This window comes from Vicugna pacos, chromosome 14, assembly GCF_048564905.1.
Source record: "Vicugna pacos chromosome 14, VicPac4, whole genome shotgun sequence".
Classification (NCBI taxonomy): domain Eukaryota; kingdom Metazoa; phylum Chordata; class Mammalia; order Artiodactyla; family Camelidae; genus Vicugna; species Vicugna pacos.
In genome coordinates, this window is record NC_133000.1 from 54,883,768 (window position 1) to 54,955,856 (window position 72,089).

Here is a 72,089-nt window from a genome sequence, read left to right on the forward strand (position 1 = left end):
TATTCAGAATCCTTTTGTAACCAGTTGATTAACCCAATAAATGTATTTTGAAGGCTTCCAAGTGCTGTGTCACAGATGTTACAAATAAAGTTCTGAACTTCCTGGTATTTGTATTATGATTGGAAAAACAAAGTATAAAAAATATATAATATTTTTAAATAGTTTGTATGCTATGTAGAAAATAAAGTATGCCAAGGTACTCATGGCTGAAATGGAGTAGAAGATACCATTTTAGAAATTATAGTCATGGAAGGTAACAGTTTAGTTCACACCTGAATGAAAAATTTTAAATTTAAGTTATTCTCCAAATAACTGGAGAAAGAACATTCCTGTCAAAAGACAGAACAATCGGCAAAGTGCTAAGAATGAGAACAAAACTGATCTGTTTTTCCTTTCGAGAAAAAAGGTAGAAAAGAATGCTTACGTGCCTGAATCGTACTATTGAGAAAGAGACTTGCTATGAGGTGATAGAGGGAAGTTAAGAAGTGGCTATATAATTTTGGCTCTTTCAGGACAAACCTAGGTAGGAGTGCAAATTTTATTTCACTTATTAGGAGGAAGACATTGGGTGTGAATTTGTCTTAATTATGTATTAGAGGGATCCTTGTGTTTACAGAGCGAAAATTAGACTAGTGAAAGGCAGAAGTGGTCGCAAGTTGAATTGGCCAATGCCAATTATACTGTAATTATCAATAGTATCTATATCTAGTGTTTGTGAGGTTTGAAGTGAGAAATGTTTAATATGGGAGATATTTTTGAGATACAACGAACTGGCTTTACACTTGGGTAGCATTTCTGTGTGTTTCTGGGTAGCAAGGAGAAAGCAATACAGAATAAAGGAACAGAGAATCTCAGGTCTTGAAGTGAGCAGCTGGATAAATGTGGAGCTGTTAAGTGAGGTTAGGAAACTGGGAAGGAGGTGATAAATGGGGAGAATAAAAAATTCTCATTGGACATTATAAATTTATTTAAGTGGAGTCATGGCATAGGCAGTGTCTGGCACTTGGCATAGAGATTAAGACTAGAGATAATAATGTGTGTTGTCAGCATTTCAAAGATAACATAAAATCGTGACACTCAAGAAGTGTTCTAAGGAAGAGCACATAGATAATGAGAAGCAAGTCACAGGCAAAAGGCTAATTTATACTGATTAACCTAGAATTCTAAAGAGGAGAACTCAAGAGGGGGAGAAAAAAATTCTTTAAAAGTTTAATATCCTTTCAACATTATCTTTATTCTCATAGATTTGGAAAACTGTGTATATTAACGTTTGTGAGTTTTGTATTGACATCATCAGCATCATTATCAAAACTAAGACTGATTCAGCATTTAATATACACAAGAAATTTTACTGTGTCCATGACATAAATTAATTACTCAAACACCATGAGGACCATGAATGATTCATAAACATGCCTGATGCAGAAAGTGAAGCTTGGGTGGGATTCTAGTTTCCATTCCCCAATGGCAGGCTTTTGAAACCCACTAGTGTTTAAAACATCAGCAATTATTCTTATTTTTGTAATTTGTTGAAACTACATCTCTGCCTGTACATGCTAGTTTATTTTTATTGTTATCTATTATTTGTTTTCAGTAATTCAAAACTGTGAAGTGCTTGCATTAGATCCCACTATGGCAAGGACACATGTAGACTAATTTTTCCTGCTACACTTATCCTCTGAGAAGAAAAGGAAAAACTATGATAGTAGACCTACAAAGTTAGGAAGCAACAGCCTACCTGGATCAGGAGTAAAGAAAATAAGTAGTTAAAGCAATGAACTGTGAATCGAGTTTTCTTCAATGAATTAGCCTGACACATTATTTAAAATCTACTTATTGGAGTTAAATTTTTGATGATAAATTTGTGACTTTTCAAAGATACATTGCTCTTCTTAATTATGGTAAAGTATAAAGGTATTGTTTATTGTAGCAAGGTATCTTCATTCTCTTTGGATTTTTCCTGTCTATGATTTTAGAAATCAAATAAATATTTATAATGTTCTCTTATTTCAAATCCTATACATTGGGAATTTGAAATATTTTGAGCAAGAATGAAAACGAATTATTCATTTGTTAAACAACCACTGCTTTCTGTATGTGAAAGTTTAATAAAAAGCAAAACTGTATTATAAGAAATATGTTTAAATACTTTGCAATTAGCTATCATACGATAACAGAAAAGGAGGCTATTACTCTACGACTGGATTCGCTATACAATTTTATCTAACATTTAAATCTAACTGCTGGATTTAGGCCATTAAATCTGATTGCTCTACGACAAGTCCAGTGTTTCCAATGCCAATAAATACAGTGCACTAAAAAGTAATTATGCAATCTATTCTTTGTAAGAGGAAGATAGTTGTATTGTACATATGTATGTATTTTATGCTGATCTCTCTGCTTCTACTAATTTAGACTAAAACAACATGAAGTATTTTGGTGCTCACATCAAAATATTAAGTCATTGAGATTTTTGTCAACTGAAGTCCCTGAGAATTTTTAATACAATCTGCTGTTACGGTCATTTGATACTTAGAAATTAATTTCACGGTTTTCATTTGCAGTTATTGAATGTCACTTGTCAGCTGCAGTCTATTGTTCTAGCCTGTCAAAATCATTTTTGAATCACAACTTTGCTCTCCAACGTTTTATGTTAGCAACAAGAAAAAAATCACAGTATCTAATATGCTAAAATTAAGCCAATAATTAAAGTATTCAGTATACCCAGATCAAGTTTAAAACTCTGATCAGTTTTTCACTGCCTTTATAGTTTGACAATGATCATCACACTTATTTTTGATTGTATTACTGCAGAGAACACACCAGGATGAATTAGGTAACATATCCTTGATTTCCCATAAAATAAAATACTCATTCAGGAAAAATTATGTATAATATTTTATACATTTATGTATAATTCTTGTTCTATTATCATATATTAAGATAGTTTTCTGTATTGTCCAAATATGCTCACAAAACATTATTGATTTTATTTCATAAACTTCATTGTAACATATTACTACAATAATTTTGAATGTATCAACATGTTAATATTGCCATGCAGCTATCACCATTATTATAATAACTTAACAATGTAGATTTGATAAATAGTGTAGTTCTTATAAGTAAAAATTATTATTCCAAATCAGTGGCTGGTGATAGGCTTTTTTTCAGTGGGGTTAGGTGGGGAAGTTATCATTTCTAACTTGCGTTTTGCACAAAAATTCCTCATGCATTCAAGGTCAGATTATAAAAAAACAAGAAACACCAAACTTTATATGACTTTGTATTGTTGTGGCTGGAAAAATTTAAATGACTAAAATAATTTTATCTTTTTATTTAAAAAAAGCTTTGCTACACAGTTTTATTATTGTTAAGCAAAATTCAAGATTTTGTGTTCAAGAGCTAAATTCAGGCAGATGCATCTATTTTAGTATTTACAATTCTACTCAGGATATTCAAAAATAGTTGATTAATATGCATTGTAAAATATGACCTCAGCAAAAGTCAGTCATCTAACTGAGACACTTTTCATGAAATATATACATACTATTTTATGGTCATTACATAAGCAGGCTGTTTTATCTTCTATTACAGCTTCATTTTGCCCTAGGGAACCCAGCTGCCAGAAAATGTGTTATCATTACATGCATGTCAGAAAAGATAGTACACACTTTACTAAAATACACTCATTCAACACATTCATTTGGCAACCTCCAGCTGCTACATATTTAACACAACCTTGAAATTATCTGCTGTACTGGGAATTGAGAGCGAGATTTACTTCAGCGGAAATATAAAACTAATTGGATAATATAATATGTAGTTTATTTCTTTAAATTCCTATAAGAGCTAACAAATTTTAGCTAGCTAATTTTTTTAAAAGGACAATTTTACATACCCAGTCAGAATTCTGTAGTGCAACTAAAATGATTTAAAGACATGTGTAATTGGATCAGGAAAAAATACAAAAAAATATTGATCCTTTCAGTTATACTTTAGGCATGGATTTAGGGGAATTTTTTAAATGTATAACCAATTTCCTTTTTATTTGCTCTGCTGGCATTTGTAATTCAGTCATTTTGACACAATACTTCTTTGTGAGGCAGCTCTAGAAAGCTTTTCCTTTTGTCAAGACACAGTCAATTAAATCCAGAAATCATCCTCTAGCCAGGAAAATTTTAACTAATAAATCGACAAAAATCTAACTACCTATGCACTTCAAATTTTTTCTTCTTGATGGTCTTACTTCAAAATAACAATACACATGCCTAAAAATCTTCCTGAATGACCACTGGGTCATAAAATGGTCCCTTTTACAAACATGAGTGCTTTTTAATCAAGACTTTACACATATAATATGAATATATACATTCATACATGTATATTAAGCAAGTTTTTAATTTAAAGGCATTTAAACAATATACGTATTTGTTATAACAACATTTTTCTAAAATGATAATTTTCACTTTAAAAGATTTAGTTAAAATTTTTTTTTTCTAAACAAATGGGACCTAATTAAACTTACAAGCTTTTGCACAGCAAAGGAAACCATAAATAAAATGAAAAGACAACCTATAAACAGGAGAAAATATTTGTAAACACTGCAACTGACAAGGGCTTAATCTCCAGAATATAAAAACAGATCACACAACTCAATAACAAGAAAACAAGCAACTCGATCCAAAAAAAGACAGAAGACCTAAACAAACATTTCTCCAATGAAGACATACAAATAGCCAATAGGCATATGAAAAAATGCTCAATATGACTAGTTATCAGAGAAATGCAATTCAAAACTGCCATGAGGTATCACTCACACTGATCAGAATGACCATTATTAAAAAGTCCACAAATGATAAATGCTGGAGAAGGTGTGGAGAAAAGGTATCCCTCCCACACTGCTGATGGGAATGCAGTTTGGTGAAGCCATTATGAGAAACAGTATGGAAATTCTTTAAAAATCTGAAAATAGACTTACCCTGGACATATACCTAGAGGAACTCTAATTCAAAAAGATACATGCACCCTACTGGTCATAGCAGCACTATTTATGATAGCCAAGAGATGGAACCAACCTAAATGTCCATCAATAGATGACTGGAGAAAGAAGCTGTGATATATTTATACAGTGGAATACCACTCAACTATAAAAAAAGAATAAAATAATTCCATTTGCAGCAACATGGATGGACCTAGAGATTATCATACTAAGTAAAGTCAGTTAGACAGAGAAAGACAAATATTATGTGATATCACTTATATGTAGGATCTCAAAAAAATAGCACAAATGAATTTACAAAACAGAAACAGATTCAAGGACATAAAAAACAACTTATGGTTACCAGCAGGGGAAGGGTGAGGAGGAATTTATTAGAAATCTGGGATTTACAGATACTAACTATATATATAAAATAGAAAAACAAAGTCCTACTGAATAGCACAGGAAACTATATTCAATATCTTGTAATAACCTCTAATAAGAAAATATAGAAAAGAATACATATGTATATATGTATAACTGAATCAAAATGCTATATACCAGAAACTAACACAACATTGCAAATCAACTATATTTCAATTACATATATATATATATATACACACACACATGTATATACATATATATAAAATCTGGGTGTTTTTCTCCCACAATTAATATGTACATGACACTTGAAATTGCAAATGACCTTGATCTTTGGGTTATTGAGATCCTGTGAGTTACTTTGTGACATCAATATTTACATTCAGACCAAGTCATAACATTTGTTACACAATCTATGTTAACAAGTGATATTATATATATATATACTCAAAAGACCTACATCATTTACATACTGTTTTTATGGATTTAAAGGTATTGCTTTCCTTTGTTGTATATTAATAGTAATTTATAATGCCTCTAAAATGGGAATTGGGCTAAGGAGGTAAGTATAATTTGCAATATTTCTAGGTGAACGTGGAAAGGAATGCTATGTGTGATCCTTGGCAAATCTACTGCTTGGCCCAGGTAATGAAAATCTTTCTGAACGATTCTGCAGTGGATGGCTAATCCTGAAATGCCTAATGATACCAAACACTGAGAAGGCAGGAGAAAATCTTTATTATGGCAGAACATAAAACTGAAACAATTTGGGAAGATTTCTTTTTCTGTAGGACAGGATGATTCTTTAGAGGATCATCACATATGAAGTATGTTGATGGTCTGAGAAACCTCATAATTGACATTAGTCTCCCAGGCCATTGTTATCCCAGCTACATGTAAGAGAAAGGGCAAGCTTCACTTGTCAAAAAGATTTACATGGAACGTGTGTCTTTTAAAGTGAAATGAAGAAATTTGAAATATATAAATTGTATTCATTAGGATGTTGGTAGTGCAAAATTTGTGCCTCCTCAGCAAGCAGGAAATATTTTCCAACAATGTATAAATAAAGTCATATTTACTTTACCTAATCTATGATTGCAATGATTAAATACCCTCTACTACTAAAATAGTATGGTGATTTATAATACTACAGTGCAGTCTGAACTGTTGACTATGGCATTCTAACATCCTGGCATCACAAATATATCTAACTCACCAAATATTAGTAGCAGATGAAGTTGGACATTACTTGATGTAAATTAAGTTTAAGAACATCTTTACCACATATTACTGAAACTTCATAACTGCTACATAAAAATGGTGATGTGGTGTTGATTTTTTCTGGCTTTTAAATTTTCTGTTATCAAATGAAATTTAGAAACACAAGTAAATATATCCTATTGAGAATGCTGTGCCTCAATAAATATCAAGATGCCAACTATATTTAATCTATAGTAAGTCCTTTAATAAACTTAAAATATTCAGTGTTTTCTTATTGCTATATTAATACTTCTATTTAAAACATTACTTACCGTTAGTGTGATTTTATTTTATTTTGTCTTTACAACTACTCTTATTTTATTGCTAAATTTAAAAATATAGACGTACAACCTCATATTTCCTTGCACAAGGATTTAGGAAATTGTGATTTTATTTTAAACCCCTGGGAAATTTTAGATAGTTTTTTTAATGTATTTTAATAAGATTACTCCACAGAATTTTTGTAACAATATTTGTTATCACTATTGGAAAGATAACTTGTCCTTATTCTTCAAAGCTGAGTCACATATGTCAAATGCCAGCATCCCACATATCAGTTGAGTCAATTCTAATTCATGTGTTTAGAAAATATTATATTGGATATAAGTATTATAAATTCTCCCACCATTCCATAAAAATATCATATACAAGTAAGAAATTGTTTTATTTTTAATCTCCTCTGGGAAAATAGTGAAAGATACGGATTAAAAATCCAATAGCAATTATCCCTATAGGTTAATCAATTAGCTGAGGAAGATATTACATCGATTTAGCTTGAATTTTTGTTTCTCTCTCAACCACTTTAGGAATTCTCTTTTTTTTAACATTTTTTGTTGATTTATAATCATTTACAATGTTGTGTCAAATTCCAGTGTAGAGCACAATTTTTCTGTTATACATGAACATGTATATATTCATTGTCACATTTTTTTCTCTGTGAGCTACCATAAGATCTTGTGCTATACAGTATAATCTTCTTTATCTAGTCTACAATTTTGAAATCCTAGTCTATGTCTCCCCACCCTCCACCCCATTGGCAACCACAAGTTTGTATTCGATGTCTGTGAGTCTGTTTCTGTTTTGTGTTTATGCTTTGTGTGTTTGTTTGTTTGTTTGTTTTTTTAGATTCCACATATGAGCAATCTCATATGGTATTTTTCTTTCTCTTTCTGGCTTACTTCACATAGAATGACATTCTCCAGGAGCATCCATGTTGCTGCAAATGGCGTTATGTTGTCAGTTTTTATGGCTGAATAGTATTCCATTGTATAAATATACCACTACTTCTTTATTCAGTCATCTGTTGATGGACATTTAGGCTGTTTCCATGTCTTGGTTATTGTAAATAGTGCTGCTATGAACATTGGGGTGCAGGTGTCATCTGAAGTAGGGTTCCTTCTGAATGTATGCCCAGGAGTGGGATTCCTGGGTCATATGGTAAGTCTATTCCTAGTCTTTTGAGGAATCTCCATACTGTTTTCCACAGTGGCTGCACCAAACTGCATTCCCACCAGCAGTGTTGGAGGGTCCCACTTTCTCCACAGCCTCTCCAGCATTTGTCACTTGTTGATTTTTGAATGATGGCCATTCTGACTGGTGTGAGGTAATACCTCATTGTAGTTTTGATTTGCATTTCTCTGATAATTAGTGATATCGAGCATTTTTTCATGTGCCTATTGATCATTTGTATGACTTCCTTGGAGAATTGCTTGTTTAGGTCTCTTGACCATTTTTGGATTGGGTTGTTTGGTTGTTTCTTATTAAGTCATATGAGCTGCTTATATATTCTGGAGATCAAGCCTTTGTCGGTTTCATTTGCAAAAATTTTCTCCCATTCCGTAGGTTGTCTTTTTGTTTTACTTCTGGTTTCCTTTGCTGTGCAGAAGCTTGTAAGTTTCATTAGGTCCCATTTGTTATTTTTGCTTTCATTTCTATTGCTTGAGTAGGAATTATCTTTATTTTAGCTTTCAGTACAGGTTTCCCAATCCTTCCCACCTACTTTATAGCACTTTATTCTGATCTATTCCGGTAAGTGTTTCATTCTGAACTACTATATGAATTATCTTTACTACCATTTAATGTTAAGTTTTTTCAATACTATTCAGTGATCATATATCACTTTGCCCTGATCTGTTCTGATAATCCATAAGATAATTTTGAAACAACTCTAATGTTATATCTAATGAACTTCTGTCTTTCTTATAAAACGTCATCATAATTCTACCCATACATTCAAAAGCACATTTTGAACAAATAAGTCTGTTTTTTAATTATACATACTGCTTGCATTTCTGATTTGTTACAAAATAAAGAATTAAAATTTGAGAAGTGGCATAGAAACAAATTAAAGTAGAATACAAATGACATAAAATCATTATATAATTGTCATAATTAATTTACCTTCGGTATAGCTTAATACCATTTAACTGAATTTTCTAAGTCATTGAAAATGTCCACTTTTTGCTAGATATTTCATTCAGGGTATGCACTACAACAAATAGTATTTTTTGAAAGCATATGTTGTATAAAACCTTGAATAAAAATTTAGGGACATTATGACAGCTTTTGTATTTCATGAAGCACTCACTTAGGGTCAGAACAGATATATAGAAACAATAAATATAAAAAATAATAACCCAAATAGATATTTTAACGAATGATTATATAGATTTTTAAGAGAAATGCCATTATATAGAGAGAGACCTATGAAGACATATGTAGATGAGGACTCTTTATCAGGGTCATAAATAACAGATTACATAGAATTCACATTATGCTTTGCTTTGAAGGGATTTAAAGATCAATCTGGTTCAAAAGCCTATTTTCTTTTTGACTCTGTCCTATAGTGTGTTCACCAAGTTTCTTTCAGTTCCTTTCAGCTACTTGCTTGAATACCTCCAATGACAGGCAACTTTATTTCTACAAAGGCAACCAATTTTAACTTTATAGTATTTAATAGAACAGTTTCAATAGAGTATAATCTCATTACAGATTATTTATATATATATATATATATATCATTAAAAATTATAACCATATAATACATATAGAAAATTTTGAAATGAATTATTAACTGTTCCAAAGAGATTCATTCATGAAAGGGGAGGGGTCATACGCAAGCACACAAACTCACAAACACATTTAAGCATTTATACAATGAGATATGCTGTTAAAATCACTTATACATGTCCATTTTGTTTCAGAAAAAGATTTTCAGGAATTATTACCCACATATTCATAGGTTCCTTAAACTGAATTTTAAAAAGTCATTGTGAGATTATAAACAGAAAATAATAGAATTCATTTTGAATGTAGTCAGAAGTTATCAATACTTTAATATAGTCTAAGCCAACAGAGAAAATGCATTGTAGAGTATCCTTCTATTATTTTATTTACGATAGTGTGAATTTCAAAATATTAACATTTAAACAGATGTGTTACGTACAATTTTATCCCCTGAATATCTTAAACAAAAAGGATTTGATGTTTTGGTGAGATCCCATTGCTAAGTGTCTCTTAGATGCCATTGAACCAAGTCTGCTAAACAGCTCTAAGAAGCAATAATCTGCTCAAGAGTTCTGAGTTGCTTTGATTTTATGAAAGAGTCACAAATTTCTTGAGAACTTCCTTTTAGTGTAACTGAGCAGGACCCTATGGGGCATTCCTGGTACAGACATCCTGTGTCCATGTCCTCTGGTTTCCTGCCTGCCTCTTGTTTGAGAAAAGCTGTAGTCTCGTAGACCTCCCTTGAGTCACAAAAGCCTGTCTCAGAAACTAATGATTGAAAGGACATGAACATGCAGTGACAAAAGCAGCAGCTGGCCTGGAGAACTGATAATAATTTAAACAGAAAATCAGCCATATAGCAGTCACAGAATTTTTAGTTCCTCCCTGAAGTACGTATAATAGTATCTGATACACATTGCTGACTTGTTTTACAGGTACTTAAATAAATGGAAGAAGTTTACTGCATGATAACCATGAGCATTTAGCCTCCAGAGTGGCTGAGGACTGATAATGTTACCCTGTGACACTATCCTGTTACTCCACCATCAACCAGTTAGAGAAGTGTGCTGAAGTTGATCATGCACCCCATGACTCCCCTTCCTCACTTAGCCTGTAAAAACTCTGCCCTGAAACCCATCAGGGAGTTTGGTTTTTTTGAGCATCAGCTTCCCACACTCCTCATTTGGCACCCACAGTAAATGCTATAGCTACACTTTCCTTCACTACAACCTGGTGTCAGTAAATTGCTTTATGGAGCATATGTGAGAGGACCCAAGTTTGGCTCAGTATCATTAGGAGATACAACTGATAATATATATACTTCATTTATTTGCTTATTTAAAGGAAAACTATAAATTCATGTAATTGCTCTGAAAGTATAATACATTCCAAGTTTACTTTTTCTGATTTTCAATAGAATATATGAATAATAGACAAGTAATTCATTTTTTAACAAAGCTCATGTTTATTAATTACCTACTCTATATGTTATCCTACTGTGTTAAATAGGCTCTAAAAATGACTAAACTGTAATTCTTATCTTAGAAAGTTAAATATAATCAGAAGTATTAAAATAACTGTCATGTATCATAAACTACATAAATATTTTGTAGCAATAAAAGGGCTGAATTTGATATGAGTTCGGCTTTACAAAAAGGTCTTGGAAAATAGCATTCACTCTTGGCTAAAATAATGAGACAATTTCCTACAAGGATGTCACAATTCAATTACTTACTAAAGTTTGGTGGATTTGTGACAGAGATAATTATTTTAATTTAATTTTTGTTTTTATTGTTTTTATTTTTTATACAATTTTAATTGTTACTTTCCATTTACAGTTATTACAAAATATTGGCTATATTATATAGATGACTATTTTTAAATGTCTATTTTTTCTTCATCCCAGATTTTAAAAATAATAAACATTTGGTAAAGTCCCATGGTGCACAATAGGAGCTCAATAATCCTTTGCTTTATGACTAAATGAATACACCCCTTTAGAATATTAGACATCTTCATCCAGAAGCCAATACATTTTTTAAAAAGTTGAATAAAAGATAGTCATAAATGTTCATAACCTTCAAAAATGCAACATTTTACACATTTTTAAATAAAATATTTAAATGAATTAATTTAGCAGTACTAATACAGGTTAATAAATACAGCTATAGGCTTTCTAATTTTAAGAATCTCTGGTGCAGGCGGGTGAATACAGCTCAGTGGTAGAGCGCATGTTTAGCATGCATGAGGTCCCAGGTTCAATCCCCAGTACCACCACTAAAAAAAAAAAAGAATTTCCTATATGAGAAAATCAAGCCTAAAACTGACAACATAGGTTACATTGTAAATTAATGCTTAGATCAGTTAGAGCATTCAAAATAATTGTTTTTAGTTAAATATTATTTGCATATTGTTCTTTGTTACTTTTTAAAACAATAATAAAAATAAAATTACACAAAATTTTGGAAAAATTTTTGGAAAAGAAAATTGAATAATAACCTCTTAACATTAAAATAATGTTCTTAGATGAAAAGTAAATTGTGCTTCTCAATTTAGTTGCATATAGCAGGTTTATATTGGCCATGTCATGGAAAATATTAAATATTGGGAAGTAGGTTACTGTGACATTTGGATGCGGGAGACAAAAATAGAGTTCAGGGAATCAGGGCACTGACTGATATGTGAAGGATGTGGCCAGACATAAATGCTTAAAAACCAACATACCCAATTTTTTTGGTGGTGTTATTAATTTTTGTTTACGATTTATTTAGGCTGTTTCTCTAAAGAACACATAATGAAAAAAGTGGATTGTGAAAACCTATCTTTGCTTGCAAAAGTGAGTTCATAATTTTCTCTAGTTTATCAGAAAGATCTTAGATTTATCACAGGTGAATTCCCAGACCTGCTTTTATTGCTCACTTGTTTTCTTTACTCACCTTTGGCCTTTTCTGTGGTCTATAAACATCTTTCTCCCAAATCCTCAAATTGAATGCAGATGATATGAAGCTCTTCTTTTTTCAAGCCCACTTGCATCCTTTCCTTTTGATAAACTCATTTTTTTCAAACTCTTCAAGAAGAATGTCTGAGTTATTTCCAATGTTTAACTGCTTGTTTATCTACTATCTTTTAAGGATATCTATGTTTTAAGCATTGCTAAGAAAAGGATTCCATTATTTATTGCTAGAAATTTATCCATACTGGTGATATAAGCATGAGATCTAAAATGATGCTAGTGTAGAACAATAGTGGCCTCAACTTCCTGAAGAAATTGATGCATAGATGATGCACTGATGCATAAACGATATAGTTACTCTGTAATTCTTATTTTGTATCATGATATCTCATTCTTGATTCATTATATTCCCAGACTTTTCATATTTACGCTGCTCTTTTGCCCCTAATGGCTTTGTACAAGCACTTTTCTCTTCTGTGAACATTCTTCTTTCAACTTTTGACATGGCTGGTTGTTCAGATTATAATATTAAAAAAAAAAAAACCTCATCCTCAAAGAGTTCTTGCTTGAAAATCTTGTTTAAATGATCACCACATTATTCTATTTCAGCACATGATTAAGGTATTTAAATGTTCATATATATACACACACACACAAACACACACACACACTTAAATTATACCCAACGATGTTGCTGCCTTAGGCAGTTGCACAGTTAATAACTGCTGCTGATTTTTTTTTCCACAGATGTCCTAGCAATAGGGTTCTTGGCACATAATAGTTTGAGTCAGTTTAAATAAAGACAAGGCCTGAGAATCAACATTTTAACATTTTAGGGTGATTCTAGACAAGTCGACAGGGATAGTGTTGTGAGAAGGAAGCTTTGGGGGAAACTTCACACCTAGTCTTTCCACTTAAAGGGCTTCAAAGCTTCTGATTTGCTGGACTTTTGAGGCTATTTGTTTTCCAGATTACTTTTGTTCTGAGGAGAGATGACAATCAGATAAGTGAAAATGTCAAAATCTCACTGTTCTTACAAAGATTTAGCCGTTTTTTTTTTTTACTTGAATATACAATCCTTGGATTGTTGGAAGCATTAGCTGATTTTGAGAGATGTGAAAAGTTTGATTTTGATAATTTTTGCCAGTATTCTCATAACTTTTATAGTGGTACAGATTTTTTATAATTCCTTACTTTGCCATTCCTGAAATGCTTCTTGCTTTCATAAAAATTTCCAGTGAACACCTGTAAATGATTTTATTTAATTTTTAATTAAGAATAAAAACCACATATGGTAAATTGGTTCCAAGAACATTTGAGGGTATTATATTGTTCATCAGAAAAAGTTTTTTTAAGAAAGTATGTTTGGATAAGATTTCAAGGTTAGATATAAATCTTGTTAATTTCCTAAAACACATGAAAATAAATAGGGGAAATGACTTCGGGTTATACTTTTTGCAAGTAAAAACTTTACTTGCTGTAACTTAACTGAACTTTAAACAGATACATGGTAGAGTCAAACACATACACAGTCTTCTGGAAATTTTTTTAAAATTCACCAATTAGTCTGTTAAACATACATGTTTTAGCCTGACAGCTTACCTTTCCTCTCTCTTCTTCACTTCCTCATTCTATACAGAAATAAAATTTTCAGTCTTACTAATACATCTTTACTGGATTCACACCTGCATTATGCAACTTAAATTCATTTTAAAGAAATCAGAAATGTATGCAGAAAAAGATTATCATTCATAAAATAAAGTTATGTTCTTGCTTAATTAAAATTATGCTTAATGTATTTTGATAAGTAAAATCATAACATTGTAATATACATTAATATATTTAGCATTTATTATTCCCTTATAATGTTAATATTATATAAATAGTTTTCTAAGAAAGGACAAGAGTAAGTCTCAATATAAGTCCCTAAGTGTTTTAATTAAGTAGTGATGAACTAAAATCACCGGGAAATACTAAGAATTTATATTTTTATAAAATCTATATTATAAAAGTAAATTTTATGATTTTAAACAGTTTAACTTAAATGTAGAAAATTTATTACTAACAAAAATTGATTAAAACCAGTTTTAAACAATGATTTGTAGTGTAAAATACTAACTATAATTTTTTGGCATTAAAATTTCTTCATGTTATAAAATGTCTTGCACTAAAAAATAAAATACATAATGAGAACTGCTTTATACAGAAAGAATAACTTAAAATGAGTTAGTAATAATTGAGACACTCAAGGACATTTTTCTTTTCTTTTTCTCAAAAAGGTTAATTTTGCTATTCTCTCCCTATCCCGATGTAACTGCATCTTCATGCAAGTATGTCCCTGTATACTAATTAGTTGCCCCAAGGTCTCTAGTAGACTTTTGACTCTATCTCCAGAACTGTCAGACGAATTAACAACTGGGATTGCATTTTACATATAAAGGACTGTAACCTACTTTTAAAAACTTAGGCATTCTGGTATTAATGCTGACAGACCACTTTTTAAATAACTTGTAGAAGAAGCGTCAACTGAAGAAACCTTTATTTAGCTACTATTTAAAGGCTTAAACAACACATTGGTATGCATTTCATTATCATAAAGACAGTGTGAGCATTTTGTGAGCATGTGTATTTTTCTTGTTTAATCTTTCTTTAAATATGCCTAAGATTAATTATTACATTTTACATTGATGAGTTAGCAGATAGAGCTATTTTAGAGAATAATTTCCTGGAACATCATTATGAAGTGGCATACTCTGCTGGATGGAATCAGTCTTATGTTGGTCTTTTTCTTGTCCTAGGATGTTATTACTCCAAACTCTGAAAAGGACTGAAGCTATTATTTGCAACATTACATGATCCCAGCATTGGCATTGTAATGTACGCTGAGTGTGTTTTTATAATTCCTACAACAAAATATTATTATGAAACTTTTAAAAAAATTAACGTGTTAGGATTTCCTATGTTTTAAAATGTACACTAAATAATTTGAAAAGCATAAATTAACTCAGAGGTGAGACTTGGTAGTTCTTTGTGAAAAGAAATATGTATAGAAAAAACAAAAGTAGTATGGATGAAAAAGCAGGTGTGTTTTGCATATTAGACACTGTATAAATCTATTCAACAAAAAATTGTAGCAGAAATAAAAGGTTGGAAGAAAAAAATGGAGCAATAAAAATCAATTGAGATTAAACCACATGACACTGGATTAGAGCTGGATTTACTACTATAAACTTATACTTAGATATGTCTCTCTCATTTTATTTATATATATAAATATTACATATTTTATATGTATATATGTATATATATATATATATCCTTCTGAGGGAGCCTAGAAGCAGTGAAACCAGAAGCAACAATTAAAATAGTGTGACTGGATCTCGTTTTCTAAATACTATTCTCTAAGAAAAATACTATTCTCTGATCTTCAGGGATTCCTGGATAAATGATTTATTCTAGACTTAGGGCTATAAAAAGACAAAATAAGCCTAGAGCATCTTATACTGCCAGAAATTAATTTCTCAAAGGAAAAAAAAAAGGATAGGCACATAAAACAAATAAATAACAAAACTAACAGGTGCTAACCTGACTCAGTCCCCAGTGGGAAAAGTTGGAACAATATAAGAAAAAAAAATAATATCTTAGTATTGAATTACAAGCCAAAGAAATAAATACCTATGATTCCTTGGTAAAATAAATAAACAGATAACTGAATGATATAGACATATCAAAAGAGGGACAAATCTTCTGTAAGGAAAGTTCCAATTAATTTATAATTTAAAACATATATCCCCCGTTTGGGAGTCCACTCCCTTAAGTGTGAACTGGGCACAATGACTAGGTTTGAAAGAGTTGTGTATGGAAAAGGGAGTGAAGTTTTTCTACATTGGAGAAACTATCATATTAAGATATCACCTTGACCAAGTGATCAAGGTGAACAATTAAAGTGATAAGTCATGATGATAGCATGTATCCCCTGAATTGATATAAAGAGAAATTCAGTTTTGTGGTGTTCTTTCCAAAATTCCATACCTTGCTATAATCAAGAGGAAAATATCAGCTAAACTCAAATGAAGAGATATCCTATAAAGTTCCTGAGAGGTACTCTACAAAATTTTCATGGTCATGAAAGACAATGAAAAAGTGTTATATTGACCAGAACAGACTAAGAAAACATAATGACTAAATACAATGTGGTATCCTAGACTAGACACTGGAAACAATATAGTGCATTAATAAGAAAACTAATAAAATCTGAGTAAAGTTTGGAATTTAGTTAATACCTGTGTTTTTTTTTTGTTTTTTTTTTTTTTGCACAAACACCACCACAGCAGCCAAAAACCAACAGGGATGGTTATTGAGAAAAGTTACAAACAGGGTGTTGAATGCAGGGGGAAAAAAAGAAATTTAAGATATATATACATCAAAAGATAAATGATCAAGCTTGAACTTGATATGGCATGCATAGAAAATATTAAAGTTAAAAGTTATAAGTAAGAAATCTGGGGAATATCAATATTTTGAACAAATCAGCATGAATTTGAAATGCTTGAATGACTTTAATATATTAATGGATAGAGAACTTGAGAGGCAAGTTCAGAATAAGAGTATGTGACAGGAAGAATGTTTTATTTGGGAAAAGAATAGAGTATGAGTGAGTAAGAAATTTATCTTTTTTGTTTTGCTTCTAAAGTGTGAAAATATTTTATCATATTAAGTACTAATCTCTACTGTAAAGGAATAAAAAATAAGGAGAGCATATCATTTTCACAAATTGATAATATGATATGACAAATAATTTAATATTCAGATCAATGGAGAGATACACAGGATGATCCAGGAAAGTACCTTTCTGCTAAGCCAAATATTTTCAATATTGTGTTGAAGCAAATTAAGAATAACTACATGCCATTTGATCAATGATTAGCATTTTTATTTGGATTATAAAAACGAGAACAGGAAAATACATACAAGACTATCATAATATAAGATAGATGTGTGATCTAACAGAGGTAAATGAAATGGAGAGGAGCAAATCTGTTTAAAAGCTATCAAATAAATTTAATCAAGACAATATTCTTAATAATTATAATTTGAGATGATGAAAATGCAGGAATCAAGATTGGGTACTTCATTGGATAGACATACACAGTGTGGAAGCCCAATATGAGCTGAAAGTACTCCCAGTCAACATTAAATCCTAATCAACTCCTTACCTGCTTTTTATTACTAACTTCTGGAAGTTGAAAACTCAAAGAGGAACTTCTGGTTCCTTGTTCAGCATGCAAGGAGCTTGGAAATAAGCACTACATCCTAAAAACAAGTGAAAATCTGAACAAACTAAAAATTCAACAACCCTTCTTGTAATCCATCAGAGATGTGAGGTCATAAGCAAATATTTGAATCCGAAACTCAAGACACAGACAAGCTGGTCTTCATTAAAAGTTTTGCTCTGTGAAAGACAATGTTAAGAGAATGAAAAGACAAACCATGGACTAGGAGAAAATATTTGCAAAAGACGTATCTGATAATGGACTGTTATCCAAAATATACGAAGAACTCTTAAAATTCAACAATAAGAAATCAAATAACTAGGTTAAAATGTGTCAAAGTTCTTAATAGATACCCCATCAAAGATGATATATGGATGTCAAATAAGACCATGAAAAGATGTTTCCCAGATCATCAGGAAATGCAAACTAAAACAATGAGACAAAGTTATTAGAATGGTGAAAATCCAGACCGTTGATAAGACGAAAGGTTGCTGAGGATATGGAGCAACAGGATCTCTCACTTATTCCTGGTTAGAATTCACAATACTATAGCCACTTTGGAAGATAGCAATTTCTTACAGACCTAAATATAAAGTTACCATATGACACAGTGATTGCACTTCTTGTATAGATAAAAAGAAGTCAAAGACTTACATTCACACAAAAACCTGCACATGGATATCTACATCAGTTTATTCATAATTGCCAAAATGTCAAAGCAACCAAGATGGCCTTCAGTAGGTGAAGGGATAAATTAACTTTGGTGCAGCCAAAGAAATGGAATACCATTCAGCACTAAAAAAGAAATGAGCTATCAAGTCACAGAAAGACAAGGAAGAAACTTTAATCCTTATCTCTAAGTGAAAGAAGCCAATCTGAAAAGGCTACAACCTATATTATTCCAATAATGTAACATTCTAGAAAAGGCAAAATTATGGAGACAGTAAAAAAGATTATTGGTTTTCAGGGATTAGAGGAGAAGGTGGGATGAATAAGTGAAGCACAGAGGATTTTTAGGGCAGTGAAAATGTTTTATATGATACAAAATGGCCACATGTTATTACACATTTGTCCAAATACATAGAATGTACAACACCAGGAGTGAGCCCTAATGTAAACTATGGTCTTGGGTGATAATAATGTGTTATGGCAGGCTCATCAGTTATGATAAATGTACTGCTCTTGTATGGTATGTTAATACTGAGGGAGGTTACACGTGTGTGGAGGCAGAGAGTATACGGGAAATCTTTCTACCTTTTGCTTAGTTTTACTGTTAAACTCTAACGGCTCTAAAAAATAAAGTACTTAACAAAACCTCAGAAAAAAAAAAGTAAAGAATGTTTTGATACTGCTACAGCTAGTGACATGCTAGTGGAATTCTTTCAGAGAGCTTCTCTTCAGTAATAAGGAAAATCTTCACTAGAGAATGTGTGTGTCTCATTTCCATTGTCCACATGGAACACTAACAAATGGCTGCCACTGGCGCATCCATTTCATGAAAGTGAGGTGGAAAGCATAAGGAAAATTTCAAGACACATTTTCAGATTATACAACCAATGCAGCAGCAGCAGCAGCCTAAATCCATAATTATTATATTAGTTAAGCAACTATGGCTTGGATTTTTTTTATTTGCAGTCAAATTAAGGATTTTAGAAGATAGGTTGACCAGAGAAGAGAGGGAATGGCCATCAAGTCAACTGAGAATAAGTACAAATATAGAAAATTCCATAAAATGGGAAAAATTAAAAGATAGGAAATGTATTTTATAGTGGCTAATGAAGAAATTTCAAACAGTTTTGTGTGTATGTGTTGGTGCTACTTCATAAAAAGGAATATTATTCTGAGTAATAAACATTGTTCACAATGAAACTGGCTAAATCATACATGATCACATTAAGTTGCCTTCGGTTGTACTGGATTTTCCTCCCCTAATTCACACAATTTAGACTGATTTTCAAATTGCATAAAAGCCAGTTTTCTTCTAATTTGCTTACAAATGGATGTGTATCAGGAGCTGAAATAAAAAAAAACACAAAAAAGTCATGCTTTAAAAACATATTTTTGTGAAAGGATAGAGGAAGAATAGTAAAATTCAGAGTACTTCAAAATTTCTGTGGAAAATATGTTAAAACCCACATTCCAGCTTAGGCTTCAGACAAATGAATAAGAGGTATCGTCACAACAACATTGATTGGAAATATAAGTAAAAATTAAAAGGCAAAAGTAAAAAGCCAATGAATTGTAGAGGTAAGTTGGAAATTCATGAAGTTCCTATATCTATAAATTTTACTTGTTGCTTTAATGACATGTACACGTTTATCAGCAACAGTATGCCAACTTCTGGAGATTGAGTATAAGTACATCCATGCAATTCAGCACTTGAAAAATATTAATAAATGTTCTTCTAATTGTGTTTTGTTCTTCAAGTCAGGTAAAATGAAATACTTAAGGTGTTAATACATTATGCAAACATGACCTGCTTGTCAATTAAACGTACTTATAAATTAACAAAAACATTTATATAAGGGGATTTAAACTCCTTTCTGCAAAAATGACCCAACTCTGACTCACATTTGCTGTGTTACACCCTCAGTTGAGAGGAAAATTTATCTGGTTAATCAAAAATCACTGACTGGGCCTCAGTGAGTACTGGGCACTGCTTCTTCTGCCTTAACAGTAGTGAAGCAAAAAAAAGTGACTATTTAGAAACTACTGAATTCAAATTATACTGGAGCTTTTTGTCTTTTAATTGTACTCTGTTCTTATTTTAAAGAGTAGTTGACACTAAAGCATTTGGAAACACTGGATCTTTGCCTCAATCAATTTTAAAATACTGCCAAAATCTTTTCTTAGTACTTACCCTTAATGAACAGTCATTTTGAAAGCTCTCAGAAAAATTAATTTTGGGGTAGATGCAACATATTATAGAATAACAGTTTCCAATTTTAAGGTATGCTGTAATGTTAGTATTATAGTAATATACTTTTAATTATAAATATTTTTTTGTGTATAGAAATCATGTACTTCTCAACACATATTTACTTTATAATTCAAGTAATTACAATGTCTTTATATGTCCACAATCTTTGTAAAGAATTTGAGGTGACTTGAGTGAATATTTAAAGTTGCACAATCAAAATGCATAGCAGTGGAAAATGATCATACAACTAATCTTGGCTTTTGTTGTTAAATGTTTAAGCACCTCATTCAATTCTAAGCTTCCTGCAAGCCAAGGACAAAATGCAAATGTGCTACAGTGTATGCATCTCATTTTCTGAAAAAAATAACAATATTATTTTGTCAAGAGATAACACTGTTTGACTGCAAAATATATATGTATCTCTGTTTTATGCATTACAGCAAAAATAAATTAAATAAAGTTGACTGAATTTTCAAAACAGGATAGTATAGAATATACAGAAACATCCAGCTAAAGAGTATTTCTTAGACTATTGAGAAAAAAAGCAAAAGCATTTTATGAAAAAAAGATAGTCATCACTTCTTAGGTATCTGTACTGACAATGGTGAATATTATCTTTACAGAAGGAGGGGAAAAAAGATTGTAATGGTAAAGGAAATTAGTGATTAATATTTTGCTTCATGGCTATGTCTAGAGTTATTTATAAGATTTGATTTTAAACACTACACATTTATTTTTTGATGACAGCATTAAATGTGGCAGCAGAATGTTGGAGCCTACTTTTCATTCCACTTGAACATTGATCTGTGAAAAAGCTGTAGCAGCAATGTTAATCAATGCATAAAGCTAGGACTACCATCCCATAACTCACAGGATAGAGACAAGAAATGGTGGACCCAGCGTGAATATGTGGCTGCACTCATCCAGATTGCAGTCAGTTTAATTTAAGCAGAAGCTGAGTAGATCATTTATCAGGATTGAATGTATGGCTGTAATTCATTGCCGTGATTGTAGGGAAACAGCAATAGTATAGATGTGTGTCTGTAACTCATAGTGACACAACCTGGCTGGTTGCTTTCCATAGTGCTATTTTCCGATAGAACAGTCTTTCTCTCAGAAATTTCAGTATACCACTGAGTTATTCAAAAAATAAGCTCAGGTAAACAAAGCATCATCTTCTAGAACATACTGAGAAAGATTAAAGGTCTGTCAATTCATTGGAAATAAAAGCAGCACATGTAAGTTAAATACATTATGCTGACCACTGATACTCCCCTTTCTTCATTCCAGGATGAAAAAACTCTAGCCTCGTACACTTCTTGATATTTTATATGCCTTCTTGAAAAATTAAAACATTGATCCAGGTTGACGATGATATTTAATATTGAAACTCTGAACTCTAGGCGTTACTTGCTTTTCTTGCAGCAAATTGAGACCCTATAATCAGTTAAGTGGAAGTGATTCAAAATTATAAATTACTTAATCTTATTTGCTTAGAATAGAATTTAAAGAATGGTATGATTTTGAATTAGGTAAGCTAATTTCAGAAACTCTTCAGTGCTACTAAACACCCCCTCAAGGGCATTACTCTTTTAATCATCTTGGAGACCATACAAATAAATATAGGTACTTTGCTAAGTTTAACTTGTTTTGTGCATTTTTCATATTCTGACTCATGCATTCATTTAAAAAATCTTACTAGGAATTGGTCCTTTGCAAGCATAATTTTTACTTTGTATTTTAACACAAAACATAAAAATTTATACTCAACCATTTTTAAGAGTCCATTTCAGTGGCATTAACTACATTCACATTGTTTCTTAATGGAATGCACAGTTCAAATGAATAAATCAACTGATTTCAAAACCATTCTATCTTTTGCTGATATTTTAATCATTATTTTCTATATGAATTCCTAACCTTCTCTCCATCTCACTAGTCCAGGTCTATAGTTGCCTTTAACTTGGGTGTTTATAAGAGATTTCTTACATTTTTCTCTGACTACAGCTTTACTACTCTTCAGATTTTCCCATCAACAGAATGCTTTTTTAAAAAAAGCAAATTCCAGGAGGTACCAATTCTATTCTAAACTCTTCATCAATAGAGTCACTCTCAGAACCTAGAATGTCTGAATTTCACCATGCTCTCGTTAGATTCTTGAATGATTTTGCAGTTTCACTGTGCATCCCTCTCCCACTCATATCTCACTTCTCACCCTCACTGATTTACATGCTTCATTGTTTTTGTAGTCCTTGAATTGGAACAGGCCTGTCATTCTGCTGGAACCATCATTTACGCTCATTAAACCCGTGGCCATCTTTAAGTGCTTCAACTGGATTTTGCTTTGAACACCTCTCTGAGATAAACCTTCCTCCCACTCAAGTACAGTTTTAGCTTATATATACACACACCAGTGTTATCTGCCATGTGATATATTTGCAGTTAAGTGCTGCCATGTCTACCCTAAGTAAACACAATTTATTTAATTTCTACATATTTATGTATTCACTCATAATTTCTTTATTTCTCTTTCTTTAAGGAGTGGTAAATTTATGATTACATGCATGCATGGTTAGCATATGATATATGTGAATCCTCAGTAAATATAAATTGAATGAATACTTGAATAAAGTATTTTAGTCTTCTGCATATCTGCTATTGATGATGTCATCAAACTTCTTAGTTGGGATAATCTGAATGCTTCTAAGGATTAAATGAAACAATATATATGTGGCCTAGTTTTACATATATAATTAATTACATAACATAATACTGCTAATAAATTTAAATGAATTAATATTTAATATACATAATTGTATATCCATTTTCTAAAAATATATTCTTCATGTAAAATATTTTTAATTAGACTAATAATTTAGCATAAGAGGACTCAAATTTAAAGGGATAAGTCAGTTATAAATTTTGAGGTTTCATTTATATATAAAATATTTAATTTATAAATTTAAATAATGTATATAAATCATAATGAAGACTCATGGGCAGCAATAGATTTTTAGAAGATATACTATATAATCATATATTTGTACTTTCATTTATGAATATTGTCACAAGTCAGATTTTTGATCAATTGCATACAAAATACAGAGTTTTTTTATTGAAATATATATTCAGAAAATGTCTCAAAGTAAATAATTACTTGCTTTTCTTTTCAATTTTTACTATCTATTCTGCATTAGTAATATGCCTTAGAGGAGTTTATACAATAAGTATTTCACTGAATTAAGAGTGAATGAAAATAGAACTTAATATGAATGTATACTTTGCCTGAAAGTATGCTCTTAAACTTTACTTTTTTTTTCAGATTTAAAAGTGTTTATTATGTATGTCTCTACATATTTGAACAGTGCTTTTTTAGCAGTATTTGGTTTCTCACAGATAGCTTGAATATCTACAGTGAGAATTCTCAGGTAAACTAAATATAACATCAGAGATTGATGGACTGTTAACAAAAGTCACATTATTAGAAATGCTAATAATTGATGTCTCTTCCCCACAACCTATTAAATTGTTCGTTTAGTTTTCATTTATCAGTTCTGGAAATACTGAATCTCTATAATGCCTATGTTAATTAACCATAGAACAATAATACAATTACTGACTGATGATTTTTGATGGCGCAGTATGAATGCATCTCTGCTTAGGCCATGGATATATTCTACTTGATATAATATTTACAGGCACACAAATAATCTCTATTCACAGGTAAGGAAAGTGAATCTCATAAGGGTTATAATATTTACAGTAGTTCACATCCAGAGGGGACATAATAGAGCAAGAATTTATTTCCGTAACCACATGAATGTATATAGTGTAATATAATTCATCTACTATATCAATTTTAATTTGAATTGCAAGTTTTCTAGGCTCTAGTTTCCCCCTTCTGAGACATCCCTCCTTTTTTACAAAAGATAACCTGTGTTTGCCATTAAGTAGATTTGGTCATACTTGCTGACTGCCAGCAAAATATGGGGTTCTCAAAACCCCCTCTCATTTTGTATTCTAACTTCCCTTTTCAGCCCAGGCTGGCAGTGTTTCTCTTGATATAATTTTCTCAAGAACCTTGAGGTCTTTCCTGGATGTCATGGCAATTTACTACAGTAGACAAAAAACATTACACTCAGTTTTGTTCTCTAGTTTTTCTCCTGCTGGGACAGCTAAGAGATAACATCTTTACATCCCTAGAAGGTCTTTGGTTTGGTAAAGATCCATTAGAAACATCCCTAGACTCTTGAAGGGGGTTTTGTAACTAAATACTCTGATCTTAACCTTTCTAGGTTTTTATAAAAGATTGCACAACAATACCTTAGTTTTCTTCTCTATGCCACATTTTCAGAAGCAGTATCTTATTTAATTTTAAAGTCTTTTGCTTTCTGGATAAAATAAGAATTTCCAAAATCATTAAGTCCTGGTGTTTTATTTTTTTTTAACTTAATGATTCATCCCTCAACTTATCTCTCTTCTAATACTTTAAAATAAACAAAAAGTATCCAGGATGTATCCTTCAGTACTTTCTTTAGAAATTTCGTCAGCTAATTGTCTAAAATTATCATTTTCATGTTGTTCTCTCTAACTGGAGGACACAATTTTCCTAAGCTTTCTGTTACAATATGATAAAGATATTACTTTCTCTACGTTCCAGTAGCATGTTTATTATTTTCTTCTGGACCTTAACTGTCACATCTTTGAGGTGCAGATTTCTATTAACAGTTGGTCCAAAATGATTTATGCTTTTTCTAAGATGATTTAGACTTTTTCAATCATATTTCTCCCTTTTTTTCTGAGCCTGCACTGGCAGCATCTTCAACGTTCAGGCTTCTAAGAATAGTTTGTTCAAGGCAATCCAAGCTTTTATTACCATTGCCCTCAAAACTTTTATCAACATTTTTTCTAACCTGTATCACTGCCTCATTCCAAAACTTTTCCTACATCTTAGCTGTTTCTTACAGCAGCACCCCACTTCCAGGTTCATTTTCTGTTGCTGTGCAACATTTTGACAAGCTTGACAGCTTGAAACAGCACCATCTATTCGATTACAACCTCTGTGGGTGAGCATTCCAGCATATCATCATGGTCAGATTCTCTGCACTGTTTCTCACAAGGCTGAAATCAAGTTGTCCACTTCACTATATTTTTATCTGGTGAATCTGATGAAGAATCCAATTCCAAGTTCATTCAGGTTGTTGGCCAAATTCAGTTATGGGAGGCTGTAGAACAGAGGTCCTAGTTTCCTTGCTGACTGTCAGATAGAGGCTCCTGTCATCTCCTAGTTTCTACCAGCATTCTTTTTAATTCTACACCCACTGCTTTGAAGCTAGAAGGATAATTTTCATCCCATTGAATCTCTTCCACTCTGTAAAGCTCTGACTCCTATCTTTGGCCTCTAGACCCAATTTAAAGACCTCAAGGTGTTAGTTCAGGCCCCATTCAGTTAATTTCTCTATCTAAAGATGTATTGATTTAAAACTTTAATTGCATTTGCAAATTCTCTTCACAACTGTACCAATATTACTGATTGATTGAAAAATTGAGAGAAAGTATTTATCTCTCAAGGTCCAGGAATCTTTGGAAGAAATCTTAGAATTCAATCTATCACTACTGATATCAGTATTATATACCATATTTTGCAAAGCAGTGTATTAAAATCCTTATTAAAGTCTCTCCTAATAAAATCTTAGGAAGCGATTAGTAAATTACATTTCTATATTTCAAAATATTAAAAAAATCCTAAAACACAAATAAAAGATGTAAGTATTTTCACACAGTATATTATTTAGTATATTTTGTGAAATATACTTACCAAAAATTATTAATGAATCCACTCTATATAACTTATCGATTTCAATATGTAACTTAAAATTCCACTGTTTCCATATTATATTGAATCACAGAATCACAGACATGACTCTGTCGATATTTTCATTCTAAATTAAAGTAGAAACTTCTACATGAGAATGTTGTTTATAATTATATTCCTAAAGAAAGAAATTACGAATAAAGTTTATCATTTTTCAATCTTTTCCAAACAATTTTGGTAGAGTAGAATTCTCTTTTAAATGAACAATATGATAAATGCCAATGTGTTTTTATCATGAGGCCAAAATATGTTATCTGATGAGGATTTCATGTTGATGAACTTTTCTTTATTTCTATACAATTTGTCAAGCTCCCATAATTAGTACACATGAATACCACTAATTTTGTGATGTTAGCATAAGCAATGTGATTCTCACATTTTCTAGTTAAATTTATGCTGAGATTCCATCAACTGCTCCAACCTGGAATCTTTATCTTAGTGGTGCTCAACTTGCATACTAATCAGAGAAACAAATCCTTGAATAAGGATACTAAAAATCTTTGTTATTTTGCTTCTTAAATGTTAGACGTGTCAGAATAATGCTGGTAAAATTAGTAGCTATACTTTGGAATCATAGATTTAGGAGATGGCTTCTCATTAGAAAAAGTAGTAACATTGTAGTTAGATGTATCAGGAATGTGTTTTAGCGACATTTTCTGTCATTGAAAAAAGGAGATAAAAGAATCCACTGAACTCCATATCTTATTTCCTTAAAACTGACTTCTTAATACTTCATTATTAAAGGCTCCAGTAGCTAGAAGTGAACTTCGAGTGTTCTATCTGATGCACTTCCTAAGTTTAACCAAGTCCTATTCCTAATATAACACTGTATTTTCCTTGAAAGGATTTTTATTACAAAATGTGATACAGCAGAAAAATCGGACTTCACTGAGATTAATTTAAAAAAAAAGGTTTGCATGACTTGTCACCGTTTGCTAATTAATTTTAGCAGTCTTTCTATCTGAAAACTTTCTGTCATTTTAAATTTTGGCCGAGTTGAGAGAGAATTGTCATATTTAATTTTGCTCTAATTGTTGGCAGTAAGTATGACTTATCAAATAGCTCTTCATGACTAAATTGGCATGCCATTTACCAATATTCATGCTTTTTCATTAGAGAAGTTATTTTCTTAAATTATGGATATTTTTCCTAAGGAAAATATTCATTTTCTAAAACAGAATTAGTAAATTATTGTACAATTTATACTCAACATGAAGAATAAGACGTATGCTTAATTACATCCTGCCTCATAGCACTGCCAAAATCTGGATGTCATTAATAATACATAAAGGATAGTTCTGAGTTTAGAAAGCAAAAACTCAAATTCTAATAGCTGACTTTGGATGGATAATTATTTCTTTCATTCATTCATTGGAAAAATATTTATTAGAAACCAGGTACTAAGGATGCACAGGTACTCACATTCTGCTCATGCAGAAACTTATTAAATAAACAGTGACAAGACAATGTGCTAAACATTTTAATAGAGCTTTAGGACGAGGTCTGTAAGAATACTGCAGAGAGAGGAAGTAAGTCAGTTTGACACATCATAGATAATTTCATACAAAATAAATTATATGAGCTAGAAAGACAAGTAGAAATCATGTTTATGAAGAGAAAGGGTAAAAGGAAATGTGAGTATATTTATAGACATGTAATCTGACAGGCACATTTGGTCATGTTCGGAAATCAATATAATGCCTGTTAATTTTAAACTTTACCCTATAAGGTTGCCATTTGCACTTTCCAGAGAAAGCCAGTAATGCAAGGATCATGTGAAGCCCGAGACTCTTCAACTTCAGGCTTATTATTTCTGTGAGCTATTAACACTACCTGAAAACTTTAGTCAGCTGCTTGTATTTAATTTGGTTGCTCTTAATTCAATGTGACAATAACCACAAATTTGTCTTGAGGAATTTCTCAGATCAGTTATATTTTGCTCATTTGCCTCTTTTGCAAATATCTTGGGATTTAAAGATTTTGGTGGGAGAGACTCATCCTTTGTCTGGTATTTATTATGTGGCCCTTTGGTCAATTTAGAAGCATTAACAGAAGTTATGAAAGACATGTCCTTAATCTGATTATTGCTGAAGATTGAGTTTAAATTGAACTTTGACTTTAATATTTTCCCAAAAAGCCATACCTTGAATTTCGGGCGTCTTCTCTCTCCAAACCAGTTATTTTTTAAGCCTGTATCTTTTGCGTAATATTTTGTAATACATAGTTGATAACAGCCAACACACACTACATAATGTTCTGTTCTTGAATTTCTTCCCTTGAGCCACAGATTAGATGTATGGTCAATCTCAAATAAGTAATTCTTAAATTACAGTATAAATTAAAGCAAAACATAGCTTAAATTGACTTCAAATTATGGCTCATATAAAATATTATTTATTTAAAGAAATATATTTTAAATGTCAAAATCTTCAGCTTAATGGATTCATTAATCTTTGCCACATGAATGCATTCTGCTAGCTTCCGTGGTAGGGAGGTGCAACATAAAGTTCCTAGGAACCGAAGCTGAAATTCCTACATTTAAAGAGTCTAAGATGAAATGTTCAAAGGCCTAGGTATTAATATTTATAAAAATTGGGTGATTCAGGCTATGGTAATATCAAATAAGTAGCCTAACATTATACTACAAGGACCCAATCTGTGATTAAGATTTTAGACCACTGATTGCTTTGGGAAAGAACAACCACACATCCTTTCTAGGACCATAAGGATGTCAAACAGGAAAGCAACACAGGGTGGCCTGAGTGGGATCAAAAGGTTTTGGTGGTAGAACTCAGCTCTTCTGAAATTGATAAAATGGTGATCTGGAACTGGAATAAGAATTTGAAGAAAGATGACACAAGACTCAAAATAACACCGTTCAGTAGCTGCATAGAGAGAGCATCAAAGATAAGTACAGGGACTGCGTGATGGTTAACTTTAGGTGTCAACTTGGCTAGCTATGTAGTACCCAGTTGTTTGGTCATGTTCAGTCTAGATATTGCAATGAAGGTACTTTTTGAATGCGACTAATATTTAAATCAGTAGTCTCTGAGTAAAGCACATTACTCTCCATAATGGTGATGGACTCCATTTAATCAACAGAAAATTTTAATTAGCTGAAATGTTTAATCAATTGAAAAAGAGTGAAAACCTTTATTCTTAAGACTAGAACATAAAAACTGTGCCTGGGAAAAATAAATTTAATAGGATATATATCTTATTGATTCTGTTTCTCTGGATAACACTAACTTATATAGACTAACTTTATAAAATACTTTAAATAAATGAAAAATGTTTACAATAACTGCTTCATCAAAAGAAAACATCATTTTCAAAGTATGGGCCTTAAATTTCTTCTGGCTTAAATGTAATGGCTGATTCCGATAGACGTTCAGAATCTGTATCAAATTACATGAAGTGAAATTTCTAACAGTGACTCAATATACAGATCCTATTCTGTTAGGTCAATCTCCCATGTGATACATAATAGTGAAATTTCAGGTAATGAAGTGAAATTATATAAATGTGGATATATAGTGAACTTAATGAAGCGATACAATGAAAAACTTGGTGAGATTGGAAGACTTGTCGCAGATGGTCTATAAAGCGGTATTAAATGAGAAGAGAAGTGAAGTAAACTAAATATAACAGAAAGTGAATGATGAGAACCAATGATAAGTTGAAATGCAATGAATAATTCATGTTGAAATTTACTGATAGAATGGAGTGAACTATGTAGGTTTAAGGAAGTGAATTCCTATTAATTCTTCTCTCAGACATTAATCCTGGGGGATCAGCAAGGATAGTTTGAATCCTTGCTTATAAAAGAGAAAAAAAAAAAGAGCTAAAAAATCTATCTTGTATGTGTTGAAAATTTACAACAAAAAAAGAAAGGAAAGCAACATCAGTGCACTGCCTACTATGTGCCTAAAATGTATTACTTGAAAGAAAATACTATTATGCATTTGCTTGAATCTATAAAGTAAAGGTACCTTGAGATAAAATTATGAAAGCTTTTATAATAATTATTTGTACTTAGTTCCTAAATGAAATCATGCATGGAACAATAAGGAAAGATACTCTAAATCTGCCACCTTAACTTTTATTACTCTCAAGTCTGATCATATACAAATTAGTGCTTTTAATTGCTTCCATACCCAGTTGAATTTGAAATATGCTTTAACAGATTTATTAATCTTCTGAGACCAACTACAGCCTTTTATTGCCTTTACTTCTTAGACAATTTATATCTTTGCTGTGAAATTAATAAATAGCTTACAGGAAAAAGTTTTACACTGATATCCTTATGATATAAATTAATAATGATGGATTATCACACTAGTATTTTATTTTAACACCTGAAGCTGAAGCGTTAACAAATGGAGCAGAACTGATAAACTTGAGGGAAGAAAGGCTCTTAATTATATTTTACCCAACAAGTGGATGTGGGCTGCAGATATTTTCAAATCATGAAGAATACAGCTGGCATTGAAAGAAAATTCAAATGGTTACTAAATTTTCTTACTGAGGTTTAAAAAAAATGCAGAAATAGACTAAGTGTTCTAAGTAAAAATTTTCAGAAAATATTCTGGGATAACACTCTAAGAAGAAATGGAAGAGGAAGAATCTAGTCATATGTAAATTAAAACTCTTGGGAATGTTAAAGTATTCATCTTATTAAATATTTCACATAGCAGATGCAATAGTTTCGAACCAAAATTGGAAATAAAACAGAGCATATACATTCAAGCACTTTAGAGAAAAGAAAATGTGTAAAGATGGTATATCAAGAAGAAATCTCTTTTCATCAGGGGCCTCACTTTGGCTTCTCCAAAAGAATAACTCTGGGCAATATTAATATCCCTAGGCTACATGAAAGAAATTTTCCCTAACAAAATTAAAGCAATAACTCATCCAATGTATCTTATTCCATCTGATATCCAATCTTTTTAAAGTATACAGTATCAAGTGACATTTCCTTTTGAGTTAAAACTTGTTAAAAATCAAATCAGAGGATAAAATCTCTAAGTAAATCTAAGTTCATGAGGGAAGCTTTAAAGTCAGCATAGACTCCTACTAGGCTTGTTAAGAGGTGGCCGTTTTATAACTAGCAATCAAATTTGTCTCCTATCAGGCAATAAAAGAGAGGAATATCTGATGACACATGGAGTAAAGTGCTAAGTGGCTACACCAAACAACTTAAGTTTAGATTTAGTAAAGAAAGGGGATTTTTTAGAACTGTTCGGAAAATTTCCTCTACACTTCTAGGTTGCTCTAGCTGGTCTAAGAATTAAATTGACATGAGACAGATTAACTGGAGACAAATTTTTAAAAAATGTTTAATAACCTATATACATGGGAGAGAACCAGGAAAACAGTAACTCACCAAAACAGCCAAAACACTCACATTAATGATCATCTTTAGCTAAAGACAAAATAGAATGCTGAGGGTAGTGGTTTGGGACTTCAAAGGGGAGGAAGGAAATTCACATGGAGGTGGAAAGCAAAGACAGTGAGACAGCACGGACTCTAGGCCCTGCTGAATCTCCCCCAGCACACCTAACCCATATTCTTTGCAACCATATCTGGTGATAGTTCTATTCTGGGAATAGACCCTCTACATTCTTTTAGGCAGTTAGGGGGAAGGTCAAAGATTCTTTCAGAGTCATTTAAACTTCAAAAATAATCAGCCTAAATTAAGCTTCATGCCACAGACATACATTTTGGGGTGAAAATTTTGCTTCCCTACAGAATCACCTGCCTCCTGTCTTCCACCTGGATGCTGGTAGCTTTTCATTAGAGAAGTGTTGAGAGTCGCTGAGCCCTCAGAAAACATAAAGCTGCTGGGATATGGAGAAAAAGTCAACCAGAAGATTGCAGCCTGCCTTTTCCATTTTTCTCATGCCATGTATAAAAAATGGGTATCTTAGAATGCAGTGAGGATTAAGAAAACTTTGCTATTAACTCCCCTCCCCAGGATGTTGTCCTGTTTAGCAAGGGTTAGAAAAGAGATTATCCATGGCAGGAGGTGACTGGACCCAGAAAAGGTGGAGCAAAAACATGGCACAGGGGTGCTAACAACTGTGTTCTATGCACCCCATAGCAAGGGAGCATTTGGATTTTCCAAGACTCAGCTCAAACAGTCAATAGTCAAAAAGTATTTATGACTAATGATCAATGAACTAATTAGCAACATCTTCTATTTATATAAGGAGATCTTATATTTTTCTCCATCTCTTCTTAGTACTGCAATTTTAAGAAAGGTCACATTTTCTAAGATAGACCATAGCTCACTTTTCCTCAGTCTTCTAGTCACAACTCTAGTTTTCACTAGGCCAGGGGAAAAATGAATTAGATACAAAATAAAAAAATTTTAAAGGTAAGTATGCATATATAAATGGCACAAAGTAACTGAAAAATTATGGAATCTGGATAAGAAGTGGTTAACAGAATCTTTCCCTGGTGATAAAATAAACACGTGCATTATAACATGGTTGAGAAACAATTTTTGAAAAATAAATGAATAGAAGATTTTTTTCTTGTTTATATTATCAAAGTTGACATGTATCAATAAAATACACACACACACACACACACACACACACACACACACATATATATATATATATATATAATAACAGTACTCAGAATGCTCTTCCATCAGTTTTGTTATGCTATATATAACCGGTTTAAGGAAATAACAGGTTGATTTTTTTCATTCTATCTCGAAGAGAATGTAAATAAAACATAACCATTAATTTATGCAACATTATTTTTGTGGCAAATATAAAAGTTTTATTTTTAAAACCTCTAATTATACAGGTGAATAATAAATACAATGCAAATCAGTAAACCTTTTACTAATTTATAGCACTAGTCATAGAGCATAGAGATGATGCAGGTGGGACAGGGGATTTACTTTGTGTCCAGTGTTTTAGTATTTTCCAGAATCACAGTAACTGCCCCTCACAAATTTTTATTTTGAATCATCTGCCAAAAGTTTCTGTCCCTCCCATGTAATTGAATGATTCAGAATATTCTCAGAAATTTTTAGGAGGTTTCACTATTCCAATTTTAACCTTCTTGGATTTTTAATGTGGAACTTAAGATAGCCATTTCTATTTCCTTTCTATATTAATTACCATAATAATCATTGAATAGACAACTGTATGCTTTGCCATCCATTCTCCATAATGAACAATTTTCATAACTTATAAAAACACAAAAATGGTTTCTTCCATGATATTTACTTTTGCTTAAATAACTTACTGGATAAAAGATAAGATCCAAATTAATCCTATGCTATATCTGTTCATCTTTTTCAGTTCTTTGGACACTATAGACTTTAGAGGGGTTTACACAAGGGATTTTAGCCATATTTTAAAGTGAGAAATATGGAGTCTAAAAAGATGTGATCTCTGCAATAACAATCAACATTTGAATGAAATGTTTTGATTTCATTCCTCTCTTTTGAGATCCTAGGACTGAACACAGTCTAAGTTTATATCAGAGTGTAATGATGAAGTATGCTACTTTGCTCTTCCCAGATCATTTGTCATTTTCATTTGTATTAAAAAATATAAACAAGGATCTTGAAATACTCTTAGTGTTATTTAAAACCTGTCATTGCTCTTAAGCACAATCATAAATAATCACACACATTTAGATTAGGAATACTTTTGTGATCTTGGAGGATTTGTTATATTTTGTGCTTATTACTAGGAAATAGTGGATATAGAAAATGAAAGTTGGTACATATAACTCAAGTATATTGCATATTACAACTTCTTTTTATAATTCACGTAATTGATTCCACATAAAAAGTGAATATCAGTGTTTAAATTGAAGGATTGCTGAGTACAGTATTTATTCTCACAGATTTCAGCCAATAGAAATATAAGACATAATTGGGTGCCATTCATTATTGCAAACACAGTGTCTATAGATTAGACATGCAAAACCTGACTCTTTTTTATTCTGCCTTCTAAAATAATCAGTATTCCATATACACCAATGGGAATCAGCAAGCACATAGTTTAACTCCAAGAAGTGACTGCAGTGACATCTGCTAGATAGTTCTTCTTACAGAAATATGTCCTAAATAGATTCAGAAACAGATTGAATATTCTTAAGATAGGCATATGACTAATTAAATGAAAATACATCATTCTATCTCTCCCCTTTGAAAACTTACATTAATTAGGAAATAATTATAAGGTTCTAGAGGAGGCATTCCAAATTATTTAAAATAAAAATAAGCAGCCCTTCTGGTATCAAGACTTAAATTATTTACACAATTGCATTGACTTGAAATCAATGATAATGCGAGTTCCTCTCTAGCAACTGAGATATGCTTTTTAGTTTTAACACTCATTAATTATATAGAAAAGAAGTCAAAATGAAAATAAGTATTTCTAGTGCTGCAGGATATACAAGCAAAATTTGATGTTTTATATTAGGACATATATGTGCAGAGTAAATTAATGTGTGTTAATATTTACTGTCTAACACAGTAACTCAAATTAGTTCATGTTTTAAAATATCTGTATTGATTTACTTATTTTTTCCTTTTCTGATTGATGCTTGCTTTTGTGGTTCAAACTTTTAGCAAATATCAATATTATTTATGATAAATGGCTCAAAACTGTTTATAATTTTAGTTATTTGTAACCATTATAGCACATACATAATACTTTTCTATCTTGAAGTGAGTCTAATACTGTCATAATTTTGTATTTGCTCTAAATGAAATTAGAGAAATCTAAATATCTAATATTCATTAAGGAAATGTGAGGTCAAGAGTCACAGTATTATATATGGTATTAATTTTTACTTAATACTTTTAAATACTTCAAGTATAGGTAGTGAATAACTTTTCTAAAATATTGTTTTTTAATGTAATCTCAGTAATTCTTTTAAATGAAGGAAAATGTAGTTAAAACAAATACAATAAGAAGTTAAAGTTAAATTATCTTGTACAATGACTTTTCTTTGGCATTTCTTACCCTTGTAATTTAAAGTTGTTCATCCTCACAAATGCTAAAATGTATCTAAAGAATTAATATATCACTTAACAACAATTAATTAGACAACTACTCAGTTGATTTTGTTTTGTTCCTATAACAAATTACCAGAAATTTAGTGGCTTAAAACAGCTCCTAAAACAGATTTATCATCTAAAATATTTGGAAGACAGGTGCCTGAAAAATGGATTTCACTAGGCTTAAATCAAGGAGTGGGCGAGGTTGTGTTTCTTTCTAGAGTCTCTTGGAGAGAATCATTCCTTGTCTTTGCTTCTAGAGGTTGGTCCCCTTCCAGCAATAACAAATGATACCTGTTTCCATTTTCAAATCTTCTCTGACCTATTATCTGCTTCCCTCTTAAAAGGACCTTTGTGATTACACTGGGCCCATCCAAATATTCCAGTATAATTCCTCCCGCTGAAGATCCTAAATTTAGTCAAGTATTAATAGACTCCATTGTCATATTAAAAAATCATGGAGACTAGGACATAAATATCTTTGAAGAGTCATTATGCTACTTACTCTACCTACTGTTAAAAAAATTTAGTATGTAATCAAAAGCCGAAGTGAAGTGTTCTATAGAACTTGAAGGCCAGAGGACAATGCAAATATTGAGAAAGGGATATTAGTAATGAGAGTAAGAAATATGGGATAAATTTCCAAATGAAGGAACAATTCAGATCTTGATGGTCCTTTCAGTCATTTTCAAAATATTTTATCTTCAGGGCTACTTATGATCTTAGGAGAGAACCCTTAAGCTTTTAAATAATGCCCTCAGTGCAAAGTGAAGAATGGAGTAACGGCACGACAGAGCTAATATTCTTTTTTTTTTTTAACATTTTTATTTATAATCATTTTACAATGTTGTGTCAAATTCCAGTGTAGAGCACAATTTCCTAGTTATACACAAACATATAAATATTCATTGTCACATTTTTCCCTCTATGAGCTACCATAAGATCTTGTATATATTTCCCTGTGCTATACAGTATACTCTTGTTTATCTATTCTACATTTTTGAAATCCCAGTCAATTCCTTCCCACCCCCTGCCCCCTTGGCAACCACAAGTTTGTATTCTATGTCTATGAGTCTATTTCTGTTTTGTATTTATGCTTTGTTTGTTTGTTTTTTAATTCCACATATGAGCGATCTTATATGGTATTTTTCTTTCTCCTTCTGGCTTACTTCACTTAGAATGACATTCTCCAGGAGCATCCATGTTGCTGCAAATGGCGTTATGTTGTTGGTTTTTATGGCTGAATAGTATTCCATTGTATAAATATGCCACAAAACTTCTTTATCCAGTCATCTGTTGATGGACATTTAGGCTGTTTCCATGTCTCAGCCATTGTAAATAGTGCTGCCATGAACACTGGGGTGCAGGTGTCTTTTTGAAGTAGGGTTCCTTCTGGATATATGCCCAGGAGCGGTATTCCTGGGTCACATGGTAAGTCTATTCCTAGTCTTTTGAGGAATCTCCACACTGTTTTCCACAGTGGCTGCACCAAACTGCATTCCCACCAGCAGTGTAGGAGAGTTCCCTTTTCTCCGCAGCCTCTCCAGTGTTTGTCATTTGTGGACTTTTGAATGATGGCCATACTGACTGGTGTGAGGTGATACCTCATTGTAGTTTTGATTTGCATTTCTCTGATAATTAGTGATATTGAGCATTTTTTCACATGCCTATTGATCATTTGTATGTCTTCCTTGGAGAGTTGCTTGTTTAGGTCTTCTGCCCATTTTTGGATTGGGTTGTTAACTTTTTTCTTATTAAGTAGTATAAGCTGCTTATATATTCTGGAGATCAAGCCTTTGTCGGTTTCATCGTTTGCAGAAATTTTCTCCCATTCCGTAGCTTGTCTTCTTGTTTTACTTATGGTTTCCTTTGCTGTGCAGAAGCTTGTAAGTTTCATTAGGTCCCATTTGTTTATTCTTGCTTTTATTTCTATTGCTTGAGTAGACTGTTCTAGGAGAATATTTTTGAGATGTATGTCAGATAATGTTTTGCCTATATTTTCTTCTAGGAGGTTTACTGTATCTTGTCATATGTTTAAGTCTTTGATCCATTTTGAGTTTATTTTTGTGTATGGTGTAAGGGAGTGTTCTAGCTTCATTGCTTTACATGCTGCTGTCCAGTCTCCCCAACACCATTTGCTAAAGAGACTGTCTTTATTCTGTTGTATATTCTTGCCTCCTTTGTCGAAGATGAGTTGACCAAAAGTTTGTGGGTTCACTTCTGGGCTCTCTATTCTGTTCCATTGGTCTATATGCCTGTTTTTGTACCAATACTATGCTGTCTTGATGACTGTAGCTCTATAGTATTGTCTGAAGTCTGGGAGAGTTATTCCTCCAGCCTCTTTCTTTCTCTTCAGTAATGCTTTGGCAATTCTGGGTCTTTGATGGTTCCATATAAATTTTATTATGATTTGTTCTAGTTCTGTGAAATACATCCTGGGTAATTGGATAGGGATTGCATTAAATCTGTAGATTGCCTTGGGCAGTGTGACCATTTTAACAATATTGATTCTTCCAATCCAGGAGCATGGGATATCTTTCCCTTTTTATAAGTCTTCTTTAATTTCCTTCACCAATGGTTTATAGTTTTCTGTGTGTAATTCTTTCACCTCCTTGGTTAGATTTATTCCTAGGTATATTATTACTTTGGGTGCTATTTTAAAGGGGATTGTTTCTTTACTTTCTTTTTCTGTTGATTCATCATTAGTGTAAAGAAATGCAACTGATTTTTGAATGTTAATCTTGTAACCTGCTACCTTGCTGAATTCTTCAATCAGCTCTAGTAGTTTTTGTGTGGACCTTTTAGGGTTTTCTATATATAGTATCATATGACAGAGCTAATATTCTTATAGTTGTAGACGGTGACTTTAGTACATGCAAACGTTAACAGTATGAACAAGTTTGTTATCAGTTAAATGATAAAAAGAAAATTCATAAAATTTTAGAAGTGGAAACAGTACAAAATGTCAATTTTAGGGAGTGAAAGAGCAAAATAACACAACTATTTTAAGAGAGATGCCAAGTATTATTAAGGGCCACATGGTGGTTGCTAAGCATGACCTTGTAATGGCTTCTTCAGTAATACCTATCAGCTGGGCTTTAAGTCTGTGTCAAGCATGCCAAAGAGCTCTGTTAAAATATAATCTTGCAAGGAAATTTAAAATATATACATAGAAGTGGTTGAAGTAGATTATGCAAGCTTAGCCGAGTACAAGGAAGAAAAGACAGATGAGTTGTTAGACAAAAAAAACAGTAGAGAGAGAAGAGCCTTAGTTCGAGTGAAACTCATGACAGTTGCTTTGGGTGCAATCACCAAGTGCTTTGAATCAATAGGAGACTGTCTTTATTGAATACAAGTCTTCAACTTACCTTGTGAAAGGTATACAATTGTCAAGTTAGGCATTCTATTATGAGACCAAAGAATGGGATAGAAAAAAGAGATCAGAAATTTTTTTTAAAAGACATTAAACTGAGAAGTTGGATGGTTAAATGTTCAATATCTGATGGAAAAATACATTATCATTTATATCTCTCTCACTAGTTACAAGACATAACACAATAAGTAAAGCTGTTTTATTTTTTGTCACTTCTTCTTTTCTTAATAACCCTTCTTCATTTATTCTCATTCTTAATGCTCATTCAAGTCTTTTCCCTGCACACACTAAAAAAAAAAAAATCTACCTTATAACTTGAAATATTTGCATTCACATATCTAAGATAAAAAAAAACCTTGTTCTCATACTTAAATGCTTCCTCCTTTCCCTAGTGTCTAGTTTAAGATATCTCTATTAAAGCATATTCAAGGAGATAGCTGAACTTTTAATAAGTCTGAGATTCAGTTTGGCCTTCAGGTTTCCCCTGCTCTTCTCTGATCTTCTACTCATGGATTTTCTGACATATCCCTTACCATTAGAAAAATGGAAGACAAAAATAATAGGTGGATAAATAGAAACTGTCCAAAAAATGTCAGTAAGCCTCCTAGCTTTTAAAAAACTGAATAGGAATGCAGACGAGAAGAAAAAATTTCATTTAGAGAATAGGATTATTGAAAAAGGGAGAAGATGCATGAAGGTCAGTAAGAATATGTAGTAAATCCAAGTGGATAGAGTTAAGGAGCTTTCATCCATCAGTATGTGTAAAATAAATGACGAATGATTTGTTAACACAATAAAGACCATAGGATGTCAGAGGAAGATTTGTTATTTTAGTCACAAAAATGTCCCAGAGAAAAATAGGACCTGAGTGCTATATGGAAGGAAAGGATTTTTAGTGTGGAAATGATAGTATGTACTATGATTGTATCTTGGTATCTACTATATTATTTGTAATTTTGTGCCAGATCATTATCTTCTTTGCCAAGTTAAAAAAAATATTTACAAAATATACTTTGGAAAATTTTCAAATATTATTTTGGTTGTATGCTTATAATTTCATGTAGCTCAGATAACTAATGATTAATCATAATAAATAAAGAGATCGAGGAAGTGTTATGATAATGAGCTTATTATTAAGTAATAAATTCCGTGTTAGCTAGGGAGTTAAGCAAGAGCAATTGCTAAAATCCTAGATTCTTTTAAATTAACGTGGACATCTCTGGGATTAGAGTAAACAATTTTTAAAGAGTTACCTTCTCACTATTGGAAGCAAACCTGAGCCCCAAGCTGCAAATTTGTGAAAGCTGAAGAGATCTCAAACATGTCAGAATCGTTACTCTTTCATCTATGGATTATGATCGAGAATGATAAAGCTGTATGGGGAATTTGTAAGGCACAGCTCAATAAAAAAAAACTGTCATTATTTTCTATCTCCCTTGTCCTAATAAGCTAGACTATTTTAACTATATCTGTTGGCATCTTTCTGTCAAAATATTACTGTGACTACCATGAAAATCAATGTGAGAAATAGAAGTGAAACAAATTATACAAAATTTAATGAGCAAACAGATTTGGGAGACATAGAAAAATTAGAGGAAATAGTAATATCAGAGTATGAGAAGGCAGAACAATTTTTTTATTGAGCCTTCAAAATTAGGTGCTTGGTAATAAAGTAAATACATTTTTTCACTGTAGTATTTTTCACTCTGAGTAGTGCCACTTGTTCTTGATACCAAGCCATATGGCACACTGTGAATTACGCAAACTTTCTTTCTCTGGTTACTTTTACTAGTTTTATCTAAAATGACAGAGACACAAACTTTTCTAGAAGAAAAAGAAATGGAAAAGTAATGTATCATATTATTTAAAAAAAACTGACTTTCAGAACATGTTCTACTTAACAATTTCGAGATAAAAATTACAAAGATACTAGATATTAATTTTATTCTGATTTCTGGCATTTTAACTGGCTATTGAAAAGTTGGTTCATTGGAATGCTGTGGTACATGAACGCTAGCATTTGTCTTAAGGCTCTGTAAACATTGGAATTTCACACAATGTGCTTGTGACAAAAGATATAAAACGACAGTAGTCCTCGTATGAATCTTCAACTAAGTAGAGTGGGTGTAGAGGGGATGTACCTCAGCATAATAAAGGCCATCAATGACAAGATCATGAATAACATCATATTCAGTAGTGAAAAGCTGAAAGCTTTTTCTCTAAAATCAGAAATAAGACAATGATACCCACTCTTGCCACTCTTATTCAACATGGTATTAGAAGTCTTAGCCAGAGTAATAGTCAAGTAAAAGAAAAAAAAGGAATTCAAATTGGAAAGAAAGAAGTAAAACTCTATTTGTAGATGACATGACATTTATACACAGAAAACACTAAAGACTCTACCAAAGACCGTTAGAACTAAAAAATGAATTCAGTAAAGCTGCAGGATACAAAATCAATGTACAAAAATCTGTTTCATTTCTATACACTGATAACAAATTATCAAAAAAAATTTAGAAAATAATTTCATTTACATTTGCATAGAAAAGAATAAAATAGGAATATATTTAACCATGGAAGTAAAAGACTAGTACCCAATGATAAAACACTGATGAAAGAAATTGTAAAACAGAGATAGCATGAGTTTATCTGACTTTTAATAAATCTAAGTAGAATGAAAGTTGTATGTCTTTTATGTTTACTACTGATAGCTCTAAAGACATTCCAGTTTTAACTAAACCAACAAATTTAAACTAGTTTTTATTTTCCAAAGACTATCCTTGGTTTTATGAACTTGAAAAACATTTGGGTTAGTTTTTATATTTCTGAAGGTATATTTTATTCATATAAATGCTCAGTTATATGTAAGCTAATTAGAGTTATTTACAAATTAGTTTTTGGCAGTATCATACACAGGTAGAAAAATCGCACACCTACAACATATATATATATGTCTATGTAGAGAGATGCATAAACATACAGACAAGTGCAAAGAGAGATCTTGTAGCTTTTGTTTTAAAATTTTAGTCATGAGACAAGTAAAAGGCAAAACTCACAGTTTTATAAGAAACAGTTAGATCCAAATCTTGATTTCTGTTAAAGTTACCTCCTCAGATAGCCTAAACTTTCTACTAACATTTGTAGGAAATGCTTATAAGATTTCTTCATTAGCCTATCCTCTAAATAGTATTTCCTTTTTACTTGTTTTCTTTTTTCTTTTACTTATGATAAGAGTTACCTCCCTGAAGTTTCCATTTTAGTTTCCCCTTGGCTGTTTAAGGAAAGATCTGATAGCAGTTCACTGAAGAATCCCCTGAAGTCCCATCAACCCTGGAGGAGCTCATATGAGGACTCTCCTCGAGGGATGGAGAGGGGGCATTCAAGTTGGCGTGGAAAGATTTACACAAAATTCTAAAGGACAATTTTTTTCAGTGTCCCATTTTATTGCAGATGAAACACTGATTTCTGGGCCAGTGTTTTGACGATGGATCCCTAGGAGAAGGAAATGGGGAAGCCCACTTTTGTTTTAGGTTTCTGATGTTAGAGCTGTTGCAGTTGTAAGGCCGCCTTCGTGGTAAACTTTTGTTTGCAATTTTGTGGACACTTCTGACTGGAAAGGCAATTCAGATAGAGAATTAGTAGATGAGTATTCAGGTAAAGGACCATAGAGAGAAGTAATGAGTCATGTCAGTCTCACAGTGTTTTGTTTTAGATACTTCTTCTGTTAATTTTTTATTACCCTATTGCAGTGAATCTTTCAATGAAACTAGTTTGGAATCTTAAAGCCTTTTGGAGCCTCCTACATGCCAATTAAAATGAGTGTCCTGTTTGATATGGGAACTCTTGCTTTCAAGTATACTTATTAAATGAACTACCTTGTTTGATTGGAACATTTCCTCTTAATGGCATTGTAATTCTAGATTGTCTTAGTAAGATTTTTTTCATTTTTATAGTCTTAAGAGTTAGGTGGCAGGTGCTCTAACAGTGTCGAAGTACTTGTAAAATTTGCCAGCCAGTTTTGCAGCTTTGGCTTCTGAGATTTCCTTTAGCAATAGATCTACAATTCCTTCCACAGATTTCTTTATACTGCTGGATGGCTTTTAACGGTCTAGCTTATGCATACCTTGATTTTGATTTTTGATGGCCAAAACAATTCAAATTTCTTGCCTTAATTTATTTACATATGTCCCCCATTGGTTTATGCCATGGACTTACCTGGAGGATTTGTGAGTCCCATAACTACTGACACCTGTTCTGGACATTGGAATTCCTTCTTCTTGGGTCCCTAAGTGGCTGCCACCCACTGCAGACTCTCACCATAACTTCTTTAGAAACTTCCTAGGGCCCCAGAACTATTCTAGGAAATTTAACAAACTCTGGAAACTTCCTGAGATCCCAGAACCTTTCTGGGAATAAACTTTTTAAAACAAAATGTATTTGTATCAGAGAGCTGCACGCAAGGGAGCAGAGCTCGAGTCCGAGAGTGACTTACCCAGAGGAATAATGAACTCAAAGTGCTCAGAAGGCACCTTGCCTGTGAGTATCTTCCCACCGGCCATTACTAGTGAGATTAGGATCCCAATCTCTTGACCAAAAACTGTTAAGAAATAATAAATAAGGACAATTTAGATAATATGAACAAACTAAATAAAGAGTACTGCAGAATAAGGCAGGCTTCTTTTATTGGAGAAAGAATATAGAACACAGAGGAGAAAAATAGAAAATATTTGATTGGTTGAGACTGCACAGTCAACCCTGTTTAGGGTAAAAAGCAAGGAAAAAAGTATAAAGCCCAGAACTAGCTTGGCATTTTGGGGATTGGTTAACTGAATATACAGTGTTTCTGCTCAAGTAGAGCATTTATAAGAACACAAAAGTTTCAATTGTTGATGTGGCATCCTGGGTAGGAGAAATTTATTTCAACACTAGTAAGTACCTTTCATTCGAGAAAAACTTTTATATAGGGTTGTTACTCTATATGGAGTTATGAGGGTGATTCCTATGATATATCTTACGTAATAAATGGTTCTACAATTCCAGCCAGTGCTGCCACAGAGTCAGGTTAATCCCTGGTCCCAAAGTCAGTTACTATAGTTATTGTAATGTTGGAAAAATGAATCTGAGATTGTAGTAGTTATGCATATTAAATGGATATTTGTCTTAGTATATTCTGACTGAAGTTGGTTGTCCTAGCACTGTACAGTCATTACTAATATAGTTAATACTTTGAGAATATCACAGAAGTATAAGTAGCTTTGTTAGGTAAGAGAAAATTCTAACTATGATCAGTCAATTTATAAAAAAATGAATTTAGAGTTTTGTACCATGCATAATACTCTGGTCAATCATATCAATTGATATAGGATTAAATACAGTGAGAATGCATTTCTACAAACCTGAAGTCCTGTGCACAATTGTATTCATATTCTAGGGTTAAAATATGGGACATCAACCCTACTATTAACTATTTAGTCATTTATTTCAAAAAACTCAAGGATTAAGTATAATAATAAAGTGGTGTTAAACATAATGAATTTAGAGTAGCAGATTACTTTCCAAATTTGAAGTCCTCAGAATGGAAAGCTTTCTAAAATTTTACATAATGGCATTTGGGTGTTGCATCAAACTGGAAAGCAATAAGCAGAATGAGGTTAACAGCTGGGGCACAGTGAACTCTGGAAATCTAATGTTATACTTGTATAAGACAATATTTGTGTATTTGTACAAAGGAAGCTTATTTTTGGCCAAAGTTCTCATAAGTAGACTCATGCAGAATATGGGAAACTGAAATTTGGACAATGGTATTTGTGTAGGAACATCTAGATCAAAAGAGAAAACAATCTAACCAGCAAAAAAGAATTTTAAAAAATTGTCATATAAGCAAAAAATAAATGTAAATACATATATAAGTATATCTGCATTAATTATATGCAGACACACATATGAATCTCTCTATATATTCTGTGTACATATATAAAATATATATGCATATTAATATGCATGTATACATGTGCATATATATATATTGCATATTTCATTCATCTATAAAAACAATTATTTAACTCAGGAGTTTCTAAAGCCTACAGAACATTCTGAGAAATAAAGAAATTATAAAATTGTCATTTGGCTGTATATCATTTTGTTTATTTCTAATCTGTTTTCTTTATGTCCATTCCATCTACATCATTGTGTAAGTGTTAAATTAAAAGTTGATTTTCATCTTTGTATAATTTAGGGGGTGATTTTATTGCCTATTTTATTGGGTTTAAAAAGCAGTTAAAAAACATTTAGTCACTTATAAGTACTAAATATCACCTTCAAATTGACCCAAAAATAGCCAGGTCCTTTCCTAAATGAGTCATTTTCTTACAGTGATTTTGTCTAAAGCATTCAAGCTCATACTGTTTCTTTGACCATGTTCATATGCATATAGCTGCATCATGATCAGACAAAACAGAGACTAGTCCTCTAAGTCATTGGTTGGTTCAGATAACTTTATGTAGTATGATTGATTTTTCTCAGCGTTTAAGGTCATGGCATTCAACTGTAGTGCAGATGATCAGAAGAACCTGGTGGGTCATTACAACATCAATCAAGAAAAGTATTTTTATCTGAAGAAGGGTCCCTCTGTTGTTCTGTAATCTGAACAAAGTTATTGGAGTAGCAGATGGCAGAGGTTGTCGGTTGTGTCTGATAATGGTTTATAGACTGAACTTTAATAGTTTAATTCATAGGGGCACAAATCCTAAGAGAACAGCTCATATAAACTTTGCAATTACATGAAACATTGCCGGAAGAAACGTGCATTGCTAATTATTTGGCTTGATAGATTGAGAGTAATCTCATGCTGCTTCTTATTACAACTTTCTGTGCATTATAGGATTTTTGTTTATTTATTGGTTTGTTTATTTCTGTTTGAAATCATTATAGGGTCAATTTAGAGTAAAGGAAAAATTTTAAGCCACTTAAGCTGTGCCTTGACACGTTTTGTTCAAATGATTTTTTAGATATCACTTCTTATTTCTAATACTTCAGCAGTCTGATACAGATGGAAGCAGTAAGTGATTTCAATCTACAAGACCAATGACAGGTCTTTACAAATTTTTTGGTAAAATATGTCAGACTATAATATTAGAAAAAGTGATAATCACATTTTCAAAAATCACAAGCTACTATTTCAAAGGAGGAGATGCTATATAGACAGACCTGCGTGTCAAAAGATGACAAAGTCCGAAACCACAAAATATTATAATTTAAAAAATTAGCTAATAAAAATGACTCGAAAAACTTCCAGTCAGAAATAGACTATAGAAACAGAGTTTTTATAAAGCTAAATTATGTATCATTGTTTAGAATAACAAGATCCTTGACAAATTCAGAAGAGAAATGATATGTAAGAAAAGGGGATCTATTTGGTATAGATTTGCTTGCCTAAGTATTTACCAAAAGGTCAATTTTGTGACCTGCATTGAACAAAAAGGAATCATTTGGATTTAGAGATACAAGCACAACTAAAGATAAATTTGATTCCCATAAGTTATTCTAGTATGTTTCCAACAAGATCATTGCTGGATTTTTGTAAGGGATCTTTAATTAGGATTCTGAAATGCTAAAGATTTCCAGAGACCTTCTTGATAAAAGTAATGATGTATTTTGGAACAATTTGAAAATTGGTTATCCTTATATCAGTTTGATTTGTTTTGCTTCTGTTGGATAGTTCTCTTCTCCTCAGGTAAACAAAACCCTCACTAATTATTTGAGAAATAATACTGAATTTGAAAGGCCATTAACTTTGATTTTCTCTTTTTCTTCTATTTTGATATGGTGTTTTTCACAGCATTTAGTTATATTTTAGCCTTGATCAGGCAAAACTGTCAAAATATTCAAAGTCAGAGAGAAACACAGCAGTTGAAAGAGCCTAAAATAAGACTTTACTATTTAACTAGAGGGATGAGATGCCTTGGTCATCAGTATCTTAGAATTGTTTTCTGATGAGCAGGGTAACAGTGATCCTCTCACTGTCAGTGCTGTAAGATGTAAAATCATGATATTTAGGGGATGGCACAAAATATTCTTTCTTTCCTAAAGCTAGTGATACCACAGGGCCGTAGAAAGCTAAAGCTAACTTTCAAAATTGAGCTTGCAAAATTATTTCTGTTTTTATAAACCTAAACTTATTTAACCACTAAGATTGAATGTCCTTTAAAGAGTATTTAGTTCCATTTAAATACTGGGTTTATTAAATACCTTAAAATACTTAAAAATACATTCATTAACTCAATTCCATTTGAAGTAATTCTGTATTCTGACCTAATAAGGAAAAACTCCTGAATACCAAATACTGCTAATAAATTTAATAAAATAACTTTACAAATAAGGGAACCATTAAGCCTCTTCACATATTTCAATTTGTTGAGAAGAAACACTGTAGGATTTCAGCTTAAAATAATTCTACATCTAGTATTCTATTATAAATTCCAACTTACTTGTAATGCTTTCACTATACACATTAAAAGTATATGATATACAAAAATATGTACAAGCACTTTTCCACCAAAATTATTAAGTTTTCATCATTTTAAAAACTTCTGTATGTGTAAGCCTCTCAAATTTTCTCTTATTAGATATTTTACTACCAAAATTTTGACTGAGACATGGAGCTTTACATATCCAGAGCCATTCTTCTGAACACCAAATAAGGAAGACATTATAGCTTGGTAATAAATGACATTTCTAACTGCTTATAATGTGCCAGCTCTCAGTGTCTGGTCTGTCTTGGTGGCAACATTCAGTGATCAAACGATACTTTCCGACACTGTCCATTGGAAGCTAGGGGAAAGCTCTAGCAAGTCATTCACCAAACACTGTCTATGAGTTTAATTTTGCTTGCATTGACAACTTACAGTCATGTAATGAATAATTATGAGAGCAATATTTATACTACGATTTACCTAGAAAATCAATCCTCCATTTTATTTAATTTCTAACAATATCAATACTCAAAATTTTTCATTTATTCAAAATTTTTTCATTTATTAAATCTTATCTTGCTTTGGATTTAGTTTTCTTTTTATTTTTTTCTGAGTTTCCTAAGGTAAAAGGCTTGGAGTTAAGGAAAATAATTTAAGACCATTCTCCTTTTGTAATAGAGACATTTTCAGTCATAAATTTCCCTCTGAGCACTGATTTTGCTGCATCTTTTAGGTGCTGGTTTATTTATTTATTTTTTTGCTTTAATTCATTATAAATTATTTTTTATTTTCCTTTATGATTTCTTATTAATAAGTTTTAGTTTGAGTTTAATCTTTGATCTATATTGTTGCAGTAATAGAAAAGGCTCATTTTCTGGTTAATGTGTACAATCAATCTTTTATTAACAATATCTTTTGATCTTTTTTATGTTTTCTTTTATTCTCTACCTAGAGATATTACACTCAGAGAGCAAAATAATAAAATTTAATTTTAAAAAAAGCATTCTATTTCATCAGACTCATTGTTTCCTTAATGCATAAAGTCCTTGACTTAACTATAAATATTTTGTTTTGTTTTATTTATCAAGGTGAATATAATCATTGCAGTCAAACTGAAAAGCAGGAGGAAAATGTCTTACAGTAACAATTGTATAAACTTTTAGCCTGAATTTTTCTGATCATGCAAAAATGTCTAAATAAAATTGCATTTGTTTATTTTCTAATTTGCACTTATTATCTGACCAAAATAATGAAATGAAATATTTCCCTGAACTTGTATATTTTTATCTTACATCTATGGTAATGTTTCAAAATAACTTCTGATTTTAATTTCCAAATCAATTCTCTGTTTGTACATTATAATAAGAAAAGCTCCTCCATAAATGTCTCCAGAGAAAACCTAAAGAATTTTAAGCATGGTTATAGACTCTAGTGTGTTGTTTAAGACTTGATTCAATTAGACTTTCAATATGATTTTTAAATGGGTGATTGAATTCCCTTCAATTAAACTATATCTAGTAAAGTTTTATGATTTTATTTTTATTTGTCTTTTTCCCATGCATTATGGGAATAATCTGTTAGAGGGCAGGACCTAATTAATTAGAATCTTCAGGGAGAATATGAAAATTCCATTTAAATTCTGCTTATTTAAAGATGAATTAGAAAATCTTTTTTTTATGTTCATTCTCTGGGGAAAAAAAAAGAACATTTTAATGACTAAGAAAAGTGTAATTTATAAATTACGTATGATAATTGATTAAGTTATATTTTCTTCCTGTGATCATTATTAACATTACTTTTACAGAAAGAAGGAGCTTAAAGTTTACATATATAAATGCATATAATCAGTTTATTAATAATTAAAAATGATATTTGATTGTAATAGAATTTTACATTAAAATAATACTTGAATTAATAGCTCAGTTAGTGAATATTTTCTCTCAGATAAATATTTAATTTGAATGCTCATTTTTAAAAAATAATTATTTTAATACCTATTATATAATTTCAGATACATAATTGGCACTCATTGAAAAGTGAGCTTGCAAATTTTAACTTTAATGGATCTAAAGACTCATGAAAATATTTTCAATGGAGGTATGTGAAAATGACAATATAATTCTATCCTGTTGCCATAAATTTGAAGCAAAGTATTACCTCAGTCAAATGGATCTGTGATTAAAAATAGATGGTCAAGGAGGAGGGTACAGCTCAGTGGTAGAGTGCATGCTTAGCATGCATGAAGTACCTCCACTAACAAAGAAATAAATAAACCTAATTACCCTCCACCCCTCAAAAAGAGCAGATGGTCAAGTTATAAAATCTACACATAAGAAAATGATTGTATTTATTAAAAACATAGTGAAAAACAAAGTGCTATGATTATATATATAGAAAATCATTAAAAAATGTCAAATATTTTTAAAACTAAGTAATATTTACTTTAGCTGCTTCCTTGTGTCTATATAAATGTTGTCACATATTAAATTATCAACACTATTTTTAATGCATTTAGTTTGTATAAACCTTTGGCTCATAAATAAGAATCATGTAGATAACTGTTTTTAGTTTATTTGATTATTTTTAGATAGTTAACCCCATATTTGTTTACAAAGATGCAATTCTCTGTGATAATAACCATACTCTCTAAAAAGACATATTTTTCTTATGCCAAAAAACAGATTTTTCAGTTGTTAAGTGACATTAAAATAACAGTCCCTGGGTTTATAATCAGAGATAAAATAAAGGAAGTTAAGTCAAAAGCTATAAATAGCAGAGGAAGGGTAATGAACAGGAGTCTAAGGAATATATATTTTTTTCTCTATGTGTGATTGACATAAGGATCTATTGGGTTGCCCTGCAAACTTAAGATTACATTTGGGTATCTTTGTCTAGTGTTGGACTTGGGTTTCTCACTTGAGAAACAATGATACTGGATTTGATTTTCAATAAGATTATTTGTGTAATTTATTATGTAACTACTTGTACTCTGTTGTGGCCTATAACAAAAGTGTATTTGACAGCATACATACATTACTTTTCTTGCCATTTTAAATTCTCCCATATTTTATGAATTTGTTATGCTTAATTCTGAATGAAATCACCAGGTAAATGGAACTGGCATGTTTTTACAGATGAAGATAAATCAAAATGCTTGCGACGTCTTGTACTCTTTTGTGTTAAAAGTAAAGGGATTATAGTGGTGACAGCACTGTATTGAGAACAAATGATTAAATTCTCTAGGACAGAGCTTAAAGAAATACTATTAGTAGGATATTTAAAAATATAGGATCATTTCAGACATTAAGAAAGGAGTCTTCTATTAAGAGTGATATGGATGTAGGAATTATGCAGTAGAAATGATCCTTTGGCCTTATCCTCTCCATTAGGAAGGGATTCATTATCTAGTTTCTGTCATTCACCACGCAGACAATGGAATTTACCAAACAGCTCCTGACAGTAAACAAGGTGCTGGTGACAATCATTGGTCTGAAAAATGTTGAAGTATGGAAAAATGAGGTGGACAGAAACTGGGCTGAGACAGAAAGTCCTAGTGGAGCTGCCTGCATCACACATGTTTGGTGGGTGAGAAATATATAGTTCTTCTGAGAGTTATATGGACACTAGTGTAGGTTTATTGGTTTTCAACAGTCTTGCCTGAGAGGGTCATAAACCAGGTACAGAGAGCCTGAATTCCAAATGCAAAGAGAGTGACTCCGCATGTCAGTAAGTAGCAAAGCCCTGGGCACACCTCCTGCACTAGCACCTGTGCGTGTAGCCTTCCTCCAGCCTTCCAGAAATCAGCAATGCATCCTCCTGAGAGAGCTAGATTGTGTAAGACTGTCATCCAGAGAACACAAATCCCTGGGCAAGGCTATACAGAGAAGCAGCAAATCAGCAGATGATTATAGTAGCTGTGTTAGGAAAACAAACAATAAACACTTTTTTCTTTCAGAACAACTGAGGACCAAGAAGACCAAGGGAGCAATGGTAAAGCATGTCTCTTATCCCACTGAGAGCTATTGGGAAAAATGAGAGCGATTAAGATATTATGTTGACATTTTAAACAGACATTAAGTCTGTTACCATAAACCAAAATATCTTAATAATCAATATTATATAGGCAGCTGTTGGAAATACAGCCTGAGATATCAATAAAGGAGACCTAATATTTTTCAGAAAAAGAAAAGTTGTTCAGCAGAGCATAGTTGACAACTGTCACTGCAAAAATAAGACCAAATCATATTTATGCTTCAACAAGTTGAGATTTTGGAACAAATTTATTTGCTTTATATATATATACATATCTACACATATTCATATATATATACACATACATACAGTCACATATATAGGTATGTATATAAGTTAATGATTTTTCTACCTGTCTGCTTCTTAAATGTTCGCTATAGTTATTAACATACATACAACAGAAAATTCTAATTGATTTAATACACATAAAATTAACTTATAAAACTGTGCAAATTTAGTATTGCATGATATAAATTTACTATATTAAACTTTACATGATAAAACAGTCATAATAATTGGCATTACGCTATTATTTCATTGTTACCTGGATGAGAATAGCAGAGGCATCACTCTCTAATATAGGGCATGTTTAATCTTCATTCAAACCACAAACAGGTTTGCCATTGGGACATCCAACCAGACCAAGGGTATGACTCTAAAAGGTTTAAATCCCTGTGGGTTTTGTCAGGCTTCTCCTCATCTCCAAGGTCATAATTATTCAGAAACTCGAGAAATATATTACCTAAGGGATTGATAGAAATCATATAGTCTTCTCACTTTAATACTAAAAGGTTTACTTTCTTATGAAATTAGAAACTTTCACAAAGACTAAAACTAACAGAAGAGATGTATTCAAGCGAAGTTAATAAAAATGCCCTACAGCTATGATCTGTAAGATTGGAGTCCAATGGGATTGAATGTGTCACTTTACACTCTATTGCAGTACTCACATCTTTTGAATTTTTAAAGTTAAAATAAAACCTAGCCTGAAACTTTACATTTGAATGTCAGTAGAAGACATTTTAAATCTTTTATAACAATGTGTAATTTCAGATTTCTATCTAAAGTGAGGCAGAGCTTTTAAATAAAATACTTTTCGGCCAATTTATTATTAAAATATTGTCTTAACCAGAATTATTAAGAGATACAAGTTATTATGGTTTACATTAAATTATCATTAACCATTAGAAATGAACTTTTTCTGACATGAATTTTCCCAGTAATAATAGTACAGGGAGCAACAGTAGCAGTAATGGAAATGGGTGATTTAGAAGTTTTATTCTTGTTGATTCAATTGTCAAATCTACAAATATTTTCTGATCGTTTGCTACTTTCAGGCACTGCATAAACTGCTATGAAAATGACAGCATAAAAAAATCTATTTCTTTTATCTTACAACTGAGAAGAAACTGATAATATTAACAAATACATCAATGATACCACATGTACCATTAAAGGATGTGAATAAGACTGAAGCAAATTAAGAGGCTAGAAATAAAAGGGTTGGGGTGAGAGTAAAAAAAAACTAGTTTTATGGCCATTTGACCTGTACAGACACAAGGTCCCACACTCAGGACACTGTGTTTGGCTTAATGCTCTGCTTCGACTGTCTTGAAATTCTTAACCGTTTTTTAAAAAGTGCCACGTATTTCATTTTACTCAGGGTCCCACAAGTTATGCAGCCAGTTCTGGGTAAGATTGTTTTATATAGTGTGGCTTAGGGAAGCACATCAGAGAAGATATTTAAGAAATATTATAGTGTTTCATGCAGCTGTACCTTTCCCAAACCCTACGAGAACAGTCCAGAGGGAGTAACAGGTGAGATACCGTGGGAAGCTGGACGAATAAGAGAAAGTTTACTATGGGTGAAGGAGAGGAACAGTATGGTAGGGTCATGGAAGCAGGGTGTGGGAGCAGCTCCTGTGTGGCCTTCTGATTCAATGTAAGCACTCTGTGTTTTAGTTTGACTGAGATAAAGACCTTTGAAGGATTTAGAACAGAGTAACATTATTTGCAATACTTTTGAGAAGGATTAGTTTAACTATGTAAGGAGACCATTGCACTAATCTAGACAAGAGGTGATATGCAGAGATAAATGCTAATGGGATGAATGTGGAACCAGGAAGGTGAAAGACTAACTATGACTGTCTAAGGAATTTATAAAGGTGAATAGGGAACACCTTGAAGCCCAGTTTCTGCAATCAGGCTGTGGAAAACTCTAGAACTGCCCAGGACACATCTAGTGGGAATGTATTTGTGAATGTCTTTGTTGTGTTTGGGATTGGGGTGGTATGAGAGAAAGAGGATAGTAGGAATAACCCACAAAGCATCTCATGCACTGTCCTCAAGGTGAGCGAGCTCTCTCTGGAAAACACGCCACTCTCCTGCCATCTTTGCCCAGTATCACTCACGAAGGTTATTATTTTGACTAAGCCTCAGGTTTTTGTCTTCCTGACACCATCTGCCTCACCTCAAAAGTTTTTGTCTTTATGATACCCCTGGAAAGTAAACAATCCAAATTTAGGGGCCTCAACTTGGACCCATGTATTCACTATCTTAGGGAGATAGGTTGCAGGAATTTAAATATTTATACAAAACATTTCCAGTCCTTCTTTTCTTCACAGAATTACTTCAGTGACTTTTTGAAAATCAATAGACCACATAAGTCAGGGACTCCTTTTGAATGTTTTAGCCATTTCTACTGACCTACATGCCTATACTTATGCCAATACCACACTGTCTTGATTACTGTAGCTTTATGATAATTCTTGAAATCAATATGTGTAAAACCTTCAAATTTGATCTTCATTTTCAAAACTGTTTTAGTTCTTTAAGATCATTTACCTTTTCATATAAATCTTAAAGTAAGCTTTTTAATTTATTCAAAAAAGCCTATTTGGATATTGATGATATTGTACTACATGTATAGAAAAACTTTGATAGGACTTCCATCATAACAATATTTAGTTCTCCAATCTATAATCACAGTATATTTCTCCCTTTACTTAGGACTTCTTTAAATGCCATTTGAAATATTTAATATTTTCCTTGGTCCAAATTTTGTACGTCTTCTCCTAAATCTATTCCTGTGTCAATTTTAATAAAATTGTGAATGAGGCTTTGAAAAATATTTTTTCAATTATTTTTAATGTCTAGTATATAGTTATACAATTGATGGATTATACTGACTGTATGTCCTGCTATCATACTAAATTCAATGATTAGCTTTGCAACATTTTGTGGAATCCTTAGGGCTTTCTATCCACATGACCATGCAGATAAAAGAAGTGCTTTACTTCTTTTTGTACAATTTGTATGTTTATTGTTTCTTTTCTTGCTTTATTACATTGGCTAGGATTTTCAATAGGCTGTTATATAATGTGGTATAAGAGCAGACATCTTTGTCTTTTTAGCTCAGGTTAGGTAGAAAGTAGTGAGTTTCACCAGTGAGTATGAGGCTAATAAATGATGTGAGAGTCAGACTTTAAGATTCCCCTTATATTTATGATTACAAAAAATAACTTCTGTTTAACTGAAACCATTATATAATGATGGATACATTTTAAAAAGATTTAGTCCGATAAAAGAGATAATGGTTTCTGGAATGGTTTTCCTTTTATCTTTTAGTAAATGCGACATGACTGTATCCATAATTTATCTTTAAAAACTGGAATACTTGTGATCTACTTTCCTTATTGTGAGACTTTAATCTAAATTTCAAGATTAGAGTGAAAATCCTTTTCAGAACAAAAGATATATTTGAGGAAATATTTAGGAAACAACACTACAATGCTAATCCATATTGTATGTGCATTTGCACAGTAAGAATCCATAGAAATAAGAAATTGTACAGGCTTCGGTGATCCACTCAACTATTTTTGTGACAACAATGCAGAATATTGGAACTGCAGATAATTCAAGCAAATAATTTATATTACCAATTGATTTTTAGTAGCATAAAATATTTTAACAAAAATCAAAGGATGTGACCCTGGATAAAAACTCCATGCAGATTAGAATTTGTTTGCCTGTTATGCAGGGAAGAAATTAAACACACACAATATTGGGTATTTCAGAAATAGAATGCAAATATTTAGTGTGATCACTAAATAGACTTCATGTTCTAAGGAAGTTAGGAAATGAACCAATTTCATTGAATAATTTCTCGCTAGCAGATAAAATGATTGGAAATAATTACATATGATACATGATATTCTCTAATGTTTGTGGTATATTAAATAACTTCTGTATTTATTTCTGAATGGGAATAGCAATTACCTGACAGCTTTCCTAATGGATTTTCTTTTTATTTTTTAGATTATATTTCTTAGTATCTTTTTATTTTGGTAGATAGGATACACTGAACTACTTGACTTGGCTTCATAATATGTTAACAAAAACAAAACAGAAACAAAAACATTCTATTCTTCTTTTATTCCCAAATGATTCTAAGGATTACTTCATTTTTTAACAAAGAGGTGTGAGAGAGGAAAGTTAGTCACATAATGAGACTTTCTTATACCTATACTATGATATAGTATACTATAATACATAAATATAATGAATTAAAATATGTGATATATATTGCTTCCAAACATTTTGTTATATATAAACAGTAATAACATTTTATTTATCAGCTTTACGTGTGAGCTAAATTAAACTTACTAGGAAAAAATAGTTGAGTCTATAAGAGTTTAGTACCTATCTTCACTGAAGCACATGATCAGAGAGATTAGGTCCCACTTTATAAAGATGCAAGTTTAGGGAGATAATCCAGTGAATGTTGAAAATAAAAGAGCTGCACCTTTAATAAAGGGGGTGGAAAGAACACAAACACAGTGAGGACAATAGACACTGAAAGAAGACTGAATATCCTTCTCATGCTCTAGCTGTGATGCCAGTTCACAGAAAAACTTATACTCTATTAGTTTCATTCTTCAATGCAAGCATGGTTTTTTCCCGCCCATTTACCCAGCAAGAGCCAAGGAATGACTTTCAAGAACTGAATTCCACCATAGGTATGGCTTGCCACATACAGTTGTAGCAAATACTTAAAAATCCTGTCTTGTGTATGAGGACTGGCTTGGACTGGTTATACCTCTTTCTTTTTGCATTGAATCCCTGGATGTGTCATTCTGATAAACGAGGCTTAGTTCTTATGACTGCATAAGAGAGGATTTTGAGGGTTTTCTTCTTTTATCAGAAAATTATGTATCACAAGCCACTTAGCAATATAAAATCACACTGAGAATGTCTAAGCTATGGTATCTCTAATATAAAGGCCCCATATTGCAACCCTGAGAACAAGATCAAAATATTCAGGCTTAAGTTTGGATGCCGGACTGTGATTAGACACTGAACAGAAGGGACAGATATACTTCTGGCTTATCCTGTGTGGTTGATCTCATTCTGGCTTTGCAATCTCTGAGATTTTACCAATTTTTTCTTCACTACCTTCTTTCTGAACTTTAGCTGATCCACACAGCTCTGTAGAAAACCATCCAATTAACTTACCATAAGGGATCCGTATAATATAACCTCAAGTCCCGTCCTGTTCTGAAAGTTCACACTTCTCTGGAGGCATTTATGGTCTCCAGAGGTGAAAAGGAGTTAGAGTGAGATAGCGCTAAGAAGAGATTTTAATCCTGCTGGGAGAAGCTGTGAGCAGATGTTCATATTTCACTCTGAGAAAAGCACAGAATTACTATTACGTGTGTCATGTGCTTGTGCTCTGATATTTCATTATTATTCCCATTTATTCATTTAATGATGAACATGTACTATGTATGTGTCAAAAATTCAACTAGGCTATTAATAAAATTTAATTTTCCTTTAACAATTGTATGGAAAAGCAAAAGCTTCTTAAGTATTTGTACTTTGAACATCATTTGTTTGTGTATAAGACTATAGTGAATTGTGTATTGAAAAAAAATAATCTAATTGTTAAAATCCAATGAGGTGATTTTCAAATAACTGAAATAATTGCTTCTAAAGAGTCTATCTGATTTTAAGACATTTCTATCATTTTATCCAAATGGCTCACTTTCCCTTATTAGAAGTTTATGAAGTGTCTCTTATTTGTCTGAGTATTTACTCAAATTTATGTTATTGGCAATAATTATCCACAGTAAAATTGTCTTAGGTAAATACCATTTTGTCTCTACTACTTTACAAACCCAAGCAAACATGCTCACCATTATGTTTTTAATTTATTTGCTATTTTTGGTGATTGGCTATGAAAGAAAAGAAAGAAAGGAAAGAAGGGAGAGAGGGATGGAGGGAGGATGGAAGGAACAGAGCAAGAAAGAAAAAAATCTGATGGGGATTTTTTTCATGAAAGCAAGGACCACAACAAGGCAATTAGGCATTATTTCCAAATGATACAGGCTGTCTCCTATTATTACATTATTATTCTGTAAAATGTTTACCAAAAAAGAGCATATATTCACCAAAACTGCCTTAATGTTTGCCTCAGCTTAACTAAACTTTAGACAGACTTCTTCACATCTCCTGCTTCCTACCTTCCCTCACACACCTGTCCTTATATAATCAGAGGAATCTCTCTGGTTTGTAGATGACTGACATCTTGCTATGTCCTCACGTGGTGAAGATCCTAGGTGGCTCTCTGGGGCTTTTTTTATACGGGCACTAATCTCACCCGTTAAGGCTTTGTCCACTCATAATCTAATCACCTCCCAAAAGTCTCACTTCCTAATATCAACACCTTTATCATTTGTTTTTTAATATACTAATTTTGGGGAAGCATAAACATTCAAACCACCATATATATACATATGATATAATAATTATGTATTGTATACATTTTTTATATATTATCTACATATTATATATATAAATATATATGTAGAGAGAGGCTGGTTTGAGGAAATAGATTTTCACAAAGTAGATGATGATTATTCAGTGCAGAAATTAATTGGTATAGAAGAAAATTGAAGTACATTTAAAAAAATTAATGATGAAATATAAATTCGATAAAAATAGAAGCTGTTAATGAGCCAGTAAGTTAAAATGTCTAAAATTTACATAAAATCTGGTTATCTTAATAGAATTTAAAAGGTATAAAATGGAATTAGACAAATACATTTTAATATAGTGTTCATATGTCATTTCTATCTATATCATTTTCTTATACGCTAGAAAAATATAGCTATTATGAACTTTAAAGAAGCCAAATCTTAGTTTAAAATTAAAAAGCACAAAACCCAACTGATTAAAAGTTTTGTAATTTGGCAAAGTTTGTTTTTTAAACAACAAATTTGAAACCTAGTAACACAGACAAAAACACACAAATCGTGTATTATATATAATATGATAATATTGCAACTTTTCCTTCAAATTTGCCTAGACTATAACCAAATTCATAAGGTAAAATTTAATTTTGGGATTTTTACAGTTTTGTAACATCATCATTAGAGCAGGGCATGTTTGATGGTTATTAAGCTCAATCCAAAATCCTCTTGTTTAATAGAATTTTTTTAAATGGAGCTGAGGCAACAAACTAGTTTACTTTGCCAAGTTGCCTTTTGTGAAAAGTGGTGCTGCCAAAAGGGGTTACGAAAGGGGTCTGGGAGGGAGTAGGGAGACGGAACCCATTTTTTTCATGATTGCTTTCTTTCTGTAAAAGTTTTGCCCCAACAATGGCCTTTAACGTGGCAGGAGCAAGTCTTCCCATCCTCCAGAACCTTCCAGCACTCCCCAAATCAGTCTCATAGTGCCCTGCTCACAGGCATGAGCACCACTGGAGCAGGGTCTCTTTCTCAGAGATCTGATGCACATCACTATTTTTTCTCTCAAACTAAAAGATTTATTTAAAAATAACAGCTAATACAGAATAATATATTTTATTTTCAGACCCAATTCTTGAGTATATGAACACATTTTAATATGTAGCATTTAAATACTATAGCACAACATCTGAAATTAGTTTAGCTCATACACACATGCAAACACACACAGATACATACTGGAAATACATAAGTGGATAATTTTTGACTAAAGTTTTAAATCATGTTTCTCATACAAACACTGTGGCATACTGAAGTTTGAAATACATTATTGGTTATTTTTCTTCTGAATTTTTCCTGATTTTTCTCCAAATCACACATGCATAAAATTGTTTTATATGCTGAACTAAATAATAGCATTGGATGTATTGTAACTAAAAGCAGTTTCTATGCTTGCTATGAGCTGAATAATTATGCGTGTTTTAAGCAAAAATTATTGCCTTGGTTGAATATCTTATGGTACAACACTTACAAGATCATGGAAATAATATATTTTTAAGGAATGATAATGATTTGTATTAAAATTTTATTTTACATGTTTCTATCAATTGTCTCTATGCAGTTTACATATTTATTTCATCATAGATTAAGTTTCACAGTTTTAGAGACTCATAGCAAATCAAATATGTCAAGTAAGTGGTTCAAGTCAAATATAAAATCTTTATGTTTAACTACAAATAAGAGATTTAGATATTTCTATGACTAATGCTAAGGTGCTTCTTGTTTTAATCATAACATTTGAATAAACTTTCACCATAGAATTATGCCCTGCTAAAATGTGACTGATACTATATTAGGAAGGATGAATGTGCCTCCAGGCAAAGGTACCAGCTAATCTTTGTCTTCTCTTATTTGCTTCTAGTGTTAATGTCTTCTTAAAATTTGGAATACAAAATCAATATTTTGCTATGTTTATCAGATATGTAGGTGAGTAACAGACTAATCTAAAACAAATTTCCTAAGTATTTTTAACACTTTTTATTTTAAATAATATGCAAATCATACAAAATTATTAAAAAAGAGATGTTCAGGCATATTTACTCTTATAATTTCTTGAGGAAATAAAGGTGTGGTATCTACTGGAAAACTAAATATACAATGAGTTATTTAATTTTCAATAAGTAAAAAAACTATAGAAATACAAATCGGATATAAATTAGAAATTATAGTTTTGAACTCATTTATAAACTAGTAATTATCAAATACAAATAGATAGCTAAAAATCCTTTATGTGGAATTTAAATCTCAAAGGAAGCTTCGTATTTCATGAAAGATGCTCAATTTTTTCTTGAATATATGTGTTAAATTACACACCTGTTTTCATAAGTAAATACAAAGCAGCAGATGCCTTCTGACATTTGAAAAAGCTTTTCTTTTACTTCCATGGCTGTTCTGCTCTCAACTGCTTCATGGTTCTATTTTATTTAACATGAAATGAACCACACCGTGTAATGATTTTTAAAGCAAAATTACAACGTAAAAACCAAATGGTTGTAATGATTGTAATCATCAAATTAATCAAGTGATTTTTTTCCTTTCAAAACAAGACAGCAGATTTCACTCACTCACTAAATTTACCAGGGATTACTGTGCTCATGTTTGGAAGACACAGGTATGTTCTATGTGAATTTAATCTGAGCAATCACTTACACAAGACAAATTATTTGAAATTTGCTATCACTTTTCTCATTTAAAGGCTGGTGATAAACAGCTAAGATATTTGCCTGTAAATAGTTTTTCCGATTAATGATTGTTTCTAACTATTTTGTAGTACATTTATCAACTTATTTTATCTTGAAAATTCAAGCTTAATTTTATTTTTGGAAAAATGAATTCATGAGCATAATCGGAAAGTGCTGGCATAGGTGTATAGAAAAGTAAAAAAATAAACAAAAAATAACCTGACATGATTGAACTGGCTGACATACGGGCATAAAGTGGCAAAAAGAATCTTGCTCTGATTCTTTGGTGACTCCAGATCACTTGGTGCTTGATTCATCTGACAGAATAATTCAATTTTCACTCTTCTGAGTGGCCATATAAAATTATTCCAAACTGAATTAATTTGTTACAATTATGTGCATCATAGTTAACAACAGATGGCATAGGTAACAATGAAACAGTATTCTCTTTACTAGAAATTTTATGTAATGAATATCATTCACCCAAATTATGGATGGAGTACAAATAATAACTGAATGTAAGCAAGTATTATATCTTAACAGTTACGAGTAAACATAGCTAACTCCGGATATTTAACAATGAAATAGGATGAATCCATGCCTTAGATATAGAATGGTAATTGATCAGGTCTGAATTGAGATATCATTTAAGATTGACTGTAAACATACAGTCTAGTTTTTATAATTGTGACTTAGAAGTAATTTAGCCCCAAAAGAGAATATTTGTTTAAATCTTCAGGGAGATATATATATAATATTTATAGTATAAAATGTATACATATACTGCCTTATATCTATATGTAAATGTATACATGGCTTAGTATATAGAAGGGTAATTGATCCATTCCAATATCTGTGTGTGTACAAGTACATACACACAAATCTGTATATAGATGTATATACCACATACATGTATATCACACATATACCACACATGTATATCACATACATCAGACATGTATATATATTTAATTTGTGTATGGGATTATATATGTGATAATGTATATATGGGATATATGTGTGATATAGAGCAAAACTGTCCACTTATTCTACAGTTTGACACAGAGTTATTTAGATACATCTGAAGGGATTTACCTTACGGACGAAAGGGAGATACATGGTACAAAGCCAGTCTACCCACATTCATTCTGCTTCAGAGGGGTGTTCCACAAGTGACATACAACTTAATTTGATCAAGTTATTCTGCTGCTTTGAAAAATGTAAAACCAATGGGTAGTATAGAACATAAAATAAATATACTCAAATTACTTTCCTGAGGTGCCTATTCATTGGCCATAAGTCTTACAGAAAAAAAAGTTTGATAATCAGCTTAGTTCTCCAGGTTACCTTGAAAGATCAAATGCATAATCACAGTTATCCTTAAATTCCCCTCTTTCATTTACCATATTCAATAAATTGCCAAGTTAGCCATACTTCTTAAATGTGGTTTGCATCAATTCTTTCCTTCCATGCTCTGTGCCACACGTTAATTAAGGGCCTAATGATTTTGCCAAAATATTCTAACAATAATTCTGGCAAGTCTACATAAATTAATCCTCCACAGAGCTAAAATATCCAATATGCAAATCCGTTCATAGGAGTCTTCTATTTAAAATCTTCTAAGACATTTAATTGACTATATGATAATATTATTTCATGTGGTATGTGAAATATGAATATTTTCACAGTCTGATCTCTGAATACTCATCTTCAGCTCTGCCAGTGCTTTGTGTACTCTTCATCATCTGAACATTTAAATCATTGTGATCCTTTCAGCTTATCTCTACAAACATCATTCTCACTTTTTCACCCTTGCTTCTCATTAGCAGCCAAATGAGTAGTCCCATTTATCCATGAAGATACGTATCAAATGCCACATATTTATGAAACTCCCCCAATTTTCTATACCTTTAGGTCAATTAGACTATTCCTACAACATTTTAGTTCCATTTCAGTGTATGTATTTTTAATAATAAATTATAATAATTTAAAAATATGATATATTAAGCCTTCACTTATAAAAGCCATCTTTTTCTGTGTAAGAACTTGGCATAATTCATCTTTGAATCCTTAGAATAGGACAACATTCCTTACAAAGATTTTCTGTTAAAACTGTACATTTTAGTAAAAGAAGATCATTGATTCTTATAAATGTGCACTGCTATTTAGGAAATTTAAATATTTATCTATCTAGTTAGCATACCTTTGTGCATATACATGCATGTATGTATGTCAATATAATTTTGTTTACATTTCAAGATTTTTTCTAGATTTTGTTAATTTTTAATAATTAAATGTGGTTTTTGTATCAAGTATCTTTCAATTTTCTTATGTCTAAGCTGCAGCATTACTACTTTTCTTTCAATGGCCTTAGACATTAAAATGTTAATACACATTTTGTCTCCAGAAAGCGTTTTCCATTTGTCCGTTACATTTAACAAGATACTTCCTTTTCTTATCGAATATTCCATTGAGAAACTATAGCTTGTTTCAGTATTGAACTCATTATCATTTGCCTTCAAAAGGCTGTCTGGAATATTTCAAATGTATTTTCACATTGCTAGTACTTTCCACATTATATATCTCTCAATGATCATTTAAAATAATGTTATATTAAACTAAATTGACTCTTTTCTGACATAAAAAACATAGGCTGTATTGCTGACTGATGTAGGTTTAGAGAATATCTGTAATGTCATTTCACATACTATGAAGAGATTACCTTGAACAATAAGAAAAATCCCCCTGTACCACAGAAACTGGAAGTATAGATATTTATTTTTTTAAAGAAAGATTTGTAATGCAGTTTCATAAAAGGATAGCAAAACTCATCAGCTTATGATATGAAAAGATTTTCATTTCATTTCTCAAGTGTTTATCTCATTAGTAAAATATATATGTCATACTGCATTTCATGTATATATAGAGAGACGTAGAGAGAGAAAGAGTGCAAAAGCCACTAAAAAGCAGCATTCAGTGGGCAAAAAAAATCAAAATTTTGAAATTTTTTCAAGTGATAAATTACAATATACAATATTAAACAATTTACCTTGTAATTCAGAAATTATGATTATTTAATTGAAAGTGTGTTTTATAGCATACATTGTGATAAAACATATTGTTCTATAAGATTAAATAAACTGGCTGTATATTGAAAACAATCACTTGGATGAATTTGCCATTAAACTATTTTAGTAACAGAAATATGAATCCTTTGTGCTCTATTTATGCATTCGTGATATATTAATGGTTAGGATTCACTGAAGTGTGAAGGTATTCAACATAAAAATTATAGTCTCCTTTATAAGATATATTTACAATGCAGCTCTCAAATAATCCTTCTAAGAATACGTGTCATTACTGGAAAGATCCTTGTAGTCTTTTTTTTACACCAAGAGGTCTTGCATGACATCATTGAGTAGAGTGTGCAGAAATACCTATTACAACATCATTTTGTTTTTTTTAAATTTTCAGCTGACTTGAATCATCTATGATCAAAAAAATAAATAAAATGTGCCAGCAGAATTAGATTCAAAGTTATTATGCTGTTGTGGAGATACTGTCATCAATGACTAGTATTGATCAGATAGTTTCAACGTCTATCTTGTGTTCTTGATTTGTATGGAATGTGGATCATCCATCAAATATAGTATTCTGAAAATATATAAAGTAAAAAAACCTAGAAATTATCCTAATTTTAGATTATCTAAGATAATCTTTTTTTAGCAAAGAAATTTAATAAATGAGTTAAATGTCACAATGTAACTGCTTGACACTATTTAGGCCTATTTTGTTTGGGTTTAGCTTTTAACAGTTACAAAAATTATAAATAAATATACTGAATTCCTTAATTTTTAAGCTGAAATTATATTCTGTTAAGCAATATAACCTGAAATAATTTAATAAACAACTAAAATACTAAAAATTTTTAAACATTTTAATAAATATTTAAAAATACACATTATGTGAGTTAGGCATTTTTTTTAATACTTTGTAACTATGATAAGACAATAACACTTTTGATTTCAAATGCTGCCTGACAATCAGGAAATTGAAAGATACGACACAAGATAGTGTGATATCTGTTATAAACCAGTGGTATTAACAATGTGCCATCAAAGCTTTGAAGATAGAGGAGTTAATTCAGTTTCTTGGGGGATTCAGGAAGGATTTGATGTTGTTGAACTGAATTTTGAAGGATGAGAAGTCCAAAGGAAAAAGGGGGAGCAATTTAGGTAGAAATTAAATATATTATCAATTTGTCAAATGAAAGAATAAACTACCCCAAATACTAACAATTGATTCTTCTCTAAATATTTGTATCCCACATACACAATAAAGAAACATGTTTCTCCAATATTTAAACTTGAAAATTTAAAATTTTCTAAAGAGTTTATTAAAATTATGCCTAAGACTGTTAATTCACTAAATGTTTAAACCCATTAAACAGAAAAACCTACGTGCAATGTTACAATGAATACACATTAGTAAACTTGCAATAGTATCATTAAATGAATGCAACCATCATTGATTCTAATTCAATAAACATTCTAATTTTTGCTTCATTCTTTATGGTGTTAAGCATTTTATTTTATATATATATATTTTTCATATATATATATATATATTTGTTTTTTGTTTGTGTACTTAGTATATACTAGGTAAAATAAACAAAGTAAAACAAAACAAAACAAAAATAGAGGACAATGCTGAATCTGATTTATTCCTAATAAGATCTTGCTCCAGTCACTGGTACTTGCTTGTCAGTGAAAGGACATTCTGAAGGCTTTGTCTCTTTTTTCACAAAATTTTACTTGTTACATAATGACACATTTTAATCCTACTATTAATATCATATCTATCTATAAAACTTTATTTTAAAATGTGCATGTACCTCATTAATAATTTATTTTAATTGGCTGAGCTACTAGAATTGTTCATCTCTTATGAAATAAGGGGTTTAGTTTATAAAGTTGTTTTTCTTTTAGGATATTTTGTTCATTCATCATTAGTGCTTATAATATTGGGATATGATATTTGAATTGTATATTTTGTATGATCATACCACTTTCTGTATACATACTGAATGTGACGTTAAACCTGACTGGCTTTCTCACAAGTATGATTTAACTATCTTTCACTTATGCAGTAAAACAACTTATAGAAACTTATAAACTATCATGTACTTTACAAAGCAATCAAAAATATCAAAACATTTTACCACTTACTTAAATCAACAAACATTATAATCAACTTTCTGCACCGTTACCGCCTTAAGTCTATACTGTATATTGACATTTGTCTATAAAATAAATTACGAAATTATGAGGTTCTATCAAGTTACTTTATTTGTTCTGATTGACTTCATTATCATTATTATTTGATGTTTCCAGTAATACAACTTACTGAAAAGAGCCCCTTTAGCAGTCTTGATCTTACCATTGCCTGGTGCTTTTCTTCTAAGCAGCTCTATTTCTAGTGATAATAGTTACGTTTCAGTTCCATCTTGATTTTCTTGCCCCATGACATAAGATGAACTACTGTCCAAGATTCCTAGTTTTCTTAATAATTTTAGGGATCAAAATCTGAAAACTCGTGGTGCTCCTGAGTTTGATGGTCTGTAAAATGCAGTTGCTATTTAGTCACCTTAACAATGACAGAATGAGAGAGTACATCTTTTAAGGTAATGTATTCACAATGAATTTTGCCCGTTTTGGACTCCTTTTCTTGAAGCATATAATTGTATCAACCCTTAAGATTTCTTCTACTTTGACACTAAGAGTTTCTGAGGCCTATTTAAGCTAAGATATGCATAATAATAGATAGAAAAAAGTGGAGTTCAAAAAGAATAGTACTTTTAAAGCACAGTGCATTTGAAGTAATATTGTTATTTCAGGGAAAAATTGCATAAGACGTATATGAAGGAATAATGTGTGCCTTTTTGGTCATTTAAAAAATATTTGGTTTTGTTTGCAGTGGTTTGTTAGTTTAGCATGTTTACCTTTTTATCTTACTTTTGTTTTTGTTCTTGAACTTTTTTCCAGGGACAATGGATTGATGGGGAGATGGCAAAAATGGATATTGTTTTTAAATTCCACTTTAGTTACTGAGACAACCAGACAGGAGACTAACTAGGCAAGTAACAAAGAGTTGCTACCTTAATATAGCTAAGGAGATGTGTCGTCTTGGACCAGAGTGGTGGCAATGTAAACAGAGAAGCAAATTGATTCAAGAGATATATAGAAGGAAAATGCAAAGTGATTTTTCATTTAATTGGACAAGTGGTCAAAAAAGGAGAAAGAAAAAGACAAATGTGAAAGATAAATACCACATCTAAATCTTGTTGAACTGGGGAGATTCTGGTACATTTACTGAAACAGAAAGCACTGGAAGAGGAGGAAGATTTTGTTTTGTTTTTTTATTACTAACATTAGTAACCTTGAGATACAGTTACTAAAACTATTTTGAATGTTTACATTAAAATATACTATAATTTGATTTATGAGGACTTCTTGAAGAAACTGAATCCTAAAGGATAGCAAGTACATAGCTTATCAGAAGTGATAGGTTTTGACATTTTAAATGAAGAAAAAGATTGTGAGTACAGTTCTGTATATGTTAAGTTGAGGTGAAATATTCATTTGAAGGTATCTAAAAGGCTCTTGATTATATGGATCTGAATCATAGAGATAAATTCTTGGTAAGTGTTATACATTTAGAATATTGGGTTATAGGTGATAAGTCTTAGGAGCAAATTCAATTACTTATACAGTCATTCAGAGAGCAAAGAGGATGAGCTTTGACATAATCTAATAATTTAATAATTACAAGTTTGGTAAAGGAGGACAGAGAAGCAGGACACACAGAGTGAACAACCAACAAAGCAGGAAGGCAGCCTTAAGGTAGTAATGGAAATGGAAGTAAATGAAAAGGAGGATTCTCAGGATGGAAGGAATGATCAACAGCACTGTTGCAACGTATATTAGATGTGGAATTAATTACATTAATGACAATATGATGGTCATTGGTGATTACGACAAAGATTGCCTCTTATATTGAATTATTGGGGCAAAACTGAGGCCAATTTGACTTGAGAAATGACTAGAATATAAAACATTAGATATAATATATGTAGAAGTTACTTTGGTGGGGAAAGAGACGACATAGTAGTTGCTAAAAGAAAACTAGGATTAAAGGAGGTTTCTGTTTTGTCTTTTCATGATCAACATGGTAAACTTGAGATATGTTTAAATTACATAAAAAATTACATATGTAATGTTTACAACAAGATATACTGTCATTTGATTTATGAGGTCTCCCAGAAGAAACTAAATCCCAAAGGATAGCAAGCGCATAGTTTACCATAGGTTTTGACATTTTAAATAAAGGGGTAGTTATGGGCAGAGTGGAAAGTGTGGTGTGTTCATAAAAATTAGCAAATATTTTGTTTATTTGTAGTAAAAGTTTTATAACTATGATATTATAGGAAATACATTCATAAATTACTCAAAAGTATGAAAATAAGTTTAAGGTTAAAAATAAATTGGTTACTGGTATTTTTTATACTATATCATTTCAATATATATCATTTATTTGTAAACACAGCATGTTCAAGTCTGTGTAACTAGAGAATGAAGGTTTCCTTTAGTAATATTTTCATCCACTGCCATAAATATAATGCTGAAATGGTTATATATTTTAACAAGTGCTATCCAATATCTTTTACTGAATTTTGTTTTATTTCCTTTACCAAGAGAAAGGGTGATGAAAGGATGTGTTACAGACAAAAGAAATGTCAAAAAAAGACAGATGATCATCACCCAGAAAACAAGTGGACATTTTCTTGTCGACTTTTGTCTCTTCTGTCAGAAAAATTCCTCTGAGGTTTCAGGCTTTCAAAATATTTGACACAATATTTTAGAAATGGCTAACACTGATGCAGAACACAGTATAAAATAAGATTTATTTTTATTTAAGTTTCCAGTTTCTACATCTCACTATTAACTGCATTCACTCAAAATACAAAGATCATTGCTTGACTTGAGTGTTCTACTGAATAACAGTTTTGCTTTTAAAGTCAAACATGTTCCTTTCATTTGATTTGCTGTCTGAATATATCAAAGTTCTTGATTTATGATAAAAAATTACATTTATTTTATCCATTATATGAATTACTTTGGATTTTTAAATTTATCTGATGATTACTCAATTAATCTCATAAAATGAAAAAGTGATTAAAAAAATTGGTTGGTTGTCTAGGGAAAGGTCTTACTCCACTGGTTTCTGTCAAAACAATCAATTCTACTTAAAATATTTTTGATATTTTATATCGTTAATATTTTCTTGTTAAATATGTTTATTTCCATAATTATTTTGGAGATTAAATCTTTGCCAGTTACTCTCCATTGTTAAAAAAAGTTTTTTGCATGATAGATAAGTTAATAAGTATTTAATTTTTTAATTAATCAGATCAATGAAAATGAATACAACTTTACATTAGGGCACAGAATGATAATTTGCTTAACTTGTAGCCTGTCATAGGAAAACATAAATAAATGTAATCTTTGTGAATGTCAAAGGCTTAGGCACAAGCCAACAAATTTTAGCACCCATTTTTTGAAATCCTAAAGGACTTACCAGTCTAAGGCACCATTCATATATCACTTGTCATCTGTATGTACTGTTTGGTAATTAGTTAAAGCTTTGTCTTTCCTACCAAATCATGAGCTCTCAATATTCAAATGGGTTCTTATAGAAACTTTTTGATTCAAGAAGGGCATATTTGGCAAGGGCAAAGACATTTCTGGGCTAAATTTTTATTTAAAATTCTGCAAATTAAATGCATTATATCTGAAGGATCTGGATAAAATTGTTAACTAGAAAAATATTTTAATTTGGTTTTTGAAATTATCAAAGGAATAGAGATTGAGAAAATACATGAGTGTTGTAAGACAAAAGTGTTTATGGCTTAAAAGTGAGCGTGTTAGATCAGGAACATAAAGTATAACAATAATTGTACAAGCTATGGATCAGCATGTAAGGTCAAGTTGTAGGTGACTGAATTCCTTGACTTAATTTTGGGGCAGCAGAAATTCAGTAGTTTTGCTTGGGCTATATTTATCTTGTAATATGATATCAATTAGTTTTTTACAAGAATTATTGGAATCAGAAAAACAGGTTAGAAGATGTTAATAATGCAAGATGATGTATGAAGGTTCAGAATCATTATAGAGACATAAAGTTTTTATGAGATTTGATAACCTTGAGTTGAGTGAGGGAATTAAAAAAAAGGAAAATACTGCACAGGCAGTCAAAAGAGTTGAAGATTTTAATACTAAGCAAATGTAAGAATGGTAGTATCATTATACTATGGTAGAACAAAAAAGATCTTTGCTGACTAGAAAGTACAGAAATGACTTAATTTTGGATGAAAGGAAACAAAAATAACACTCTGTTCAACAATTGACAAGTACTTTCTGAGCATCTTCTTAAAATTCTAGCACTGTGTTGGCTGTATAGAGAACAAACCATATAAAATGCATTTTTTAGAGTTAGAAAAGATAGATACGGAAATTTAAATAGATTTAATTATTCAGTGAAGATTTATTGAGAGTCTTTTATGCCAGACTATTAGCAAGGATCTGAAGATATTTCAATAGGTTCATTTCCATAAGGTACATCCTGTAGAGTAAGGGACATAAATGAAGGCAGAAAAAGTGTACAAAAGAGGCACAAGGACTACATTAGACAAGGTAACCAAGGATTCTAAACAGCAGCATCAAGGCAGTAGTATGGCATCAAAGTTATCAACACTTGTTTTCAGGAAGAAGCTAATCTATTCATTCAAAGTATTTCATTTTTGCCTATTATTTATCAGGCACTGCATTAGAATAATATTTAATTTTATAGTTGTTTCTGACTATATAGAGTTTACACTGCAGTGGTTAAGCCAAACTGAACTTATAATCAAAGTAAGTATCATAATTTCAATTCACTTAAGTGCCATAAAATAAAAATCAAGGTTTAAGAGTTTATGTTTTAGTGTTTAACTCAGAAAAACATACATCAGGACAGGGTGTCATGAAAAAGCATTTGGAAAGAGGAGAATTTACATATGGAGAGGAAGGATGTGTAAAAATCTGTCAAGCAAGAATAAAGCAGGGTTATAAAAATAACAGGTGTCATGACCAACAACATTCCTAAACAAGAGAAGTACTGTTTTTGGAAATTTTCCTGATAATAATGATTATAAACAGGATTTTAAAGAAAGTATGCCATGATAAAGCTTGTGCTCTACAAAGAACATATAAAATATTCTAAATCAGAGATTGGCAAACTTTTATATTTTTCTTAATGAACAAATAGTCCATATTTTTTACTTAGCAGGCCTTGCAATCTGTCACAACATTTTATGTTATTAATAAACTACACTTTTAGAGCAATTTTAAGTTCAGAGTGAAATTGAGCGGAAGGCACATAGACTTCCCATATACCCTGCTTCTTCTAGTGCAGCTCGGGACTGTGTCTGAGGACAGGCGATGCAAGACTTAAGAAACAAAGAGACAAAGTAAAGAGCAAAGATGGGACCAGGGGGACTCAGGATCTCGTGGATCTAGAGAGCCAAAAGCCTGGTCAACATAATATTTATTAGGAGTACACAGCTCAGAAAAAAATGCGATCAAAGAGGGGCTTTAGATATCCCATGCCATAAGCACTAAATTCAGCTAGCCGATTAACTGATTAATTTCAGTCCTATGCCTTCCAGGAACAATCACCCTCCTCGGAGTATGCAAAATTTCTAAGTCTATCCTGTTATTGCCTCTGGGACATCTCGAGATAGCAAGTATTTCCCCTGGGTTAAAGAGCATGCTTTCATGCCAGAACAAAGTTCTGTTAATGGATGATCTGGCTTTCCAGGACCGTCCACTGTTTTACCCTAAGGAAGTATCTGCCCTCCTTCACACCCTTATGCCTTTATGGTCAATCTCAGGACAGCCCCTCAAAATTTTCTTTAGCATAATACGTGCTATATGT